At 47.8% G+C, this 65,238-nt stretch overlaps 1 pseudogene; it reads right to left on the minus strand.

The window, feature by feature from the left end:
• Positions 1 to 27,914: 27,914 nt before the first annotated feature.
• Positions 27,915 to 58,641, minus strand: LOC116868661 (annotated as a pseudogene).
• Positions 58,642 to 65,238: the final 6,597 nt, after the last annotated feature.

The following is a 65,238-nucleotide window of genomic DNA, read 5'->3' on the forward strand; positions in this document are numbered from 1 at the left end:
TGGACAGAGCCAGGGAGGGGACTCCAGGAGGCTGAGGACTAGGAGCCTTCAGCCTCGCCGGCGCCTGATTCCAGGAGGGATTTCTAGCGTGTTTCGGAGGCGACACCTCGCGATGCCGAGCCAGGCCCAGGGGGAGGCCCTGCAGACGTGGGGTGCCTAAAGCGAGTTCGCCTGCCATTTCCTGGCCAATTCTCATGAGCGTTCTGCCCAAATCGGGTAAGTTTGGCCAGAACGCTCGTGAAAATTGGCTGGCGTTGGGCAGCGCTGCGGACCGCCCAGTTCCCCGAGGCGGAAGGCCCTTTCTCACTCAGGGCCTGTCTCGGCCACCTGGAAAACACGCCAAGATAAAGGGGCCCACCCGTGGGCCCTGAGGAAAGGGAGCTTTTCTGCAGCAGAGTTGAGGCAGGGATAGTGGCCAGGCGTCTGCCTCCGACTTTTCAGGCGGCTCTGGCGCCCAAGGTTGGGCCTGACCTCAGTGGGGGCACAAAGGTTACTCTCGCTCCGTGGCTTGTCCGAAACACCGAAAGGCACCGTTTTTGCTGGGCGGAGGGGGGCATCGTGGCACCGGACTCAGGGTTCCCCAGGTGGAAACCCCGAGGGACAGGACCCTGGAAAAGGAAGGCTGAGGAAGCACGCGAGGCTTCAAGCCTGGACCCGGGGGCAGTCCAGGGCCCATCGGACAGCGCCAGAGAGGGGACCGCCAGAGGCTGAGGACCAGGAGGCTTTGGCCTCACCAGTGCCTGACTACCAGAGGGCTTTCTGGCGTGGTTCGGACGTGACCCCTCACGATGCCAGGCCAGGCCCAGGGTCTGCCATGCAGACGTGCAGCTCCCTAAGCGAGTTCGCCAGGCATTTTCTGGCCAATTCTCACGAGCGTTCTTCCCAAACCACGATCATTTTGGGCAGAACACTGGTGAGATATGGCTGGTGCTGGGTAGCCCAGTGGACCGCCCAGTTCCCCGCGACCAAGGGCGCTTTCTCGCTTGGGGCATGTCATGGCCAACCTTAAAACGTGCCGAGACTATGCGGCCCACCTAGGGGCCAGGGCGCAGGGGAGCTTTCCCGGAGCAGAGTTGAGGGAGGGTTTGTGGCCAGGTGTCTACCTCATACTTTTAGGGCCGCTGAGAGCCCAAGGATGGGGCTGACCTCAGTGGGGGCACGAAGGTTTTTCTGGCTCCAAGACTTGTCCAAAGTGCCGAATGGCACCGTTTGCCCCGGGGTGGGAGGGTGCCTTGTGGCGAGGGACTCAGAGTTCCTCAGTTGGAGGCCCTGAGGGACAGGAAACTGGAAACAGAAGGCTGAGGAAGCAGGTGAGGGTTCGTGCCAGATCTTCCAGGCAGGCCTGGCCACATCGGACCGCAACAGACAGGGGACCCCCAGAGGCTGAGGAGCAGGAGGTGTCGGTCTCGCTGGAGCCTGACTCCCGGATGGTTTTCTGGCCGGGTTCATGCAGGACCACTCTGGATGCCAGGCCAAGCCCAGGGGGCAGCCCTGCAGACGTGCGGCACCTGAAGTGAGTACGCTGGGCATTTTGTGGCTAATTCTCACAAGCGTTCTGCCCAAACCGGGATCGGTTTGGGCAGAACACTCGTGAGAATTGGCCGGCCTTGGGCAGCCTGCGGACTGTCCTGTTTCTCGTGCCCGAGGACCCTTTCTCACTTGGAGCATTACACGACCACCCGGATAACTCGCTAAAACAACTCGGCCCACCTTGGAGCCCCGACGCAGGGGAGCATTCACAGAGCAGAGCTGAGGGAGGCGTTGTGGTCAGGCGTTGACCTCTGACTTTTCCAGCGATTGGGGCGCACAAGGATGGGGCTGACCTCAGTGTGGGCACGAAGGTTTCTCTCCCTCTGAGGCTTGTCCAAAGTGCTGAAAGGCACTGTTTGCACCGGGGTGGGAGGGGGAGTCGTGGGGCGGGAATCAGGGTTCCCCAGTTGGAGGCCCCGAGGGACAGGACCCTGGAAATGGAAGACTAAGGAAGTAGGCAAGGGTTCGTGCCCGGGCCTCAGGGCAGGCCCGGCCCCATCGGAGAGCTCCAGGGAGCAGATCCCGGAAGGCTGAGGACCAGGAGGCCTCAGCTTTGCCAGCGCCTGACTCCTGGAGGGCTTTCTGGCGGGGTTCGGACACGACCGCTCCGAATGCTGGTCCAGGCCCAGGGGGCGGCCCTGCAGATGTGCGGCACCCAAAGCGAGTTCGTGGGGTGTTTTCCTTCCAGTTCTCATGAGCGTTCTGCCCAAACCTGGTTCATTTGGGGCCGAATGCTCGTGAGAATTGGATGGCGTTGTGCAGCCCTCTGGACGGCCCTGCTCCCCGTGGCCAAGGGCCATTTCTCGCTCGGGGCATGTCACAGCCACCCAGAAAATGTGCAGAGATGACACAGCCCAACATTGTCCTAGGCACAGGGGAGCTTTCCTGGAACAGAGTTGAGGGAAGTGTTGTGGCCCGGCGACAGCCTCCGGCTTTTTGGGCTGTTGGGGTGCCTAAGTTTGGGGATGGCCTCAGTGGGGGCCCAGAGTTTTCTCTCGCTCCAAGGCTTTTCTGCAGCTCAAAAGTCACTGTTTCCACCTGGGTGGCAGGTGGACTCATGGGGCGGGACTCAGGCTTCCCGAAATTGCAGGGCTCAAGGGAAAGGACTCTGGAACAGGAAGACTGAGAAACCAGGCGAAGGTTATTGCCCAGGCCTAGGGGCATGGCAGTCCCCATCTGCCAGTGCCATGGAGGTTACCCACCCCCCCGCCGAAGGCTGAGTAGCAGGTGGTGTTGGCCTCACATGGGCCTGACTCTCGGAGGGCTTTCTTGCAGGATTCTAGCCGCCATTGCTTGGGATCCTGGGCCACGGCCAGTGGGCGGCCTTGCACCTGTGTCGAAGACGTGAGTTCTCCGGGGATTTTCCAGCCAATTCTCACGAGCTTTCTGCCCAAATCGTTTCCTCCTGGGCAGCAAGTGGACTCATGTACTGTGACTCAGTTTTCCCCAGTTGGAGGGCTCGAGGGACAGGCCCCTGGGGAAGGAGCACTGGAAGCACAACTGAGGGTTAGGTCCAAGGCCTTGGGGCATAGCACGGCTGAACCACCAGCAGTGTGGTGGGAACCCTGGAGGGTAAGAAGCAAGAGGCCTTATCCTCACACAGCCATGCGTGCCTCGTCGAGGGTGCTCTCGCAGGATTCGGGCCACGACTACTCGGGTCCCCGGGCCAGGGCCAGGCAGGGGCCCTGCAGACATGTGGTGCAGGAAGCCAGTTCACTGGGTTTTTTCTGGCTAATTCTCACGAACTTTCTGCCCAATCAAAATCAATTTGGGTAGAAAGCTCGTGAGAATTGGCCGGCATTGGGCAGCGATTCGGGCCACACTGCCACCCGTGGTCTAGAGCCCTTTCTCGTTTGGTGCGTGTCGAGGCCCCTGGGAATGGGGCTGTGACCATGTGGCTCCCCTGAGGGCCCCAGCACAGGGAAGCTTTCTGGGGGGAGTTGAGTGATGGGTTGTGGCTAGGCGTCAGCCTCCACGTTCTTGGCCCATTGTGGCATCCGTTGTGGGGATGGCCTCATGGGTGTGGGGGACATGCAGGTTTCTCCCGCTAGAGGGATCTGAAGCTCTGATTTGCATGGCTTCCTCTTAGGTGGCAGGATGACTCATGGGGTGTGATTTAGGGTTTCCCCAGTTGAGGGCTCAAGGGACAGCGCTGTGGGTAAGGAAGACTGAAAAACCAATCGATCGTTAGGGCCAGGGTCTTGGGGCATAGTAGGCCCTATCGGATAGAGTCGGGGAAGGTACTGTAGGATTTTGAATAGCAGGAGGCAATTTTGATTTGGGCAGAAAGCTCGTGAGAATTGGCCAGGAACCCCCCAGCTAACTCACTTCCTAAGGTGCATGTCTGCTGGCCTACACCTGGGCCTGGCCTGGGGTCCCCAGTGGTTGAAGCCTGAATCCTGTGAGAATGACCTCTAGGTGCCAGGCCCATGCAAGGCCAAAGCCTCCTGACTCTCACCCTCTAGTTTTCCCATGCCAGCGGTGGCGGCTCGGGCCAACTAATCTTTGGTTGGGTTTTCAGTGTTTTTTCTCCAGGAGACTGTCTTTCAAGCCTTCAAATTGGAAACACTGACATACTCCATGAGTCCACCTGTCACCCAGGAGGAAATCAAAACTTTCAGTGCTGCACAAAACCCTCAGAGCAAGAGAAACCTTCAAGCCCCCATTGAGGCCATCCCAAACCTTCAGTGCCACACCAGGAAAAAACCTCAGAGACTGACGCCCAGCCACAAACCCTAACTCAACACTATTCCCAGTAAACTCTGCTTCACCAGGGCAAAATTGATTTGGGCAGAAAGCTCGTGAGAATTGGCCCACATTGGGCGGTGATTTGGGCAGCACTGTCACCCGTGGTCTAGATGGCTTTCTCATTCAGTGTGTGTCAGGGCCCCCTGGGAAATATTCTGGGACCAAGTGGGTCCCCCGAGGGTCCTGGTGCAGGGGAGCTTTCTTGGGGGAGAGCTGAGGGAGAGGTCCCAGCTGGGTGTCAGCCTCTGAGTTTTCAGCCTAGTGTGGTGCCAATGGTGGGGGATGACATCAGGTGAGGGCATGCAGGTGTCCCGCTCTGAGGGATTTCCACAGCTCCAAATGGCACGGTTTCCACTTAGATGGCAGGATGACTCATGGGGTGTGATTCAGGGTTCCTCCAGGTGAGGGCTCAAGGGACAGGACCCTGGGTAAGGAAGATTGAAAAACCAACCGAGCATTAGGGCCAGGGCCTTGGGTCCCGGCAGGCCCAATCTGCCAGTGCCAGGGAGGGTACCCCAGGATGCTGAGTATCAGGAGGGGTTGGCCTCGCATGCACCTTAGTCATTTAGGTCTTTTCTCACAGGGTTTGGGCCACGGCCACTCAGGACCCTGGGTGGAGGCCCAGGGGAGTCCCTGCAGACATGTCGATGGAAGCATGTTCACCAGGGTTTTTGCAGTCAATTCTCACGAGCTTTCTGCCCAAGTCAATATCTATTTGGGCAGAAAGCTCACGTGCATTTGTGAGCATTTGGGCAGTGATTTGGGCTGTGCTGGCGCCCGTTTTCTAGAGCACTTTCTCGCTCGGTGTATGTTGTGGCCATCCTGGAATACAGGCCAGGTCCACTCTCCGCCCATAACAGCCCCCACCCACACTGGATTTTTCAGGGAGCAGAGTTGATGGAGGTGTTCTGGCTGGGCATCAGCTTCCGAGTTTTCAGCCCAGTGTGGCCCCGAAAATGGGGGATGGCCTCGGGTGGGCATGCAGGTTTCTCCCACTCTGAGGGTTTTCCGCAGCTCTGAATGGCATGGATTCCTCCTGCGTGGCAGGTGGGCTCATAGGGTGTGTTTCGGGGTTCCCCAATTTGAGGGCTCAAAGGACAGGCCCCTGGGAAAGAATACTGAATACCCAACTGAGGGTTAGGGCCAGGGCCTAGAAGTACGGCAGGCCCAATCAGCCAGCACCAGGCGGGAACTCCAGAGGGGTTGAGCAGAAGGAGGCGTTGGCCTTGCATGCACTTGACTCATAGAGGGCTTTCTCCCAGGATTCAGGCAGACGACTCAGGACCCCGGGCAGGCCCAGGTGGAGGCCCAGCAGACATGCTCCACAAGAACCTAGTTTGCCGGGGGTTTTCCAGCCAATTCTCAAGAGCTTTCTGCTCAAATCATTATTGAATTAAGAATTGGCCAACTTTGGGGTGGTGATTCATGCTGGGCCAGCGCCCATGGTCTAGAGAACTTTTTCATTTGGTTCGTATCACAGCCATCCAGGAACATGGGCTGGGCCCACGTGGCTCCCTGGAGGGACCCCACATAGGGGAGCTTTCTGGGGTCAGAGATGAGGGAGGGGTTCTGACTGGGTGTTAGACTCTGAGTTTTTGGCCCATTGTGGCGCTGAAGTTGGGGGATGCCCTCAGGGGAGTCATGCAGGTTTCTTCTGCTCTGAAAGTTTTCCACAGCTCTGAATGGCATGGTTTCCTCCTGGGTGGTGCATGGACTCATAGTGTGCGTTTCAGGTTTCCTCCATTTGAAGGCTCGAGGAACATGCCCCTGGGGTAGAAAGACTGAAAACCCAACTGAGGATAAGGACCAGGGCCTAGGGTAATGGTAGGCCTGATCTGCCAGTGCTAAGGTGGACTCCCCTCAGGGCTTAGTTGAGGTCATGTGTCCAGAGGCGGTAGAATCCATTTTTATGGCTGGGGGTGATGCCAATGTTGGGAGTGACTTTAGGGGTGGGGCATGCAGGTTTCTCCCTTGCTAAGGTTTTGGTGCAGCTTCCAATAGCACAGGTTCCTACAGCGTGGCAGGCAGAGCCCTGAGTGTAGCTCAGTGGTCCTTAATCCATGGGGCTTGGTGGACAGGCCTTTAGGAATGGAAGCCTGTAACCCAAACTAGGGTTAGTTTTAGGGCCTGGGGCATGCCACAACTTATCTGCTGGCACTGAGGTGGGCTCCCCTCAGGGCTGAGTTGAGGACATGCATCCTGTGACATGGTGGAATCCAGCATTATGTCCAGGGGGGCCGCCAATGCTGGGGCTGGCTTTAGGGGGACATGCAGTTTACTCCCCATCTCAGAGTTTGGCGCAGCTCCAAACCGCAAGGTTTCCTCCCATGGTGGGCAGACTCATGCATTGTCACTTAGGGGTCCTTTATCTGGGGGCTTGGGTGCCAGGTCTCTTAACCAACTAAGCCATCCAGGCGTCCCGGGTGCCAGGTATCTCAGGATGGAAGCATGAAAACCCAAACTAGGGTTAGGGGCATGGCAGTCCTGATCTCCCAGTGCTGAGGTGGGCTTTGTAGTGGGCTGAGTGGAGGGCAGGAGTCAGGTGGCAGGATGGAGTCTGGATTTGGTTCCAGGAAGGTAAGCAGGGTGCAGATGCTGGGGGCCTCAGGGTGCATGCAGGTTTCTTCCGCTCTGAGGTTTCTGCACAGCTCCAAATGGTACCATTTCTCCCTAGGAGGCAGGCAGAGTACCAGTGTGAGTCTCAGGGTCCCCAATCTGAGAGGTTAGGAGCCAGCCCTCTGGGCTCTGAAGCCTGTATACCACACCTAGGATTACGGATAGGGCCTATGGGTGGGGCAGACTGGATCTGCCTGCACTGAGGCAGGCTCCCCTCAGGGCAGAGTTAAGGGCATCCATCTGGTGGCGCGGCAGAATCTGGCTTTATGGCCAGAGGGATACTGATGCTTGGGGTGGCTTTGGGGGGCATGCATGCTTCTCCCCCTCTGAGGGTTCAGTGAGGCAGGAATCCCTCGGGGGCTGAGTCACGGATGATTTTGGGTGGCATGTCAGTCTCTGGGTTTTGTGGACTGGGGCACTGCTAGAGGTTTGGGTAGCCTCAGGGAAGCATGAGGGTTTCTTCCAGTCTGAGGTTTCTGTGCAGTTTCCTCCTGGGTGGCAAGCAGAATCCTGGAGTGTGACTCCGGGGTCCCCATTCTGGAGGACTCGGGGTACTGGCCCTTGGGACTGAAGCCTAAAAACCCTACCGAGGAATAAGGCCAGGGCCTTCAGGCATGCTAGTCCCCTTCCACCAGTGCTGGGGAGGGCACCCCAAGGGTCTGAGTAGCAGAAGGGGTTGGCTTCCAGGCTCCTGGCTCAAAAAGGGCTTTCTCCCAGGATTTGGGCCACGACCACTCAGGATCCCAGGCAAGGCCCAGGCGGTGGCCCTGTGGGCCTGCGCCACCAGATGAAAGTTTGCTGGTGTATTTCCAGCCAATTCTCATGAGATTTCTGCCCAAATTGATATCAATTTGGCATTGGGTGGCAATTTGGGCCACATTGGTGCCCGCGGTCTACAGCGCTTTCTCACTAGGTGTGTATTGCGGCCATCCGGGAACATGGGCCAGGCCCATGTGGCTCTAAGAACCCCCACACAGGGGAGCTTTCCAGGAGCAGAGTTTAGGGAGGGTGTCTGACTGAGTGTCAGCCTCTGTGTTTGTGGCCAAGTGGGGCACCGAAGGTAGGGGTGGCCTCAGGGGGTCCATGCAGCTTTCTTCCACTCTGAGGGTTTTGCGCAGCTCTGAACAGCTCGGTATTCACTTGGGTTGCAGGCACAGTTCTGGGGTGTGGCTCAGGGGGTCCCCAATCTGGAGGGATTGGGGCCAGTTCTCTGGGGACAGAAGCTTGAAAAGCCAATCTAGGGTTAGGATTAGGGCCTAGGTGTATGACAGGCATGATCTTCCAGTGCTGAGGTGGGATTCCTGGGGGGCTGAGTCGAGGAAGCGGGTCAGGCAGTGTGTCTGGCTCTGGGTTTTGTGGCCAGAGGTTTCCGTCTGAGGTTGGCGTGGCCTCTGGGAAGCCTGTGGATCTTTCCTGGTCTGAGGGTTCTGTGCACAGCACAGCGTTTTCTGAATGGCACAGTTTCCATCTGGGTAGCAGGTGGACTCCTCTGGTGTGGCTACGGGGTCCCTAATGTGGAGGGCTCAGTGTCAGGCCATTCAGGCTGAGCATCAGGCTCCATGTTGGTGGCCTGGTGGGGTGCAGAATATAAGTGTGGCCTCGGGGTGGAATGCAGGTTTCTCCTGCTTTGAGGGTTTTGCACAGCTCCACAAGGCACGGTTTCCTTCTGGGTGGCAGGGGGATTCCTGGCGTGTGGCTCAGTGGCCCCTAATCTGGAGGGGTTGGGGGCCAGGCCTCTTGGGACAGAAGACTAGAAACCTAAACTTGAGTTAGGGTTAGAGCCTAGGGGCGTGGTTTCCCAATCTGCCGGAGCTGAGGCGGGATCTGAATTGAGGACAGGTGTCATGCAGTGCATCAGGCTCCAGTTTGGAGGTCGGGGGGCCACCGAATTTGGGGGTGGCCTCAGGGAGGCTTGTGGGTTCCTCCCAGTCAAAGGGTTCTGTGCAGCTCCAAAGGACATGGTTTCCATCTGGGTGGCAGGCAGACTCCTGGGCTGTGGCTCCAGGGTCCCCAATCTGGAGGTCTTGGGGTACAGGCCCTGGGGACGGAAGCCTGAAAACCCAACCTAGGTTTCGGGTTAGGGCTGAGGTTTAGGGTGTAGGGTTCAGACTTTCCATCCCTCTAGGCCCTAACAATAACGCTAGGATGGTTTTTCAGGCCTCTGCCCCCAGATGCCTGGCCTCCAAGCCCTCCAGATTGGGGATCACTGATCCACACCCCTGGACTCCGTCTGCCACCCAAGAAGAAACAGTGTTGTTTGGAGTGCACAGAATACTCAGAGGAAGAAAAAAACCTGCAAGCACCCCTGAGGCTACTCCCAGCTTCTTCGGCCCCCGACCACATACCAAGAGTCTGAAGGGTTGCAAGACCCCCAATCTCAACTATGGCCCAATTTCCCTGTGGTTGAAGAATATAATCTAGTTAATTTCAGGCTTTAAAATGTGTAGACCTGCTTCAGGGCCTAACATTTTGTCTACTGGGGTAAATGTTCTAGGACCACTTCAAAATAATGTATTCTGTACTTAATGTGTAATGTTTAATATATGTCAATTAGGTCACATTTGTTAATAATGTCTCATCTGTTTTTTCTATCAGATATTGAGAAAGGTATATTAAAATCTTCAAACAATGCTACTCTAGTCAACATTGCACTGGAGAATTTACCAAGTGTTATAAGGCAAGAGAAACAAAAAGAATAAGAATTGAGTGGATAATTGTGACTATTCACAGATAATATGAGGGTGTACATAGAAAATATAAAATAGTCTATAAATACACTATTAGAATTAAAAATGGAAAACTTGCAAATCTTAGAACCAAGAAAACAATCCAGAAAGTAGCCCAGGGGAAGAGATTTCTTATGTATGGAGGGAGGAACATCAAAATAATGTCAGACCTGTCCATAGAGGGTTTGCAAGACATATTCAGCATACTAAATGAGAAGAACATGCAGCCAAGGATACCTTATATAGCAAGGCTGTCATTCAAAGAAGGAATAATACTTATTCTTCTGAAGCTGTTTCAAAAAATAGAAACAGAAGGAAAACGTCCAAATTCATTCTATGAAGCCAACATTACCTTGATCCAAAAACCAGCCAATCCCCATCAAAAAGGAGAATTACAGATCAATATCCCTAATGAACATGGAGGCCAAAATACTCAACAAGATCCTAGCCAATAGGGGCACCTGGGTGACTCAGTGAGTTAAAGCCTCTGCCTTTGGCTCAGGTCATAATCCCAGGGTCCTGGGATTGAGCCCCATCGGGCTCTCTGCTCAGCGGAGAGCCTGCTTCCCCCTCTCCCTCTGCCTGCCTCTCTGCCTACTTGTGATTGCTGTCTGTGAAATAAATAAATAACAAAAAAATATTTTAAAAAAGATTCTAGCTAATAGGATCCAACAATACATTAAAAGGATTATCCATCATGACCAGCTGGAATTTATTCCAAGAATGCAAGTGTACTTCAACATTCACAAATCAATCAATATGATAGAGCACATTAATAAAAGAAAAGACAAGAACCATAGGATCCTCTCAATTCGTGCAGAAAAAACATTTGACAAAATACAGCACCCTTTCCTGATTAAAACTCCTCAGAGTGTAAGAGTAGAGGGGACATTCCTCAGTTTCATAATATCCATCTATGAAAAACCCACAGCGAATACCATTCTCAATGGGAAAAAGCTGAGGGCTTTTTCTTAAGATCAGGACCACAACAGGGATGGCCACTCTCACTATTCTCCAACATAGTACTAGAAGTCCTAGCCTCAGCAATCACGCTACAAAAAGAAATAAAAGGCATTCAAGTTAGCAAAGAAGTCTAACTCTCTCTTCACAGGTGACATGATACTTTATGTGGAAAACCCAAAAGACTCCACTCCCAAATTACTAGAACTCATACAGCCATTCAGTAATGTGGCAGGATACAAAACCAATGCACAGAAATCTGTTGCTTTTCTCTACACTAACAATATAACTGTAGAAAGAGAAATTAAGGAATCTATCCCATTTACGATAGCACCAAAAACTGTAAGATACCTTGGAATAAACCTAACAAAAGAGGCAAAGGATCTATACTCTAGAAACTATAGAACGCTTATAAAAGAAATGGAGGAAAACACAAAAAGGTGGAAAACAATTCCATGCTCATGGATTGGAAGAATAAACATGGCTAAAATGTCTATGCTGCCCAGAACAATTTCACTTTCAACACCATCCCTATTAAAATACCATTGTCATTTTTCATAAAGCTGGAACAAACAATCCTAAAACTTGTATGGAACCAGAAAAGACCCCACACATCCAGAGAAATGTTGACAAAGAAAACAAAGCTGAGGGGATCACAATGCCTGACTTCAAGCTATATTACAAAGCTATGACAGCATGGTATTCACACAGAAATGGACACATATATCAATGGAACAGAATAGAGACTGCAGAAATTGACCCTCGACTCTATGGTCAACTCATCATTGACAAAGCAGGAATGAATATCCAATGGAAAAAAGACAGTCTTTCTAATTAATGGTGCTGGGAAAATTGGACAGCCACATGCAGAAGATTGAAACTCAACCATTCTCTTACATCACACACAAAGATAAACTCAAAATGGATAGAAGACCTCAATATGAGACAAGAATCTATCAAAATCCTAGGGGAGAACATAGGCAGTCACCTCTTTGACATTAGCCACAGCAACTTCTTCCTAGACAGATCACCAAAAGCAAGGGAAACAAAAGCAAAAATGAACTATTGGGACTTGGTCAAGATAAAATGCTTTTGCACATCAAAGGAAGCAGTCAACAAAACAAAGAGGTAACACATGGAATGGGAGATGTTTGGAAATGATATGTCATGTAAAAGGCTGGTATCCAAGATCTATAAAGAATTTCTCAAACTCAACACCCAAAAAAGAAATAGCCCAATCCAGAAATGGGCAGAAGACATGAACAGACATTTCTCCAAAGACATGCAAACAGCCAATAGACACATGGCAACGTGTTCAACATCACTTGCCATCAGGGAAATACAAATCAAAACCACAATGAGATATCACCTTACACCAGTTAAAATGGCCAAAATTAACAAGTCAAGAAATGACAGATGTTGGCAAGGATGTGAAGAAAGGGGACCCTCCTACACTACTGGTTGGAAAGCAAGCAGGTGCAGTGCAGTCAATCTGGATAACAGTTGGAGGTTCCTCAAGATGTTAAAAATAGAACTACCCTACCACCCAGCAATTTCACTACAGGATGTTTACCCCAAAGATACAGACATAGTGAAAAGAAGGGGCACCTGCACCCCAATGTTCATAGCAACAATGTCCACAACAGCCAAACTACAGAAGGAGATGAGATGACCTTCAACACATGAATGGATAAAGAAGATGTGGTTCATATACACAATGGAATATTCCTCAGCGATCAGAAAGGATGAATACCTACCATTTACATCGACATGGATAGAACTAGAGGGGGATTATGCTGAATGAGATGTCAGAAGAGAAGGGCAATTACCATATGGTTTCACTCATATGTGGAATGTAAGGAATAGTGTGGAAGACTGTAGGGGAAGGGAGGGAAAAATGAATGGGAAGAAATCAGAGAGGGAGAAAAACCATGAGAGATTCTGGCCTCTAGGAACCAAACTGAGGTTTACAGAGGTGGAGAGGTTGCATAACAGGGTGATGGGTATTAAGGAGCGCATGTGTTGTGATAAGCACTGGGTGTTACATGAAATGAATGGATTGTTGAACACTTCATCAAAAACTAATGTTGTACTATATGTTGGCTAACTGAACATAAATAAATGAATAAATAAATAAATATGCTTTCTACATGAAGAACATATAATAATGAGAACAGAATTTCAGATTCCCATGGTGAAATAGGTTTTCATGATGAAAGATTTTCACAGCAGTGTAAATATGCTTAACACTACTGAACTTTATACTGAAAATGTTTAAAATGGAAAAGTCAATGTTAGGAGTTTTTACAATTTTTTAAAAGTACATCCTGTATGATTCCATTTTTATAAAGATTTTATTAGTTTATTTTAGAGAAAGAGAGAGCATGGCACGAGAGTGGTGGGAGAGGCAGGAAGTGGAAGAGAGAATTGTGAGCCCACACTGCACTGAACATAGATCCTACATGGGGCTCGATTCCACACAATGAGATCACATTCTGAGCCAAAATCAAGAGTCAGTGGCTCAACTGACTGAGCCACCATCCATCTCCTTGGGCATTAGTATTGGTGCACTCCCTGCTCTCTCTACCACCACTGTTCTGAACTCCTGAAAATATATCTATGAAAAATCATGCCAGTTTCCTGGGGTGAGTCTGAGTACAAGCACTGCTTTAAGTGATGGGCTCACTTGCGGCCTGGGATGGGTGCTGCTCACTGTTTTCTCAGACAGGGGTGCCCATCACCCTTCTCTCCAGGGAACCCACATATCCTCAGGCACCTGAGGGCCACCCAGCCCAGGAATTCACCTTCTCTAGCAGAGGACAGATGGGACTTCTTTCTCTGGCCAGGATTGTGAACACTGATCCTGGGAAAGGAAAGCTCTCCTGGGACTCCTGGCCCAGCCAGGCAGCTGTGGCCACTGTGTATGTGACAGAGCCAGAGCAACTGGGCCTTGGAGGGAATGAGTGCCTTAAACCAACCTTGTGCATGGCATGTGGGAGCAGCAGCCATTGCTTCTTGGGGAGCAGTGATGTGTACAGAAGGAGGGAGGCTGCTGTGGAGCCTTCTAAGCCACACCACAGTCTCTCCATTGGTCCTGAAACCAGCAGGAAGGAAGCTCTGAGAACAGGGACTCCAGGAGAATTCCCATCCAGAGAAGGGGGGGCCTGCTGGAGGGCACTGAGGCCACCAGCCCTGCCAGTAGCAGGCCATTTGCACAGGATCACCTCCAGTGCTTCTTTAGCTTGTTGCCCGTGTTCATGTGTGGACAGTGATTGGCCTACTCAGTGCTGATGCACTTCCAGAGGTGGACTAGAAAACTTTCAGGGCCTGCTCATGGGTCAGAGTACCCCTGCCCAGAGAAGCAGAGGTTGTCCCTCTTCCTCTGGAGCTGGGGAAGGCAGCCACCATCTTGGAGCAGAACCTGGGCCAGGTGTGTGTTCTTTCTGAAGTCCCCACATTCTGTGGGCATTGCTGTGCCTGAGAAAGGCCCTCTCAGCCCCAGAGTCGGGATCTGCGAGGGATTGTCTCCCATCCTGGCCCAGGATCATAACCTGAAATGATCCTGTCTTTGGGAAGATGGGTCTCCTTCAGGAGCCAAGGAGGGGACAGGCCCCTAACCCCTCCTCAGGTCCAGATTGCCCAGGACCCTGCAAGAGCTCATCATTTGAGGAGGAGTCATGAAGAGCGTGTGTGCCTCATCGACCCACCAAGTGAAAGAACCAACCCCAATGCTCAGGTTCTAACAGAAGCAGAATTTCAATGTCCTGTTTGGAGGCACCCACCTCACCTCTTGTGGCCTTGAGGGACCCCAGAAAAAGTCTTCCTTGTTCTCGTGCCCTCAGAGGGAAGAGCTGATTCCATATCCTGGGGTTCCCAGCCTGTCCCACTGCTGAGAAAAAGCCACACACGGGGCCTTGTGTTAGGAATGTGGTCTCCTAGAGGCCTGCATGGAAGGGCTGGATTGCTTTTGGGGGAAGGGATGCTCACTGGTGACACAGTTCACCATCCCCCACTGCACTCTGCAGTCCAGGCTCTGTGCCCAGCTTAGATCAATCAACAACAACTCACATGCCTCTACCATGGGAGCAATCATTCAGTATCACTACATTGCACAGAGGCACAGAGCAAGGCCCAGAGAGGGGAGGCAAATGGCTCCAATCACAGGGCTGGTCAGCAGAGGGGCTAGAAGGCCAGCCCTCCCGTGCCCCCGTTAGCCCAGCCAGAGACTCCCTGAGCCCAGAGAGAGCCCTCCCCTGCCTGCCTAGCTGCACACTGGCCCCAGAGCTGGATAATGGACTCTTCTTGGCCCTGAGGGTGTTGCTGGCCAACTAGGAGGGGGAGTAGAGCTGGTGGGACAGGCTGTAGCTACAGGACAGAGTGACACGTCTGAGCTAGCAGGAACCACTCTGGTCTCCCTCCCAGAACCTGCCTGGGAGCTGGAATCTGGGTGCCCTAGGGGCCAGCACACAACAGGGTCTGTGCTGACCAGGGAGCCATGGCCTCCAGGGAGAGTCCAATCTGCCCTCTTCCAGCTACTGTGCCACATCACCTCCCCTCCCTGTGGGGCTCCAGGACCCAGAACCAGGTCCCTTAGGGCTGACTCAGGTCCAGCTTGTAATCAGTTTGTAGCCCCCTGGAGCAGCTGAATTTCTAGTGGCTGGAGGGTGGACTGGCTGAAGACAAGGCCTGTGCTGGGAGAGATGTGGGGACCTGTGGAGGGAGAAGGATGGGGCAGGGGCCGAGTCCTGGGGCCACTGCTCATGTCTAAAAAGGGCTGAAATCCCTGAATGCCCATGGGGTCCCTCATTACAATAACAACACCCTCATATTCAGGCATCCTGGTGGTGGTTCCCTCCTCCCCAGCCTCCTTCTCACACCTCTGACTCCAGCCAGGGCTGTAGCCAGGGTCAGGCTGGACCTCTGTCCCAGGGTCCTATCAGGAAGATGAGAAAGAAGGAAGAGAGAAGGGAAATGGGGTGGTCTGCTCTTCTCCCTGCCCTGAGTCAGCCTCCACTGCTGCCTCCAGGTCCTCTGGCCCAGCCCTGCACTTAGCTGGACCCTGGGAGGCAGTCTGCATTCCCAGCCAGTTGGGGGGGACGGTAATTCAGTTACCTTTGTTTCCCCAGATGTGCAACTCACCTGGCCTTGAACCCTGAGGCTTGCTGCCCAGGATGGGTATTGTTCCGCAGTTAAGTGGACTTTGGGGCCACAGAACCCTTGGTGGTGGTGGGGAAACATGGGGGACTGGTCAGATGCAGAGCCATGGGTCTCATGCACATCCGCTGTGGGACTGGGTCATGGTACAGGTGCTGTGTGCAGGTCCCCTGTGCACACCTGGCACTCTCAAGAGGAAAGCCTGTGTGCCTGGTGCACCTGTCCTCCACCTACCCCTGGAGAAGTGGCCAAGTTCAAGCATTTCCATGTCCAACACTCAGGGACAGTTGGGAACCCAGGGTCAAGAGAGGCAGGGACTGGCCCAGGACAAATGAGGCATACAGAGTCCAAGGAGCAGGGTTGTTCTTCAGTCCTAAGCCAGCCTCAACCCTCCCATGAGGTTTGCTTTGGGGGTGAGAGCTCCTCAGATCCTCGGGGATAGCTGCCCACCCCATCCCATGTGGGGACATTACCTTGGGCATCCCCAGACAAGTAGAGGCACGTGTGCCTGCACACACACACACACAGAGTTCTCTGAACTGCACCGCTCAGGGTCAGAAGGGGCTAACACCCTGGAAGCAACATGGGTGACAAGGGGGAAAGAAGAAAGAGGTTGGAGACAGCTGAGCCATGAGGCAGGGGCTTCAGGACCCCTGACAAGAACCCAGGTCCATAGCATGGGGATGGGAGACAGTCCAGACTGATGGTCAGGCTGTACCTGAGGGGCCCAGGGGGTTTGCCAGGTCCCTGGGAGGGGACAATGTCTGGGGTCTGGGGTCTATCACCATCCTAGGCTACTGGAAGTAGGAAGACATACCCCCCTAAGTCCAGACAGGGCTACAGCACAAAAGGCCTCAGCTTACTCTTCTGTCCATTGGGCCATAGAGATGGGGTGTCCCTAAGGTCCTAGGGGCTTGTAGAAAAGTCTGTTGGCCTTGGATCTTCATCCCTGATCCACTGTGCTCCTAGTCCTGGGAAAATGCTTTGTACTCCCTCGAGTCCTTCTGAGCAGAGGACATTCTGGGAACTTGGGGACCTAATGACCTGGGTTTGCAGAATGTGGAAGAGCACTGGACCACTGGTCTGGGGGCCAAGGTCAGGACCCTTCTTGTTGCTGCCTCAGTGTCTCCATCCAGAGTCCGTGCTCTGGTCAGGGTGAGGAGGCCTTAGGAAGGAATCAAGCACCAGGACAGGAGAGGTAAACAGGGAGAGGGTAGCTTTCTGAGGTTTCTCATGTCACCCCCAGAACTCCAGATCCTGCTCCTGGGAGAGACACAGAGACACAGAGTAGACAGAGACAGAGAATGAACACAAGAGAGGAAACCAGAAGTCACAGATTTTCTTCAATCAGGTTGGGAACAACATTCCATCATTTTGCTCCATTCTATTCCTGAGAGTGCAGTCACACAGGCCATCCACCCTGGAGGAGAGAGAATCTCACAGGGATGTGTGACCAGGATTCGGGAATGCCAGGAACCACTGTGGGGACTGCCCAGTATATAAGCACAGATGAGGCCCTGGGACCTGGGCCTAAACCTAATGTGAGCCCCTGGAAGTCTGTGTCATGAGAGGACAAGGTCAGAATCAGTTCACTGCAATCTTGCCATGGGGGCTGGGAGACAGGCAGGAGGAGGGTGGCTTTGCGTGAACCCCAAACCAGACCCAGAGCCCTCTGACCTGTGTTCTATGCCCTGCCCAGCCCCCCACTCATCCTTGCATTGCCACGTGCATGTCTCAGCCTCCTGTGATAGCAAGAACATATGTAGAGATCCTACCCCTGATGGCATCCCTAGAAGTAGAAGCCAGAAGACCCCACTGGGCAGATGAGGAGCCTGGAAAGGCCCTGAGAGGCACAGGGTCTGTCTAGGGTCACAGTCCTAGGCATGATCAGGAGTCTGGTCTGAACCCAGCTCAGTGTCCTCACAGCAGGACACTATCTGCACCCACACCTTGCAGGGGCTATAGGTAGGTGTCACTGTATGGGCAGGGCATGGGGTAGAGGGTGAGCATTGAGCAGCTGGGGAAGGAGCTCCTTGGGGGGTTCTGGAGTGAGGAGGAAGCCGGGTAAGGTGACCTCACTTCCCTGACAACAGGGCCCAACAGAATTTGAAACCCAGGTAACCAGGCATCCACATTCCAGAGACAGCCCCCTACCCAGCTCATTTCATTGGAGATCCTCAAAAGAAGAACATGTTTGCATGTTGCATCCCAAAGTCTGAAGGCACAGGCAGAGGAAAGCACACCCTGCAAACACTTTCCCTCACTGGGGATGTCATATCAGGGCTCCCAGACATCTCTGGCCATTTGGGCAGAAGTACAGAAAGGAGACATCATGAGGCCCAGAGCCAACCCCCAGCCCCATATGCTCCTGTGAAGCCCCAGGTCCCCTCCCCATGCATGTGTGTGTGTCTGTTTGTAAAGAAGATGTGCTCACTACATTCAAGAGCATGTTGACGAGGGGTCAGATGCCTGGTGGGCAGGTCATGTTCACACCTCAGGTCAAGGCTGGCTGGGTGGGACGAGGTGTAGAGGACTGCGAGCTTCTCTCCGGGTTTATCCTGTATCCTGCAGGTATGGGTTTCTGTCCCAGGGCTGTGTCTGATCTGGGAGCAGCAGGGGAACTGGGCAGGAGGATAGTGAGGATGGCTGGGCAAGGCTGTGACGCATCCAGGCTGGATACCAATCCCTGTCTTTGCAGAACACCAGGGATGATGAGACAGGGAGGAGGCTGGTGGACACCAGCTCCATCTCCCTGACAAGGGAGTGACCATAGGGGTTCTCCAGGAGCAGGAACTGGGGACTACCTGGGAAGGCCTCTGACACTGCCCAGGCCACTCCCCTGGTGGTACCACACTGGACTGTGGTCCAGGACCTGGAGCCCATGGAGGCCAAGCCTGAGGGTGAGAAGGCCAGGGCTGGGTGTATGTGGGTGTCTGGGTATGGGTCAGTGCTAGACCCCACAAGCAGGAGACCCCAGAGGCTGGTGTGGGGCCAGGAGCAAGGACTGGGCTCAGAGCACCCAGCAAGTGGACTGCAGCTTGGGGAGATGTCCCGGTGAGGGTTCCTTCCTGGCTGTAGCTTCTTTGGGAGGCCCTGGGCTAAGCTCTATTTCTGCAAAGGCACACAAACATGTTCTTCGTTCCAGAATCTCCAATGAAATGAGCTGGGCAGGGGCCTATCTCTGGAATGTGGGTGCCTGGATACCTGAATGTGGGTGCCTGGATACCTGTGTCTACCTCTGAAGAGCTAAAGCCAGCCCCAACTTCATCTGTAGCCCCAGAGGGGGAGACGGTGCCTAAAGAGACTTCAGCAGGAGACCAGGAGTCAACAGGTGACCAGGCATCTGTCCGTGGAGAGCCTGATGCTGTCCCTGAAGAGCTGGCACCTGCCCCTGCTCCTTCTACAGTTCCTTCTCCTGTCCCTGCCCCTGCCCCTGCCAGAGCTGCTTCCCCTTCCCCTGCCCCAGTCTGTGCTCCTGATCTTGCATCTGTCCTAGCTCCTGTCCCTGCCCCTATCCCAACCCCTGCCCCTATTCCTGCTCCTGAAGGGCTCCCAGAGCCACATCTCCTTGTACACAGCCCTGCTCCTTGTACAATTATCCCTCATTCTATTCCCTGACCCTGACAGCCCACAGGAGTGTTTCATCCCCTACCTGTATATTCTTTCTCTCTGGTACATATTAACTGTTATTTTATCTTTCCATGTCCTGCATACTGTTTATTATTTGTTTTAAATAAAATTACTTGTTTTTACTTGAACACATCACAAGCGTTAAGTACATTCCCAATGCTGTGCCACACCATAGAACACCGCTACAGAACATCTCCTTCCCCAAAGGAGACCAAAAGTCCTGAACCAAAAGCCCTTCCTGCCCATTTCTCCTCCAACCCGATCTCTCACACCCCCTAAGCTGCTTTCTCTCTCTGTTCCTTTACCTGTTCTGGATGTTTCTGTATGTGGAATCACACAATATGTGCTTTTATGTTTGCCCATATATTTTCAAAGGGGACTTGGTTTGTTTGGTGTTTTTTTTTCTATGTTTATGTGACATAGAATATCCCTTATTCTATATTGAAACCCTCAATGGATTACAGATGAGATGTAATCATAGAGACTCCTTTAGGAATTATGAGAACAATCTCAGGATCAAGACCCCTGTTCCTGCTGAGACACCACAGCCTGACCCAAGACAATCCACGGCTGGTTCTTCCTGTGGCCCACACAGACACCAGGGAAATGCAGAAAGCTGGCAGGCACACCACAGAGGGCAAACACACGGCTCACAACCCTAGGCCAGAGAAAAGTTTCACCTGACTCTGCTCAAAACCAGTCTCCAGGTCACGGGGCTCCACAGGGACAGAGACCAAATGCATGCAAGTCCAGGTGGAAAGATGGGCATGTAGGGAGTATGTGTCAGAGATGCGGGAGCTCCCATGGGAGGACTCTGGTGAAGGAAACCCTATGAAGGCAGTGCTGGTCACCCTCAGAGTGGCAGGTATGGTCTGGGGACCAGCAGTCCTGGGGAGAATGTGAAGAACCAGAGGTCCAATGCAGGTCCCCTGGAGAGAATGGTGACAGGCAGCCTTATCTGGGAGAACAGTGAGCAGCACCCATCCCAGGCCATAGGTGCACCCATCACCTAGCAGTGCTTGGCCTCAGACTCAGCCCCAGAAACTCTGGCATGATTTTTCACAGAAGTATTTTCAGGAGTGTTCAGCACAGCAGTGGTAGAGAGAGCAGGGAATGGAACAACGTTAATGCTCAAGAAGATGAATGGGATCCACAGTCCCAGTCCTCATGATAGAATGTCCTATAGCTACTGTCCCAGGGTCATCTAGGCACAGGATCTGGGAAGCCCCTCCTGAGAAACCCCCTCCTGCCACCCTGCTCCTTGGAATATTCAGAATTGTTTGAGGAGGTGAAGAGGATCCGGGATCACAGAAGGGCCAAGGAGAAGGAAGGTCAGCACTGGGAGGACAGATAGGTGTGCCCTGAGCCACCATCCAGGGCCCAGGCTGTGATGCCCTCAGACCTCACACCCAATAATGGCTCCTGATGTATGGACCAGACTTCTGCTCTTTCACTTCCTCCTTCCCTACCTCATTTATTCACTGTCTCATTCATTACCCTCCTCTCCTTCCCCTCCACCCCTTCCTTCCCTCCCCCACTCCGTAACCCTCCCTGCCTCCCTCCCATCCCCCTCCCTCCTTCCCTTACTCCCTCCCTCTCATCCTTCCTCCCTCCTTCTCCTCTCTCCCTTCTTTCCATCTTCTTGCCTTCCCTCCCATCCCCCCTCCCTCACTCTTATCCTCCCTCACTCCCACCATGCCATCCTCCTTTTCTCCCCTCCCTTTCTCCCTCATTCCCTCACTGCCTCCCCCATCCCTCCCTCCCTCCATCCCCTCAGTTCCTCTTTTCCTTCTTTCCTTCTTTTCCCTCCCTCCTTCCTTACCATCCCTCCACTTCCTCCCTCCCTCATGCCCTCCTTCATCCAGCAGAAGATCTGGGATCCCTGCTCTGTACTGAGCACTGGAACACTCCCCCCAACCCACATGGTCATGTCCACTGTGGGAGGTGACAGGGGGCAGTCCTCAGGGCTCGCAGGGGTTATGAGCACCAGGAATCCACTCCTGAAAACAGGCCCATTGCACAAAGAAAAGAATGGGAAGACCCATGCTTAGCACTTCCTCTAGAAAAATCTAGTCCTGAAAAGTGATGAAAAGGGATGCCTGGGTGGCTCAGTTGGTTGAGCAGCTGCCTTCAGCTCAGGTCATGATCCCAGCGTCCTGGGATCGAGTCCCGCATTGGGCTCCTTGCTCGAGGGGTCTGCTTCTCCCTCTGCCTCTGCCCACCGCTCTGTCTGCCTGTGCTCGCTCTCTCTTTGACAAGTAAAAGTGCTCTGACACTTTTTTTTTAAAGTGATGAAAAGTAAATATACCCTAGACTTCATGCAATGTGAGTGCTAATGACCCATACACCCTGATTCCTAGAAGCAACAGAGCAAATCATCCAGTGTCAACTGGGGGTTTGTGACACAACTTTCCTGACCAAATGGCAGCATTTCCGCCAACATCTCCAGAAACTCCAAGTTTTCCCAAGGGTCTCTGTGATCCTCTGACTCTTCCATCAACCTCCTTGGGAAGCTCTGTCCTGCCATCTTCCTTGTTTCCTGACTTTTCTGCAACCTTTCTGTGGTCTCCCCACCCCCCACTAGGGCCACCCTCACCAGGATTCCCCATACCCCTTGGCTGAGTGCCCACATCCCACACTGGGCTCCATGAGCCCTGTGTTCTGTGCAAGGCCTGTATGCTCCCTCTGGGGTCACCTGACATCTCCCTTGAAGTGGCCTGCACCTTCCTGCACTGGGTCTCTTCTGATGAGTCTGTGAGGTCAGCCTGTGCTCATGTCACGGGCATGGAAACGTGAGTCCAGAAGGTCCAGACAACCTACTCCCAGTCCCAGCATGTGGAGCCTGGGCCAAGAGTAGAGCCTGAGCAGAGGGGAAGTTGGGCCCAGGGAGCGTGAGGGAGGACATGGCACAGTGAGCCCCCAGGAGGAGAGTGAGCACCATGGGGGCCTGGCGCTCAGGCCTACTGGGAGACCATGTCCCACCCATACTGGATCTGTCCCCAGGGTTGGAGGTCGTTGAGGTATCCACCCTCCCAGACTGCAGGCTGGCAGTGACTGGCATAGGAGGGGCACAACTGGTTCAGGAGAGAGCCCTCAGAGAGGAGGAGGCAGGTACTCCCCCAGCAGCAGGTGCACTGGGGCGGTCTGAGGGGGCATCAGCAGACAGCAGTGTCTGCAGCTGGGGTTTCCATACAGACCCCCTCCTGAGGCTCAGGACAAGCTTGTCTGGGTGGCCTATGTCCCCAAACACAAAGTCTGGCCCAGGACCTCTCCTCAAGCTCCTACTCCCAATCCTTTGTACTCAGCTCAAGTACAAGAAATGACCAATAGTTTAGGTGGTGCTGGGCGCACAGAGACATGTGATTTTCTGGCCCATGCTGTAACATTTTTGGCATTTTAAAGATCTTAGGTCTTTGATTCAAAAATGGTAGAATGCCAGGGAACCCAGACAACTTTCTGTGAACCTGCCTCTGTGTCTTGCAGCCCTCCCATCCCACCAGCTCTGCTCAGAACCCCTCCAGACCACAGACCCACGGTCATGGGTCGTCAGATGGCCCAGACAATGTACCTTCAAAAAGCAATCCAGACGGGGCACCAGGACACACTGCAGATTTCGGTAAACCCCCTCCCAGAAAGTGAGGGTACTGCTGGATAAGCTGTCTGAAAACAGCCAGGTCAGACACCAGAGGCACAGGAGTAACTGAGGAGCATCTGAAGGTTATGTAGGGACAGTGGGAATCTCAGGTGGTTTTGCTCAGGGACAGCTCCCATCCCCCTAAACCCTCAGTGTGATGACTCCTCTGGGGGATGGGGGAGGGACCATGCCTGGAGGACCCGTGGTTCCACTGTCAGAGGTCGCCAACTTGATCTGTGCACAGGAGGGGAGACCTGGCCACACCCCAAAGAATATCTGGAAACAGTAGCCATCTCAGTGGCAGCCAACCTGGGAGGTCAACCTTTCAGCTGCCTGAGGCAGGATCGAGCCACAGATCATCACAGTAGCCAGAAATGGAAGAAGGAGAACCAGTTCTTCATTTCAGTAGTTTCTGAGTTACTGGTTTGTTCCTATAGTTAGTATACTTTACAAGGACTTGAAAATGTTCTCCTCATGTTCTCCGCTGGAGAGGTTTTTGAAAAATACATGGTTCATAGGTAAAATCATCCAGAATTGACCTTGGTTGGCACAGCCATGCTGGGAAAAGTATGGAGCTTCCCCCAAATACTAAAAATAGAACTCCTGTTTATCCCATTACTGGGTAGACATTTGCAAAGAAATGAAGTCAGTTTCTCAAAGAAAGATCTACACAGTCTCACTCAATCTTCCTGAGGAGGGGTGGCCACCCTTTGCAACAAGGGCAGCTGTGTGGGAAGCCATAAACAACCCTCCCCTGGATGCAGGTGCCTCCCTGGAAAAGGGGCTGTCCCAGGTCTGGGATGTCTCCACAGCAGCACATTCAATGTCCTGGATACTAGGAAGAGATGGAGTATAGCACCAGGCCAGTGAGGATCAGGTCATACTACCCCAAATATGACACCTTGGCAAATTAAATATAGAAACTTAAAGAATTTTGCATAGAGCAGAAGCAGGAAAGTCCCTCTGATCCCCAGCATTTAACCCTTCTTCCCTGAAGCAGGTCAGAATACTCCCATGTGGCACTTTCTCTCCCCAGACTGCAGGGAGGACATGCTGATCACCAGAGTCAAGGAATTTAGGGCCACAAAGGCTATAGGAACAAACCTGGTTAAACTAACCTTTATCTTCCTAGTTACTTTTTTTTTTACCGTTTACCAGTCCTAGCTCAAACCTCTGTGTCTCTCAAGTCTTCACACATTTATTGCTTCTTTGCCTAAAACGTAGAAGAACTATCTTCTCCAATTGCCTGTTCTGGTCTCCATGTTCTTGTGAGGCTTCCACAAAAAAAATCAATACACTTGGCCACCTTTTCTCCTCATCTGTCTTTGTCAATTTCCAGACCCAGCCAGGAACCTTAAGAGGAGTGGAAGAAAACTTTCCTGTCTTGCAGCCCTGGGTGAAGGGTAGTGGCAGGTGGAGTCAGGAAAATCCATCCCATCTTCCTGACCTTGGTTTAAACCGCCCTCTGCTGGGAAGCAGCACAGGACTGTGCAAGACTGGGAGAGCTAGGGAGAGGCAGGTGGAACCTGTAGGAAGCTACCTGACCCCTAGCTGGGGGACTTGGCCCCACTGACAAGTCCAGGGTGTGATGATGACTATTATAATGGAAGCATCCTGAATATCAGAACTTCCTTATCCCAGGCTTCATTATTGCTGCTCATTGTGGTTGCTACTATTGGCTTAGTGGCTTTTCTGAACTAACTTTGTCAAATCTTTGTTCTTTGTTATGTGTGGCCACTGAATCCCTGTGCTGTTAACTTAGTGGTCAGCCAGTGGCTGGGCAGAAAGATCACCCATGTTTCTGAGCTATGGCTACAGATTGGAGGGTCCCACAACCTCTTCCTCAGGTTTGAATAGTCTGCTCGAGTGGCTCATGGAACCCAGAGAAACACGTTACTTACTAGATAACCATTTAATTAAAAGAACAGAACTCAGGAATAGACAGCTGGAAGTGATGAGCAGGGCAAAGTGTGTAGCAGAGGCTCAGAGCTCCCCCACTCTTGGAGTGAAAGAGGCTTTTACCCACATCCACTCTGACCTTCATTTGTACTTCCTAACTGATAATGTCCCTCCTTCAGGCTCATCTGTTAAATCAAGTCAAAGCCCTGGCGGACACCAAAACGAGCCCTCAAGCAATAACCACAGCCTGACATCAGCAAGGCCCTGTGTGATGGACCCCAAGACAATGATTGACTGGAACTTTACTGACCTCCTGCACCTGCCCACCAACCTTTGTCCTATATTTTCCTAATACAAAAATCCAAAAGTGTTTTCAACACCTTGAGACCATGCCAGTCCTTGGAATTCCAGTGTCAGCTGCACTGAAATACATTCCTTTCCTGTGTCACCACCACTTATCTCTCTGCCTTTGGATCTGGGACACTGTGAATAGTGTAATATAGCAAGTCAAATATCAGTTCTTCCTTACCCCAGGGTTCACTGCTGCTGCTCCTCTCACTGCAGTTCTGCTGTTGGCTTAGTGACATTTCTGAACTGATTTTGTCAAATCTGTACCCGTTGTCATGTGTGGCCACAGAAGTGTCTGGTCTGTGAATGTAGTGGTCAGCTGTTGACTGGGTGAGACTTCCTTAAAAATCTGGAAGCTGCTCTCCTTCTGAAAACAACACACACACACAAACACACACCCCTTCCAGACTTTGCAGATGGGGAGGAGGGCTCTGAGTGTGTGGGTATTGGGATACACCTTCAGCACCAGCCAGGCAGGCCTCTTAGCACTCTGCCTTGACCTTTACTTCCTACTTGCCAAGTCTGACAATTGCCAGAGGGCAAAGCCTAGGGCCTTCTCAGGTTGGCCCTGAGCAGGCACCCAGCCCAAGCAGGCAGTGTCCCAGAGGCTCTGGAATAGGTCAGAGCTTCCAGGCTGTTTTTTCCTAAAGCTCCTCATTACTCAACCTTTATTCTAGTGATTCTACTTGGTTTCTATTCTCCCCAACTCTTATCCATTGCCCTAGGCAGAAGAGACTCACATATGCCTTTAAATGGTTTGGACATCTAATGTCCTCCAGTATCCACCTCACTACTCAGATAGTTGGTTGAAAGCAACAAGTCACAGAGGAATCCAAGGGTTTGGACTTGGTGTTTCCCTCTCCTGAGATGGGGACATCTGTAAGAGGAGCAGGTGGCCAGATGGTTGGTGGGGTGTGCAGGCACCTGTTTTGGACAGGATAGATGGGGTAGGTGAGGTCTGAGACCCCTGGGATATGTTCCTGGCATCTGGACTGAAAAGCTGTCTTCAAAGCAGCAGGTTGTTTGGGACGATCTCTAGGCTGAGGAGGAAAATGAGGGGAGCAGAGGAGACTGAGAAGGCTTAGAACAGACACATAAAAAATTCCTCAACCTCCCTCAATATGAGGGAAATACAAATCAAAACCATAATGAGATACCACTTTACACCAGTTAGAATGTCTAAAATTAACAAGACAGGAAACAACAAGTGTTTGCGAGTCTGTAGAGAAAAGGGAACATTTTTACACTGTTGGTGAGAATGCAAACTGGTGTAGTCACTCTGGGAAACAGTATGGAAGTTCCTCAAGCAAGTTGAAAATAGAACTACCCTATGACCCAGCGATTGAACTCCTGAGTATTTACCCCAATGATACAGATGTAGTGAAAAGAAGGGCTACCGGCACCCCAGTATTCATAGCAGCAATGTCCACAATAGTCAAATTGTGGAAAGAGCTTAGATGTCCTTCAACAGATGAATGGATAAAGAAGAATGTGGTCCATATATACAAGGGAATATTCCTCAGCTATCAGAAAGGATGAATACCCACCATTTGCATCAACATGGATGGAACTGGAGGGGATTATGTTGAGTGAAATAAGTTATGCAGAGAAAGACAATAATCATATGGTTTCACTCATATGTGGAACATAAGGAATAGAGCAGAGGACCACCCGGAAAGGGAGGGAAAACTGAATGGGAAGAAATCAGAGAGGGAGACAAACCATGAGAGACTCTGGACTCTGGGAACCAAAACGGTTACAGAAGGGAGGGGGTGGGGGATGGAGTAGCTGGCTGACAGGTATTAAGGAGGGAACATGTTGTGATGAGCATTGGGTGTTATAGTCAACTAATGAGTCACTGAACACTACATTAAAATCTATTGAGGTACTATATGTTGGCTAATGAATTTAAATTTTAAAAATTAAATTTAAAAAATAAAACTGAGGCAGAAACCATACATAACTCAGAGGACTCCATGCTCCTGGAGGCTGAACTAGTGGCTACAGCCAAGGCCTCTGGTTTTTGGGGGACTGAAGGTCTGAGAGGTGGCTCAGTGCACCCCTGCCCCTGAAGCCCCATGGCCATGGCAAGGTGCGTGGACTAGGAGGAAGACCCAACCAGAGGCCAACCTTGGCTCCATGGCCATTGCAGGATCACTCCCAGCTCCACAAGGCTGTGTCTGTTTAGAATCAGGAGGAAAACCTTTTCCCTTATTTGTTCTTTTTAAAGATGGTTGCTCAGCATTGACACAGAAAAACATATAACATAAAACTGGAGCCATTCATAGCTGCAAATGACCCAGAAGTTATCAAAATGTAGTGATCACAAAGAAAGGACCTTGCTACCCCAGGCAGGCCTCCTATATGCAGGTGCAACTGGGGGCCCTGAGTATGCCTGTGTGGGTGGGGCTGGGCTCCATGGTCTCCCTTGAAGGGACAGAAGTAGGAACCTCCTCTGACAGCTCTGCTCAGGGAAGCACCCCCTGATGGAGACAGTGACAGCCCCTCATGAGTCCCAGATGTCCTATTGATTCTTGGGCACAGCCTGAATCTCAGCTTCTTCATGAAGCAGGGGACGGGGAGGGCAGCCCAGGCACCATGGATCCCACAGGTCCTCCAGGGGACAGCCCAGCAGCCACGGGTCCCACAGGTCCTCCTGGGACAGCCCCTCATGAGTCCCGGATGCCCTGGTGATTCTTGGGCATGGCCCAAATCTCAGCTTCTTCATGAAGGGTGGGAAGGGCAGCCCTGTTGCCACAGGTCCCACAGGTCCTCTGGGGATAGCACCTTGGTGGGTTTGTGGTCCAGGAGGTACCTTTTCAAGTGGCTCTCATCACGCCACACAAACTTGATTCTATTGGCCAGGTCGACACCCATCACCTGGTGACAGGCCAACATCAGTCAGTGAACTTCCACTACCAACCCTCCAAAAAAGGCCCCCATGTAGTAAATATCACCCTAGTCCTTGGGGATGAGGGCCTGGGACTGTAGACAGCACTGGTAGCTGAAGTCTTCATGGGACACCTGGTAGGAACTGGGGTGCAGGGTGCCAAAGAGGGGGGACAGGATCTCCATGCCCACATGGTTGCAGAACTTCATGTCCACATCTGCATACACCAGGACATCCACCTCACAGAGGAAGCACTGCTCACAGAAGCGGCTGACCATCACCATGTGCTGCATGGACACATCCTGCCAATGTGGTGTGCCAGGGACCTCGGGGTCCTGGAGGACCTCCAGCTCTCCCGGGGGGGGGGCACACGGGCCCAGCAGCTGGTTGGTGATGACCTAGTAGGTGACCCTGTGTCCCACCATGATGGGCTTCTTTGTCCTCTGCAGGAACAGGTCCAGGAAGACCACCTATCTATAGGGATGACAGACAAGGTGGGAGGAGGGTCACTGTCAGAGGCTGGCGGGAGTACGCCAGAGCTGGGGGTTATGGATGTGTACACTTTCTTCAAGGGGGCAGGACATGGGCTGCTTTAAGCAAAAGCCACTCTCCCAGCCTGTCCTGAGCAAGTCTTCTCATGGGGCCTCCCTATCTTCTGCTCCCAGAGATGGAGGCCATCAGGACCCCGTCATACAAAGGGGAACCTGAGGATTCAGAGTCAGGAAATCAACCCCACAGTCAGTATTCTGGAGCCAAAAACACTCCCCCTGTGCCAAGCTCCTAGGCAAATCCTGCAGGTGCCCTCCCCAGCCAACCTCCTGCAGGTCCTGTCCTCACCTGCCAGGAGTATAGCGCCTTTGGGCAAACCCCTCTTTTCTATGGCCTACAGACTGGCTAGAACCAGCAAGGCTGGCCTCCTGTCCCCACTTTGCTTTCATGGGCTGTCTCTGGCCCTCACAGAGCTGTCTCCACCCCCATAGGCTCCTCCCTTGAAGGCTACTGGGCCTCTTGCTGACAAAGTCTGTCAGTCAACCACTGCTATTCCTAGAAGCAGTCACCCTCAAACTCCCCCAGGTCAGGAATTAGGTCCAGCCCATGGCCAGGGAAGGGGAAAGATGACTGCTGGAAGAAGAGGGGGCTTGCTTAAACCCCAGCCATGAATCCAAGAGTGTAAACTTCCAGGTCCAGGTCTACATCTCCTGGGCTCTGAGAAGTTGGAAGTCTTGTCTCTCTGAGGGGACTACCTGAGGGGACAGCAGCTCCCCCATTGTCAGCAAGGGTGATGAGCCCCTCTGAGACTGATTTTTTTAAGGTTTTATTTATTTATTTATTTATTTATTTATTTATTTATTTGTATGACAGAGAGAGAGAGACAGCTAGGGAGGGAACACAAGCAGAGGGAGTGGGAGAGGAAGAAGCATGCTCCCTGCTGAGCAGGGAACCCAACATGGTGGAGTTCAATCCCAGGACCCCAGGATCACGACCTGAGCCAAAGCAGATGCTTAATGACTAAGCCACCCAGGTGTCCTGAGACTGGGTTTTTTCACACAAGCACTCAGGCTACTTGCTTATGCCTGCCCCATACCTGGCAGCTTAGTAAATCGCTCACACAGGGAAAGTGGGCATTACATTTAAATAAGGACCAAGGCCACACACAGCTGGCAGACATGAGTCAGGTCACCAGGGTACAAGTCCAGGTCTAGCCAACAGGGGAACAAGCCAAACATGAAGCAGGGGGAGAGAAGAGTGCTCCTGGCAGAGGGCAGAGAGGATGTAAAGGTCTGGAGTCAGACCCAAGACACATGTGGGACAACCACACACACCCGGGAGGCCCACGAGGGTGGGGGGGATAGGGTGAAGAGGAAAGGCTAGAGAGGACAGGCAGCTGGGGAGCAGATCACAGAGAGGCTCAAAGGTTATGCTCTGAAAAGATCACTCTGCTGGTTACCAGAGAAGAATGGGCTCTGTACAGCAGATTACAGGGAGACCCTAACCCTAAGCCCTAACTCTAGTCAAACATGCTCAATTTTGAGGACTGACAGATGTACTCTGAAATCACGAGCAAGTCCATCATGCTGGCTTTCACTTCTTGCCCAGTATTGTACTGAAAGTTCTATCCAGAACAATAAGGCAATAAATAAGGAATCCACATGTGAACAGAAACAGTAGAACTAGGTCTATTCAGAAACTGAGATGGCATCATCTTATATAGGGATCTTCCTAAAGAATAATTTTTAAAAAATGATTACAGCTAGTTCCCTAATTCCTCAAAGTTACAGGACAAAATATCAATATACAAAAATCTCTCTTATTTGTATACACTAGCAATGAATCATCCAAAAAGGAATTTAAGAAAACAATTCCATTTTAGGGAACATCAACATTGACGAAATACTTAGGAATAGATATAATCAAGGTGTACATCTTGTACACAAAAAATTATAAAACATTGTTGAAAGAAAGTAAGGGAAAACTAAATAAATCTGAGGACACCCCATAGTGATGAAAAGACATACTATTGATAAGATGGCACCAGTACACAAAGCAATGTGGAAATTCAATGTGTTCCCAACAAATTTCACAAAGGCCTTTGGGAAGAAGTGCACAAGCTAATCATAACAGTCATATGGAATTTTAAGGGATCACAAAATAGCCAAGAAAAAGAAAATCAAAGGTGAGAGGTCACACTTCTAAAGTTCAAATCTTAATACAAAGCAACAGTAAATAAAACATTGTGATACTGTCATAAAGGCATGCATACATATACCCTGAAACAAATACTACATTATATGTTAATTAGTTGAATTTAAATTTACAAAAAGAATTTTTAAATAAATAAAAGAAAAATTTTTTAGAAGTATGTAACTTTATGGTCAACTAATCTTCAACAAAGCCAGAAAAAATATACAGTGGAAAAAAAGACAGTCTCTTCAACAAATGGTGCTGGGGAAATTGGACAGCTATGTGTAGAAGAATGAAACTCGACCATTCTCTTACACCATACACAAAGATAAACACAAAATGGATAAAAGACCTCAACGTGAGGCAGGAATCCATCAGAATCCTAGAGAACATAGGCAGTAACCTGTTTGACATCAGCCACAGCAACTTCTTTCAAGATATGTCTCCAAAGGCAAAGGAAACAAAAGTGAAAATGAACTTTTGGGACTTCATCAAGATAAAAAGCTTCTGCACAGCAAAGGAAACAGTCAACAAAACAAAGAGGCATCACACGGAATGGGAGAAGATACTTACAAATGACAATACAGACAAAGAGCTGATATCCAATATCTATAAAGAACTCCTCAAACTCAACACACACAAAACAGATAATCATGTCAAAAAATGGGTGGAAGACATGAAGAGATACTTCTCCAAAGAAGACATACAAATGGCTAACAGAGACATGAAAAATATTCATCATCACTAGCCATCAGGGAGATTCAAATCAAAACCACATTGAAATACCACCTTACACCAGTTAGAATGGCCAAAATTAACAAGACCATAAACAACAAGTGTTGGAGAGGATGTGGAGAAAGGGGAACCCTGTTACACTGTTGGTGGGAATGCGAGTTGGTGCAGCCACTTTGGAAAACAGTGTGGAGATTCCTTAAGAAATTAAAAATAGAAAAAAAAGAAAGAAATTAAAAATAGAGCTACCCTATGACCCTGCAATTGCACTACTGGGTATTAACCCCAAAGATACAGATGTAGTGAAAAGAAGGGCCATCTGTACCCCCAATGTTCATACAGCAATGGCCACAGTCGCCAAACTGTGGAAAGAACCAAGATGCCCTTCAATGGATGAATGGACAAAGAAGATGTTGTCCATATATACAATGGGATATTATGCCTCCATCAGAAAGGATGAATACCCAACTTTTGTATCAACATGGACGGGACTGGAGGAGATTATGCTGAGTGAAATAAGTCAAGCACAAGAGTCATTTTTCATATGGTTTCTCTTATTTGTGGAGCATAAGGAATAACATGGAGGACATGGGGAGATGGAGAGGAGAAGGGAGATGGGGGAAATCGATGGGGAAGACAAACCATGAGAGACTGTGGATTCTGAGGAAATAACAGAGGGTTTTGGAGGTGATGGGGGTGGGAGGTTGGGTGAGCCTAGTGGTGGGTATTGTAGAGTGCACATATTGCATGGAGCACTGGGTGTGGTGCTTAAACAATGAATTCTGGAACACTGAAAAGAAATTTAAAATAAATAAATAAAAATTTAAAAAGTAAAGAATGCATACAGATCAGTGGAATTTAACTGAGAGCTCAGAAATAAACCCCTTCATCTATGGTCCACTGAATTTTGACAAGGGTGGACAACATTACACTGGGGGGACAGAATGGTCTTTTCAACGAAGGGAGCTAGACAGTCAGCTATACATGTACAGAGGAATGGAACTGGACCCTTACCTTACACCACATATAAACCTTAACTCAAAATAAGTTAAAGGCTTAAATGTAAGAGGTAAAATTATAAACTAAGGAAGAAACAAATGGAGATAAATCTTCATAACCTTGGATTTAGCAATGCTTTTTGATCTGACAACAAAGCATAAGAAAGGAAAGAAAAAAATTGATAAAATAATATCCTCAAAATTAAAAATCTGTCCCAGGTGCCTGGGTGGCTCAGTTGGTTTACCATTTGACTCTTAATCTTGGCTCAGATCATGATCTCAGGGTCATGAGATTGAGCCCCATGCCAGGCTCCACACTGAGTATGGGGCCTGCTTAAGACTCTCTTTCCTCCTCCCTCTGCCCTTGTCCACTTGCACACTCTCTCTCACTCTTAAAAAAGAAATGTAAAAAAAAAAAGTAAAAATATGTGTACATCAGAAGATACTATCCAAAAGAAGATGGGTGTATATATACACAATGGAATACTATGCAGCCATCAAAAGAAATGAAATCTTGCCATTTGCGACGATGTGGATGGAACTAGAGGGTATTATGCTTAGCGAAATAAGTCAATCAGAGAAAAACAACTATCATATGATCTCCCTGATATGAGGAAGTGGAGATGCAATGTTGGGGGGTTGGGGGGTAGGAAAAGAAAAAAATGAAAGAAGATGGGATTGAGAAGGAGACAAACCATAAAAGACTCAATCTCAAAAAACAGACTGAGGGTTGCTGGGGGGAGGGGAGATGGGTACCCCTGGAGATAAAAATACGTTATATGTTTATTTTAAAATTAATTAATTAATTAATTTATAAAAAAAGATACTATCCAGAAAGTAAAAAGACAGCCCCCAGAATGGAAGGAAATATTTGTACATTATTTTTCTAATAAGAGTCTGTTGCTCAGAATATGTAAAGAGCTTCTACAAATCATCAAAAAGATAACCCCATTTTTAAAATGGACGAAGGACTTGGATAGACCCTTCTCCAGAGAAATCATACAAATGGTGAATAGCACATGAATAGATGTTAAACATCATTAGTCTTTATGGAAATGAAGATTTAAACCAATTACATGTCCTTTTACACAAGTAGAATCACTGATCAAGAAAATAAAAATAACAAAAGGATGTTGAGAAACTGAAACCCTTAAACCTTGCTTATGAAAAATGGTACAGTCTCCAAAAAAATAGTTTGGCATTTACTCAAATAGATCAGAGAATTACCATATGGTTCAACAATTGTAGTCCTAGATATATACCCCCCAAAATTAAAAACACTGGTTCAAACAAACAAATAAAAATGTACAGGAATATTCATAGCAGTAGTGTTCACGACAGGCAAAAACCAGAAACTATGCAAATGTCCAACCGTGGGGAAAAGATAAACAAAATGAGGCAGATCCATAAATGGCTATCTTGTTCTGCCCTATGAAGGAATGAAATAAAATGGTTCATTTGTGTGGAAAAAATATGGTGGTTCCTTAAAATATTAAACACAGAATTCCACTGAAGCCTATATGCCCCCCAAAAATTGAGAGTAGAAGTACCCATATTCAGAGCAGCATTTCTCACAACAGCCAAAAGGTGGAAGCTACAAGTGTCCACCAATAGATGAATGGATAAACAAAATGTGGTTTATACACTATGGAATATGATTCAGCCTTAAAAATGAAGGGAGTTCTGACACAGGCTACAACACAGGTTGAACCTGGAAGTCATTATGCTCAGTGAAATCAGCCAGTCACAGAAGGACAGATACTGTATGATTCCACTTGGATGGGGTATCTGGGACACAAAGCTGGATGTGGCTGCGGGGGGCTGAGAGGAAAAGACAATGGAGAGTTGAGGGTTCATGAATTCGGGCTCCCTCAGGGAGAATAAGAAAATTCTGGAGAATGAAGTACAACCATGGGAACTCAGCTAAGGCCAGAGAATTGTGTACCTGAAATGTTTTAAAGGGTCAATGTTCTTATGTTTTGTCACTGTGAAAAGTGAATGAAGGACTGATGCATGTCACAACATGGAGGGACACTGAAAACAGCCCCAGTGACATAAGCCATATAGAAATACCACTCAGTGCTGTGAAGTGTGTAAACCTGGCGATTCACGGACCTGTACCCCTGGGGAAAAAAATATATTATATGTTTATAAAAAATAAAATTAAAAAAAAAAGAAATACCACTCAGATTGGAGCCATCTGTGCTCCTTAAGTCCATCAAGTTTACCCAAATAAGGGAAAGTCCTGGAAGAAGTTCCAGAAGAAGAAAACTGGATCCCAATGGAGAAGACACTTCAGACCATTGGGCAGGTGGTGACAGCTGAAGTGGGCCTGTGGTCTGGGTTCAAATGTGGAAACCATCATGATTTCCTCACTTGAGGTTACGTGGTGGTTCCACAGGACAGTGTCCCTGTTTGGGATAAAATGCACCAAAGTATCCCTTGTGAAGTGGCAAATGTGGTAAAGAAATGACACCTGGGGAGTCTAAGTGTGGAGATAAAGTGTATTTGTGCTCCTGTGACAAGTTACTACAGATTTGAAATCACTGCAGAGGAAATGACTCTTCCAAACATCCACGTTAGCACCACATCACAGAAGCAGAGAGGACATCAGACTTCGGGATGGAGGCCAAGCCCTCCCAGATCCAGTTCACCCACCATGGAAAGGCCACTTACCCTTGGAGGAAGCCACATGTTAGCAAGAGACACATGGGAGGATTAAATTGGGTGCCTCTGTGTCTTGGGTGCAGTAGAAGCAGTGGGATTTGGAATTCCAATTCTCCACAACATTCCACCACAACCTGAGTAGAACTGTGAAAAAGCATGAAGGGAAGCCTCAGTAAAGTGCACTGGGGATGCCAGAAGGGGAGGCTGGGAGAGGTGCCTGACACTCAGTGACCATTACAGACCCCACATTACAATCCCCCACAGGAAAGACTCATCCATTCCAGGCCCTACAAGGGATGCTGGAGGGTTCATATACAAGAAATCCACCATCCCCACAGCTCAGCCGGTGAGAATCCTCCATCACCCTGAACCCGTGCCTTTCTCCAGTGGACTTTCCCTCTAAGTAACTCTCTCAACTTCTTCCTCCTTCTCCATGAAATAATGTTCCTCTCCTTCATTTCTTACACTTGCCTGTGATTTGACCAAAGCTTGCTCATCCCAGATTGCCATTCTCTGCTATGCCCAAATAAACCCATTTTGCTGGCCAAATACCTGGGAGCTTGAGTTTAGGGTGAACAGAACTAATAAATTCAAGAAACTTGCAAGGAACAAAATCAATGTACACAAATTAATTACATTTCTACGTGTTCTGAAGGAACCATCAGAAAGAGACTATGGAGAACAATCTCATTTACTACTGCATCCAAAAGAACAAGATACCTAAGAGTCCCCTGAACAAAGGAGGTGACAGACCTATCTTCTGACAGCTGTGAGACACTGATGACAGACATGGAGGGAGACACACATGATGTCTGGGAAGACACTGTGCTCAGGGAAGAACTGACACTGGGAAAATACGTACTGTCCCCAAAGCTGCGCTGTCGCTCCCAAACTTCCAAACTTCGGACCAACCCTGAAGTGTGTGTGGACACAGGAAGGACCCTGCGGGGCTGAGGGGCGGGGAGCACAAGAACCTAGGTGGGTGGCAGCTCCCTGACTGCAGACTGTCTGAGGAGCCCCAGGAACCAAATCTGCGTGCTCACAAACACAGCCACGGGACCCGGGGAACACATCCGAGCCCAGAAAGGGGAGACCCCACAGCCCCGCGCACAGCACCACAGGAGGCCATGTCACCACACACAAAACTACAGAAGTCCCAGTGTCTACACAGCACACCCTTCCTCCATGGGGTCCTGAGACCACACACACCCTTGCTAGTCTCTGCTCAGGCGGCTTCTCCTCTAGCAGCCTATCCTGAGGAGGCTGAACTGCTGTCATTGTGGACACAGCCCCACGTCCTCCACAGTGGGTCCTGTCAATGTGGATGTGGACCCACATCCTCCACAGCTTGTCCTATCAGCGTGGGAGTGGTCCCACATCCTCCGGAAGTCTCCACAGTGGGTCCTGAGGAGGCCAGGCTCCTGTCTCAGCTGCAGCTGCACAGGCCAGGTTCAGGGCAGGAGCTGGGGTCCTGCACTCTCTGCAGGCAATGGAGGCAGTGCAGGACTAGGGGTGCTTACCCTTCAGTGGAAGCACCTACTCCCTCCAGGGGTCCAGCTGAAGCCATTTCATTCTGGAAATTCAATCTTCATGGAGAGCAATATTCCCCAACTTCTCCAAAAATAGCTAAGGAACAATGAATTAGAAACAATATGGAATGACAACAGTCCCTGATCCAAACAGTGGCACCGAACATGACCATGGCTCTGATGCAGACCCACACTCTGACCTCAACTTGGCCTCAAGCCTGGCCCTGACCCCATTCCAAGAACCTAACCCTAGTTCCAACCCAAACAATGTTCATAAGAATCAAAAGGTAGAAACTGCAAACATCCATCAGTGGTGAATGCATAAACAAAGTGTGGTGAAGTGTTCAAATTTGGGTTCAGATTCAGGTTTCAGTCAGAGTTCTAGATCAGGTTTTGGGTTTAGGGTCAGGGTGAGGATTTAGAGTGAGGGGCAAGGGAATAATTAGAGTTCAGGGCTTTAGGTTTATGATTTAGGATTTAAGACTCAGGGCTTCAGGATTAAAGTTCAAGGTCAAATTTGGGGTTAGGGTTCATGCTGGGATTTGGGTTCAGGGTTCATGGCTCAGAGTTCTGGTTTAGGGTTTGGGTTCATGGTTCAGGGCTTGGATCCAGGGCTCAGGTTCAAAGTCTAGGCTTCAGGTTCAACTTCAGGTTTGGGATTCAGGGTTCCAGTTTGGGCTTTAAGGTCAGGTTAGGTTTTCAGTGTTAAAGTTAGGGTTTAAGGTTAGGTTTAGGGATGACACATTTTCTTCAGTTGTCATTATGGACACAAAATTTCTATCTGAACTTTCTAAATCTTAAATATATTTCATTTAGGTGTCAGGAGCTGGTTTAGAATTTAAGATCTTGGTAGCTCCCTACTGACAACATTCTGATCCTAGGGTCTCCCAGTCACCCAGAATTCATTTTTGTCTTGGCTTAAACATACCCTTGGCAGAGAAGGGCAAGCTGCTGCCAAAGTTGGGATGACTTCACAATTGTAGAGGTTTGAATCCAAATATTGTGGAACTGTTCATGGAAAATAGAACAGGAGATAACTATTTGGTCAAATCCTGATTCTTCCACAATAACAAAGACCAAGTTCCAATAGAATCTGATAATGTTCTTTAGGAAGGTCTATGGCACTCATTGCCAGAACTGAAAGAGGGCCCCCTCCCCTGATTTAAACTGAGAATCACAGCAGGATACTTCCTACTTTGTGTCAAAAATAAAATTTTATTATTTGGCTGTTCCAGTGGATAATTTGTGGAATCACTGACAACATTTTCTTTTCTCAAATCCTCATCAACACACAGGTAAAATGGAGGCAATGTTGTAATGCACTGCTCATTGGAATACTAAGTACAAGGAGGGCTATTAGAAGCAATAAAAAAGATATCAAATATGAAACTCAGAAAAAGCACGCTTGATGGGCACTTAATGAGGATCCCTAACCATAAGATCTAACATCTCATCCTATGGAATTCACCCATAAAAATAATCAATAACAATATCCTGATGACCACTATAACCACCTCACCATTAACCTCTAGGCTTATAATACACACTCCAACCATTAGAGTTATGCTAGTGCCACAGAGGGCCCAGGAAGCCAGTTTCTCTATAACATTGCTGAGGGCTGTCAGACTCATCCTGAAGGCCATGCTAGATGAAGCCCATGAAGCATATGCTAGATCCTCCACTAATTCAGGAGAACCCTAAATGTGCTCATGGTCTTGGCCTGAAGAAGATGACCGTCTGTGTGATATATAACCTGCAAGATATACCCACCAGGCAATGAGGACATACTCAGCCAAACAATACTTACATGGAATTCAACCACAGACAAACATTTTGTGGGAAGCTCGAGGCCTCCAGAGAAGGGTGGGAGAATTCCTGAGGCCTTAATTATAGGCCAATCTCACCATCATCTTTTTTTCCTTTCAAGTGGTGGGGCTGGGGTCAGGCAGGATAGATCCCAGTGTACTCCCAATCTGCCACTGGAAAAGTGTACTCCCACTCTACATTTGGAAAAGAAGAGTCCTCTCCCCCATCATCCATCATGTTGCAGATCTGGGATGTAGGAAACTACCACCCATGGGCCAAGTGGGACCTCCCCCTGTGTTCTGTCAATCAAGTATGGCTGGAATTTTAGTTATGGACGGTCTGTGCCCACTTTCAAGCCACAATGGAAGAGTAGAGTCATTGTCAGAGACATCACATGGACTGCAACACCTAACAGAAAATATTTACAGAAGACTTTACAGAAAAGTCTGTGCAGATCCATGTTCTCAAAGATCCTAAGATCATGTCACTTCTTTGAGTAGAATGTAGCACCTTCTGGGTAAAATCTGATTTCACCCCCAGAGGTGAGGACTTCCATCCTTTTAGCCTGAACTCCATATCCATCTTCCTCTATTTATGCCTTGAATGGCACATCTATATGCCTGCGGCTCAATGGGAATTCAGTTTAGTTTACATGGTAGTGATGCTCAGAAATGGAGGTGTAAATGTGAACTTGTGAGTGTGAGCGTGTGTTTTCTCTTTGTTAGCCACAGTGTGCAAGTAGAACACAACACAGTAGTATGATTTCTGTCCCACAGAAACAGCCATGCAATGTGTTTCCATAATGGTCTCAGAATGAATCCACCTTCATAGAATAAACTTCATCTGGGAGCACTCCCAAATCCCTTGTCCTGGACACTATGTCCCACCAATGCTGGGGGCACACAGAGGAACAGAGACTCCCCCTGCCCATCAGGATTTTGAAGGACACCTGCTGTTCCAGGACATAAGATCCCATAACCATTCATCCACCTGTCATCCAGCCAGGCATCTGTGAAAGAGATCTACTCCAAGCAGAAAAGACAGACCGAGAGACAACAAATGACAGCCTTGTGTGACAAGTGCAACTTGTTACAGGAGGATGGGGGGTGTGCAGGTTTGGCCAGACCTGAGGGTAGGGAGACCAGGAATGTTCCAGGAGGGTGATCATAGCTATGTCACTAGAAGGGATGCTCAGAAAGATGGGGTGTGCAGGATTGGCCAGACCAGGGAGCAGGGGGACCAGAAGTGCTCCAGGAGGATGTTACAGTTGTGCCCTTGTGTGACTACACATGTCAGTGACTTGTGACTGGGCATTGGCCAGACTGGAAACGACAGGGCAGGTGAGGGATGGTGTCCCTAAACTGTCTTCTGCAAAGCAAAAGTTCATTAATGAAATTTCTTTCAGTACAATTTCACTTCACATGCATTTGTGAGTCCCTAAAGCTGAGTGTGTAGAACACAAAGTACGTAGCTTGCCATTTCTTTCAAGCCTGAGGTGCTGGGGGCAGAGCACACTTGATATTTCTTTTTGCTGCTTTCAGAGTATGATGACTTTTCCCACCTTCATCTCTGACCCAAGGACAGGGAACAAAGGCAACACAGATCTACACCCCAAAATGTCAACAGAAATCTGCAAACCCAAGTTCTCACAGGAGCTAAAGGTTCAGGACCACAGTGACAGAAAGGGAAGGTAGATAGCAAGGAACCAAAAGAATACATCATATGTATGTGAGTAGGCCCACTTCTCTACCTGCTGGAAGTAAGTCATGCCTAACAGGATGGAGTCATACCTGCACCTGGTCTGTCCGTTTGCTGCCCTTGAGCAGAGCAGAGGATGTGCTGAGATGGGTGTGGGTGTCAGGAGGAGATGGCCAGCTGGCCATAAATGCTACCTGCCAAGTACCTGCAGGATCAGCTCCTAGTCCTCAGCTAAGATGAAACGATAATTATGTTTAGTTACCTATTTCCTGGTACAAGTAATGTCCTCAGTGCCTTGGTGACTATATCCTCTCCCATTTTATTTTTTAAAAACACCTTAAGCAGTTAAGATTGATGTACATAGGGGCGCCTGGGTGGCTCAGTGGGTTAAAGCCTCTGCCTTAGGCTCAGGTCATGATCTCAGGGTCCTGGGATTGAGCCCTGCATCGGGCTCTCTGCTCAGCGGGGAGCCTGCTTCCTCCTCTCTCTGTCTCTGCCTGCCTCTCTGCCTACTTGTCTGTCAAATAAATAAATAAAATCTTAAAAAAAAAGATTGACGTACATAATCTGTCCATAGTTAATGTATGTAACTTGACCCTGACCCTAACCCTAATCTCTAGTTAAGATATACTCGATTTAGAATATTGCTTATAAATTAGAGGATGGTTTTTAGGAGCTAAGGAATTCAGGGACCAACCTTCTTCTGTCTTATTCTCCCTTGAATCTGGTAAATCAGAACGCATTCAGCAACGTGCTATCTGGAGAGTGACCACACGGGGGCAACAGTGAGTAAACATTGCCCCAAACCGCCCAGCAAAGCCAATTCCTCCTTCATCCTGTCAAATCTTGCTCAATGTTTACAAATTATTGTATAGATTATGAAAAGTGTGACTTTGGTGAGATTTTTAAAAACCAAACTACTTATTTCAGGCTGTTAAGAATAGAAGATGTTTTCTAAAATCTTGGAGTTGGCTAGCAGATGAAGGCCAAAAGGCTATTACTATCGAATCTATTCAGGTCTATTTAGGAAACAAGGTTGAATTCTATTCCACGTCTTTTCAGGAAAAATTTATGTCAACTAGCAGCACTGAATCCACACAAAGTAGTGCAGCTCAGAGGAAAACAAAGGAGAATCAATAGCCTCCAGAAGCAGAGAAAGAGCCACACCCAGGAACAAAGACATACCATGAACATTTGGCTCAGGTCAATTTTCAGTCTGGAGCTAGAATGTCCCCAGTGCCCCTGGGGTTCATGGGTTAGGCAGAGCACACACCTTGATGCTGCACTGTTGTAACCCGTGACAAGCCTCCTGGTCCCTTCCTCCATGAAACACCCCCTGCTCCCTGACGATTCCAGCCTGCTTCTTAGAACTTCTATTCCCCTTCCTGACCCCATTGTTCACTTTTCTCATTATTGCCATAGTACAGAATACATTTAACTAGTAACTATTCTGTCATTTAAATTTTTTTTTGTCATGTATGCTGTGAAACTATACCTTGCAACATCAACCCTGATGTAGAATCACCTGTTGCATTGCATGACTTAACTGTGGACTCTCAGTGCCCTCACAGTGTCATCATGGGGCTAGTGCCCTGGGCAAGGTCCTCACTAAGCCAGCTAAGCTGCTGCAGTGAAGGCCTGATCCAGGCACTGCTATTTTTGTGCAAGTAAGGCAGCACAGCCAAAACCTTGGTTTGGGTTCAGAATTGCTCATGGTCCCTCAACCACATCAGATGGCATGAGTGCACACCCTGAAGACACTTGCTACTCCAGTGTTGCCCTGGGGAACTTCCATGGAACAGCTATTGTGTCCAGTGGGGGAATTCAATAGGAGTGGCGATAATGGGAGTCAGAACTCCTGAGATAGAATCCATCTTGGAGACTGCCCAGAACTTCCTAGTTCATTCCATAGTCTTGAATGAATCAATTAATCTAAAAACATTTCCTCATTTTAGAAGTTATGAACTTCAAGCCCTGAGGAAGTGACTCTCCTAGGTCATTTTGGAAATCAGCAAAAGAGCCAGATTGAGATGTGTGATGGTCTACAGCATGATCCCCAGAGTGGCTTTAGCTAGAGCCGCAATCACCCATTTATCTTTCCTGACTCCCAGACACTCATGGGATTCTTCATGGGGCATATTCTGGGAACAAAGGTCATGTCAGAGTCATAGAAAGCTCTGACACTGGTTATAATGAGACTCCATGTTGTCAATGGAGTCCCAAGCCATAGGCCATCTCCGAGTTTGTCTGCAAACATATGGCTGGTGGGAAACCCACATGCTGACAGAGGGTAGAGGAAGATGGAAAAAGCTAGGGAAAAGGGGGGTGCTCATGTCATGTCTGGCCCCAGATGACATGGTGGTGTCCAGCAGGGCAAACCCCCAAATGCCCCCAGCAGCTTCACAGAACTAACTCCTAAAGTTTGAAGCTGAGGTTCATACATGGGTCATGAGCACTCCAGCTAGCTCAGGGAAACATGACACAGGACATAATAAAGTCACAGCCTTGAGAGATATATATTTATGAAGCAATAGCTTTCTCCAAATATATTCTGATATGGAAAAAAATTCACTGATAAAACATGGATATTTTTTATTAAAAAGAAAGCCATACTTGTTGAATTAATAAATATTTATGGATTATCTACTTCATGCAAATGTATAGCTCTAGTCCCACCTGGGAGCTTGCAAAGAGTGTGGGTTATAATCAATGGATCAGTGATAGGACGGAATGTAGGCTAAGGGCTAAGAGAGTCATTCTATTTAGAGAGGCTTATTAAGGAAGTCCACTGAGAAGATGCTTTTAGCCAACACCAGAAAGACAGACCCAGTGAATTCATCTGGAAGAAGAGTCACAGAGCAATTCGATTTCTCATTTTTTTTTCATTTTTTCCATTTTTATTATCTCTCATTTCTTTTTTTTCTTTTAATTTTTATTAACATATAATGTATTACTACCCCAGAGGTACAGGTCTGTGAATCGTCAGGCTTACACACTTCACAGCACTCAATATAGCACATACCTTCCCCAATGTCCATAACCCTGCCACCCTCTCCCTACCCTTCTCCCCCTGGCAACTCCCAGTTTGTTTTGTGAGATTAAGAGTCTCTTATGATTTGTCTCCCTCCCAATCCCATCTTGTTTCATTTTTTCCTTCGTTACCCCCCAAACCCCTCACTTTGCCTCTCAAATTCCTCATATCAGGAAGATTATATGATAATTGTCTTTCTCTGATTGACTTATTTCGCTCAGCATAATACCCTCAAATTCCATCCACATCATTGCAAATGGCAAGATTTCATTTCTTTTGATGGCTGCATAGTATTCCATTGTGTATATATACTACCTCTTCTTTATCCATTCATCTGTTGGTGGACATCTAGGTTCTTTCCATGGTTTGGCTATTGTGGACATTGCTGCTATAAACATTCAGGTACACATGCCCCTTCGGATCACTACATTTGTATCTTTAGGGTAAATACCCTGTAGTGCAATTGCTGGGTTATAGGGTAGCTCTATTTTCAACTTTTTGAGGAACCTCCATGCTGTTTTCTAGTGGCTGCACCAGCTTGCATTCCCACCAACAGTGTAGGAGGATTCCCCTTTCTCTGCATCCTTGCCAGCATCCGTCATTTTCTGACTTGTTAATTTTAGTCATTTTGACTGGTGTGAGGTGGTATCTCATTGTGGTTTTGATTTGTATTTTCCTGATGCTGAGTGATGTAGAGCACTTTTTTATGTGTCTGTTGGCCATCTGGATGTCTTCTTTGCAGAAACATCTGTTCATGTCCTCTGCCCATTTCTTGATTGGATCATTTGTTCTTTGGGTGTTGAGTTTGATAAGTTCTTTATAGATTTTGGATACTAGCCCTCTATCTGATATGTCGTTTGCAAATATCTCCTCCCATTCTGTCAGTTGTCTTTTGGTTTTGCTGGTTGTTTCCTTTGCTGTGCAAAAGTTTTGATCTTGATGAAGTCCCAATAGTTCACTTTTGCCCTTGCTTCCCTTGCCTTTGGCTATGTTTCTAGGAAGAAGTTGCTGCAGCTGAGGTCAAAGAAGTTGCTGCCTGTGTTCTCCTCAAGGATTTTGATATATTCCTTTCTCACATTGAGGTATTTCATCCATTTTGAGTCTATTTCTGTGTGTAGTGTAAGGAAATGGTACAGTTTCATTTTTCTGCATGTGGCTGTCCAATTTTCCCAATACCATTTGTTGAAGAGGCTGTCTTTTTTCCACTGGACATTCTTTCCTGCTTTGTCAAAAATTAGTTGACCATAGAGTTGAGGGTCTATTTCTGGGCTCTCTATTCTGTTCCATTGACCTATGTGTCTGTTTTTCTGCCAGTACCATATTGTCTTGATGATGACAGCTTTGTAATAGAGCTTGAAGTCTGGAATTGTGATGCCACCAACTTTGGCTTTCTTTTTCAACAGTCCTCTGGCTATTCAAGATCTTTTCTGGTTCCATATAAATTTTAGGATTATTTGCTCCATTTCTTTGAAAAAAATTGATGGTATTTTAATAGGGATTGCATTAAATGCATAGATTGCCTTAGGTAGTATAGAAATTTTCACAATATTTTTCTTCCAATCCATGAGCATGGAACATTTTTCCATTTCTTTGTGTCCTCCTCAATTTCTTTCATGAGTACATTATAGTTTTCTGAGTGCAGATTCTTTGCCTCTTTGGTTAGGTTTATTCCTAGGTATCTTACCATTTGGGGAGCAATTATAAATGGGATTGACTCCTTAATTTTTCTTTCTTCTGTCTTGTTGGTGTATAGAAATGCAACTGATTTCTGTGCACTGATTTTATATCCTAACACTTTACTGAATTCCTGTACAAGTTCTAGCAGATTTGGAGTGGAGTCTTTTGGGTTTTACACATAAATTATCATATCATCTGCAAAGAGTGATAGTTTGACCTCTTCTTTGACAATTTGGATGCCTTTAATTTCTTTTTGTTGTCTGATTGCTGAGGCTAGGACTTCTAGTACAATGTTGAATAGCAATGGTGATAATGGACATCCCTGTCATGTTCCTGACCTTAGAGGAAAAGCTCTCAGCTTTTCTCTATTGAGAATGATATTCACTGTGGGTTTTTCGTAGATGGCTTTGATGATATTGAGGTATGTACCCTTTATCCCTACACCTTGACGAGTTTTGATCAGGAAAGGATGCTATACTTTGTCAAAGAGGAGAGGTAGGTTGGGGCCAGAGTAGTTGGGTGATGGGTATTAAGGAGGGGACATGTGGTGATGAACCCTGGGTGTTACAAGCAACTAATTAATCATTGACCATTACCTCAAAAACTATACCTTGGCTAACTGAATTTAAATTATAAATGTGAAAAAATTAAACAAAAAAAAAGAAAGGTGAGCTATTACAATAAATATCACAAAAATACAAAAGATTGTTAAAGAGTACTATGAACAAATAGAGGCCAACACCTTGGACAACCTAGAAGAAATGGATAAGTTCCTAAAAACAATCTAGAATGAACAGTGAAGGGAAAAAAAAATCTGAACAGACTGATCACTAGGAAAAAGATTGATTTGATAGTCAAATCCTCCCAAGAAACAAATGCCCAAGCCCAGACAGTTTCACTGAGGAGTTCAACCAGACAGTAGAAGAATTAATACCAACCCTTCCCAAACTGATTTTTAAAAAGGAGAGAAGGACATGCATCCAAACTTATTTTATGAAGGCAGCATTACCCTGTTACCAAAACAAGACAATGATGCTACAAGAAAAGGAAAGCCAATATCCCTCATGAGCAGAGATGCAAAAATCCTCAACAAATTATTGGCAACATTAATTCAGCAATACATCTGGAGAATCACACAACATGATCCAGTGGGATTTATTCCAGGGATGCAAGGATGATTCCGCATCTGCACATCCACCAATAGCAAACATCACCTTAACAAAATAAAAGATAAAAATCCTAGGACTCTTACAATAGATGCAGAAAGAACACTTGACAAGATTCAATATGCATTTATGGTAAAGACTCTAAACCATCTGGTATTGAGGGAACATACCTCAACCAAGCAAAGACTCTGTATGAAAATCCCACAATTGACATTATACTTGAAGGTGAAATGCTGAAAACTCTCCCACTACCAGCAAGAACAAGATAGAGATGCCCACTCTTTCCACTTTCATTGATTATCATATTGAAAGCCCTAGCTGAACCATTTAAACAAACAAACAAACAGAGATATAAAATCTAAATAGGAAAATAAAATGGTCACTATTTGCAGATGACATGATACTATATGTAGAAATCCCTAGAGTCGACAAAAAATAAATTTTCTTATTAACAAATAAATTTGAATACATCAGGATAAACAAATTCAGTAAAGCTGCAGGATACAAAGTCAATATATGGAGACATGTCACATTTCTTTTTTTTAAAGAATGTATTTACTTCACACTGAGAGAGACAGAGATAGAGAGAGAGAGAGAGTACAATCAGAGGAAGCAGCAGAGAGTCAGAGAAAATCAGACTCTCTGCTGAGCAGAGAGCCCAATGCCAGACTCATTCCCAGAACCCCAGCATCAAGACCTGACCTGAAGACAGACTCTTAACCGATGGAACCACCCAAGTGTCCCAACTTGTATTTCTATATTTCTATATACTGATGACAAATTTTCACAAAGAGAAAAGAAATAAATGCCATTGACAATTGCATTAAGAAAAAAAAAAAACTAGGAATAAAAGTAACCAAGAATGAGAAAGACCTGCTATACTGAACACATGGTGGAAAAGGAAGGAAAAATATGTGCATGTTGGTGGGTGAATGTATGGGCCAAAGATTTGGAAGATGACTCAAATAAATGGAAGCATATGTCATTCTCATTAACTGGAAGAGTTAATAATGTTAACATATCCACCATACCCAAGGCAACCTGGAGAAAGAAGAAGAGAGAGAGAGTCCAAGATGGCAGAAGAGTATGACACCTTCATTTCATCTGGCACAAAGAATTTAGCTAGAGAGTTATCAAACCATTCTGAACACCTGCAAACTCAAGCAGAGATCCAAGAAAAGAGTAACTGCAACTCTAGAAACAGAAAAGTAACCACTTTCCACAAGGTAGGAGGTACAAAAAAGTGAGTCTAAGCTGATAGATGGGAAGATAAACCCTAGGGGGAGGGAGCCTCTGTCAGCCAGCTATTGCTAAGTGCTAGGGGCTGCAAAACACAAAATTGGAATTTTAGAAGTCTGCTTTGGTGAGGGGTGTCACTCTGGCGACTGGGTAGGGGGTGGAACCCTCGATGGGACAGTGTGGTCTCAGGATCCTTGGGGTCCCAGGAAGACCAAGGGCACTTGAGGGCAGCAAAGCTCCCAGGTATCGGAGCAGGGAAGCCAGATGCAAAGAGTAATCCCAGGAGTGGACTCTAAGCTGGAGTTTGCCATAAACTGTGATTCACAGCACAGTCTGGCCACTGCTCTTTGAGAAGGGGCCCAAGAAGCAGAACAACTGGGGAGAGCCCCCTTCCTCCCCCAGGAGGAATGGTGCCTGAGCATGCTGCAGGAGTCTGATGTGTTTGGAGATGCCAAACTGAATTTTGTGTCAGAGACAGAAATGCTTGGTCACAGGTCTGGTGAGCATGGAGTGTGGACAGAGACCAGGGAGACATGAAGGACTGACCACTTTTCTGTGAGAGAACACTGAGGAATGGGGGCCTGAGCTCTCAACTCTAGGCCAGAGATAGGGAGACCACCATGTTCATTCTCATCCCAAAAGATTGGGATCATTCCCTGCATATTTTCAGACCACTATGCTTTGAAAATGAAACTCAATCACAACAGGAAAGATGGAAAGAAACTCAAATACATGGAGGCTAGAAAGCATCCTACTAAAGAATGTATGGGTCAACCAGTCAATTCAAAATGAATTTTAAAAATTCATGGAAACATAGGAGAATGAAAACACAATCATTCAATATCTTTGGGATGCAGCAAAGGCAGTCCTAAGAGGGAATTATACAGCACTACAAGCCTTTCTCAAGAACCAAGAAAGGTCTCAAATGCACAACCTAACCCCACACCTAAAGGAGTTGGAGGAAGTGTAGGATAGAAAGCCTAAACCCAGAAAAAGAAGAGAAATAATAAAGATTAGAGGAGAAATCAATGAAGTAGAAACCAAAAGAATAGTAGAACAAATCAACGAAACTAGGAGCTGCTTCTTTGAGAGAATTAATAAGATTGATACACCCCTGGCCAGACTTCTCAAAAAGGAAACAGAAAGAACCCAAATCAATAAAATCATGAATCAAGAAGGAGTGATCACAGCCAACACCAAAGAAATACAAACAATTATAAGAACATAGGATGGCAACTCTATGTCAACAAATCAGACAGTCTTGAAAAAATGGATGCATTCCCAGAAACATAGAAATGACCAAAACTGAACCAGGAAGAAAAGGAAACCTGAAGAGACTCATAATCAGCAATGGAATTGAACCACTCATCAAAAATCCCCCAGGAAACAAGAGACCAGGGCCAGATGGCTTCCCAGGGGAATCCCACCAACATTTAAAGGAGCTTTAATACCTCTTCTTCTGAAACTTTTCCAAAAAATAGAACTGGAAGGAAAACTTCCAAACCCTTTTGATAAGGCCAGCATTACCTTGATCCCAAAACCAAAGACCCCACCCAAAAGGAGAATTACAGACCACTATCCCTGATGAATATGGACGCAAAAATTCTCACCAACATACTAGCCAATAGGATCCAACAGCCCATTAAAAGGATGATTTACCGCTACCAAATCGAATTATTTCCAGTTTGACAACAGCAAATCAATCAATGGAATCCACTATATTAATGGAAGAAAGAACAAGAACCATAGGATCCTCTCAATAGATGCAGAAAAAGCATTTGACAAATAAATGCATCTCTTCTTGATCAAAACTTTTCCCCATGGAGGGATAGAGGGTACATACCTCCACATCATGAAGGCCATTTATGGGAAAATCACAGAGAATATAATTCCCAGTGGGGAAAAACAGAGCTTTTCTCTTCAGGTAAGGAACATGACAGGGATGCCCATTCTCATCACTATTGTTCAATAAAATACAGAATTCCTAGCCTCAACCATCAGACAACAAAAAGAAATAAAAGGCTTCCGAATCAGCAAAGAAGTCAAACTCTCAACCTTTGCATGCGATAGGGTACTTTCTGTGGAAAACCCAAAATTCTCCACCTCAAAATTCCTAGAACTGAAAGAGAAATTAAGGATCTCTTAATGTATAATTGTATAATTGTACCCAAAACCATAAGATACTTAGGAATCCATCTAACCAAAGAGGCAAAGGATCTGTACTCAGAAACCCATACCATAGTCATGAAAGAAAAAGAGGAAGACAAAAAGAAATGGAAAAACATTCCATGCTCATGGATTGGAAGAAAAAATGTGAAAATGGCTATGCTGCCCAGAATAATCCACATATTCAACGCATACCCTATCAAAATACCATCCACATTTTTCACAGAACTAGAATAAATAATCCCCAAATTTGTATGCAAGTAGAAAAGACACAGAATAGCCAAAGGGATGCTGAAAAAGAAAACCAAATCTGGTGGCAACACAATTGCAGACTTCAAGCTCTATTTCAAAGCTGTGATCATCAAGACAGCACAGCACTGACGTGGCACCTGGGTGGCTCAGTGGGTTAAGCCTCTGCCTTCAGCTCAGGTCACGATCTCAGGGTCCTGGGATGGAGCCCCACATCAGGGCTCAGCAGGGAGCCTGCTTCCCTCTCTCTCTCTGCCTCTCTGCCTACTTGTGATCTCTGTCAAATAAATAAAATCTTAAAAAAAAAAAGACAGTACAGCACTGGCACAAAAGTAGAACCCATAAATCAATGGAACAGAATGGACACTCAACTCTAGAGTCAATTAATCTAACTCAAGGCAGGAAAGAATGGCAGGTGGCGGGGGGGGGGGACTCTCTTCAACAAATGGTGCTGGGAACATGGGACAACCATATGCAGAATAATGAAACTGGACCATTGCCTTATACCATATACAAAAAATAGACTCCAAATGGATGAAAGACCTCAATGTGAGAAAGGAATTCATCCAAATCCTTGAGGAGAACAGAGGCAGCAACCTCTTTGACATCAGCCACAGCAACTTTTTACTAGATACGTCCCCAAAGGCGAGGGAAACAAAAGCAAAAATGAACTGTAGGGATTTCATCAAGATAGCAAACTTTTACACAGCAAAGGAAAGAGTCAGCAAAATCAAAAGACAACAAACAGAACGAGAGAAGATATTCTCAAATGACATATCAGATAAAGGCTAGTATCCAAAATCTAGAAAGAACTTCCCAAACTCAACACCTGCAGGATAAAATAATCCAATCAAGAAATAGGCCAAAGACATAAACAGACATTTCTCCAATAAGACATCCAAATGGACAACAGACACATAAAAAACTGCTCAACATCCCTTGACATTAGGAAAATACAAATCAAATCCATAATGAGATAACAACCTTACACCAGTCAAAATGGCTAAAATGAATGTCATCAGAAACGACAGTTGTTCGTGAGGATGTGGAGAAAGGGGAACACTTTTATACTGTTGGTGGGAATGCAAGCTGGTGAAGCCACCCTGGAAAACAGTGTGAAGTTTGCTCAAGAAGTTGAAAATAGAGCTATCCTACAACCCTACAATTGCACTGCTGGGTATTTACCCCAAAGATGCAAATGAAGTGATCTGAAGGGGCACCTGCACCCCAGTATCTATAGCAGCGATGCCCACAAGAGCCAAAGTATGCAAAGAACAGACATCCATCGACAGATGAAAGGATATATATGGATATATACGCCATTGAATATTACGCAACCAGCAAAAAAATGAAATCTTGCCATTTGCAATGACATGGATAGAACTAGAGAGTATTATCCTAAGTGAATAAGTCAATCAGAGAAGGACAATTATCATATGATCTCACTGATATGTGGAATTTAAGAAACAAGACAGAGGATCATAGGAGAAGAGGGGAAAAAAAAGGGAAGGAGGATGAAACCAGAGAGGGAGTCAAAGCAAAAGAGACAATCTCAGGAAACACACTGAGGGTTTCAAAGATTTTATTTATTTATTTGACAGAGAGATCACAAGTAGGCAGAGAGGCAGGCAGAGAGAGAGTGGGGGAAGCAGGCTCCCTGCTGAGCAGAGAGCCTGGTGTGGGGTCGATCCCAGGAACCTGAGATCATGACCTGAACTGAAGGCAGATGCCCAACCCACTGAGCCACCCAGGCACCCCACAAACTGAGGGTTTCTAAAGGAGAGGAAGGTGAGGGAATGGGGTGGCTGGGTGATAGGCATGGGGAGGGTATGTGCTGTTGTGACCACTGTGTGCTGTGTAAAACAGAAGGATCTCAAACCTGTACCCCTGAAACAAATAACACATTATATGATCATAATAAAAAGAAGCGAAAGAAAAACATTTAGAATACAAATGTAAACTAAGTAAAAATGAATAATCTCATTGATAAGAAAGAAGAAAGAAGGAAAGAAGGAAAGAAAGAAAGAAAGAAAGAGCGAGCAAGCAAACAAGCAACTAAGCGATATGGAGTAACCACACTCCAATTTCAAGCTAGATGACAAAGCTGTTGTCATCAAAACAGTATGGTACTGGCAAAAAAACAGACACTCAGGTCAATGGAACACAACAGAAAGCTCAAAAACTGATAATCATACTACTTTTGGCAAAGATTATTCATTCTTATATTAAAGGCATGTTTAAACTTAGCTCTGATAGGATTATTAACTCTGAATGGGAATTAATAATATTTATGTCCTGTTCCAATGTTTGCTTCCAATAGATGCATTTTTAAAACCCGCTGTTTTATATACATATATATTATAAAATAAGAATGATTTAGAATCCACACTTTTAGGAAAAATTAAATGCAGTTTAATAAACTTACCACAGAAAAGGAATATAGATATCCATCATCACAACTGAGATCATCACAAAAGAAGTCAATCAGACACAATCTGGTATCTGATGGAAGAATATAATACTACTTAAGTAGTTCTGCCCAAATATTCAACATGTTGAAAGCTATAGATCCTGCTACTCATTTACAAAAACACAGTTTTCAGACTTAAGTCCTAACAAAGAGTATGAAGATGTTGCCAATGAAGTCCACAATGCATATGACTGACCGGAAAAATATTTTCCAACAAATAAATGGTAAGACCAGAAGGAAGGAAGGAAGGAAGGAAGGAAGGAAGGAAGGAAGGAAGGAAGGAAGGAGAGAAAGAAGAAAAAAATAGAAATAATGAAAGAAAGAAAGAAAGAAAAGAAAGAGAGAGAAAGAAAGGGAGGGAAGGAGGGAGAGAAGGAGGAAGGAAGGAAGAAAGAAAGGAAGGGAGAAAGAAAGAAACCTCAGAAACTAACCCACACATGTATGGTCTTAATTTATGACACAGCAACAGAAAATATACAATGGGGAAAGGACTGTGTCTTCTGTGAATGGTGCTGGAGAAACTGGACACTAAATGCAGAAGAATGTGACTTTCTTACATCATACATACAAATTATGAATGGATGAATGACTTGAACATAAGAACTGAATCCATAAACCTCCAAGAAGAAAACACAGGTAGTAAGTTTCTCAATATTGGTTTTGGGGAAGCGTCTTTTACATCAGACATAAAAAGCAAAGGCAACAAAAAGAAAAATAAACAAGTGGAAGGACATAAAACTGAAATTTTTCCATGACAAAGAAACCATCAAACCCTAAAAGGCAACCTCCCCAGTAAGAAAAAATATCTGCACATCCTATGTGTGATAAGAGGCTAATATCCAAAATATACAAAACACTCCTCCAAATCCAAACCAAAACTGAATTAAAACTGGGGAGAATATGTGAATAGATACTTTCCAAAGATGGAGTACAGGTGGCCACCAGACACAGAAAAAGTTGTTCAACATCATTAATTGTCATCAGGAAAACATAAGTCAGAAGTGCAATCAGCTATCATCTCACAACTGAGGGAATGGCAATCATACCAGAGACAGACACCAGGTGTGGTCAAGGGTGTGTACACAAAGGGACCCTGTGCACTGCTGGTGGGAATGGAAATTGGTGTGGCCACTGTGACAGATGCTGCAGAGGTTCTGGGGAAAAAACAAACACAACTACCATATGACCCAGTAATTGCTCTACTGAGTATTTCTTTGGAGAACACTAAAACACTCCCTCCAAAAGAGAGATGCACTCTCATGTTCACTGCAGCATTATTCATAATAACCAGACATGGAAACATTGACCTTGAGAGCATAATGCTAAGTCACTCAGACACAGAAAGACAAACACCAGAGGCTCTCATGGACATTCTACACGTAATCCAAAAAGTACTGAATGCACACATACAGTACAACAGATGTGGTTGATGACACAGATTGGTGGTTGCCAGATTCAGGGAAGGGGGGAAAGGGGTGAAGGTGGTCCAAGGTGCCATGTTTGAGTAATAAAATCTTCAAGTCATGGAATGTTCTGTGCAGCATAGATATAAAAGCTAACCCTGTAGGATGGGGTACAGGCTTCCTTGCTACTTGAATGTACAGTGTTCCTAGGAAACCTTGCACAGCAGAAATGATGTACACTGAAAAGGGAATGACTATTCATTTCTACAGAAAAATGAGTGAACATGTCAGACATGAAAAGTTCCTTCTTTTTGGCCCTTCTTAGGCCTCAGGACACAACATCCTAACGGATACCCAAAATAAATGGAGATAAAACACAGCAGATGCTCACAGACAAAATTCAAAGTTCTGGTGGCTGGTTGAGGAGACCAATGCCCAAGAAGGAGCTGGTTGGGTACACACCACCTCTGTTGTGGTTCCCCACAAAACAGATGCTGACTGCGATGCCCACTTTTTGACTTTTTTCATAAGAGGGAAATCCTCTTCAGGTTTCTTCCTGATACTAGAGCTGGGTAATAACATACATCTTTTCAAAAAGCCAAGTGTCTTACCATGATCTTTGAGAAAAGTGTGAAGACTTGTACATGAAAGTTGCTGAGGGGGTAGAAGTTCAACGTTCTCCCAGACACAAACATCAGCATGTTCACTGTGAAAGGCAAATTCCTCAGCAGATGGAACATGGAACACCTTCTACCCCCAGAAACCTCCTCCTTCACCTCACTGGGGACAACCCACAGGAGCTGGGAGTTACCACAGTTCCTCCTTTCTCCCATTCCCAATACCGAACCCATTGGCAAATCCTGTGAGTTCCATCTTTGACAGGTACCCAGAATAGGATTCACCCCTCCTTCCAAGGCCACCTGTCTGGTTCACACTGGAGCCCATCTCTTGCCCGAGTTCCCGGAAAAGTTTCATCATTGTCCTCTCTTGGCCATCCTCAACCCTTTGGCTTCTGTTCTCAACACTGTAGCCAGGATAGCCCAGTGAAACAGCGTCCGTGGGGTCATGGCCCTGCAATGGCTCTCTGTCACCCTACTGTCACCTCCCTGAGGTCATGTCCTAAGCTGTCTACTGTGGCCAGATGGCCTTTCTGCTGCTCCTGGATATATCTGGTATGCTCCTGCCCCAGGACCTTTGCATACAATTTCCCTTCCATTTAGAAGGTTCTTGATGTGACATCACTCACCTTCTTTCGAAGGTAACTTAAGCTTCACCTTCCTAGTGAAGTCCCACCTGGACCCTTCATGAATAACAAGTACCACTGCCACTTCCCCATCAGCACCACAGCCCTGTCTCTTGCTTTCTATTTCCAGAGCAATTATCACAGTCACCAATCTATCTCGGCAAGGGAGAAATGGAGGCTTACTTGGGTGGTTTAACCACGAACTCCCTCCAATTTCCCAGACCAGAGCCCTGAGGGAAAATGTGATCAGAGCTCTTCCACAGCCAGGATGCCCGGGACAAGGGGTCCACCTACAGAACCTTGAAGACCATCAGGGAAATGAGCCATAAGAGGAAACCACTTGCACATGAAACCTGAAAACACCTTCCTCAATTCCATGTGAGCACACACACTTCCTACCTTTGCCTGATGTGCTCATCTGATAAAGCTGAGCAGAGAATCATCCCAGGGTCCAAATCTCCCTCTGGCCAAGGAAGGGATGCCTGGGAAACAGACATTTCTCCTCCCTGCACCAGCTACCTGGGATAGGCAACTAGCATCCTCCTGGGGTGGGTCAGAATGGTGCACCTGTCCCTCTTTCCTGGGATGTCATCACAAACCAGGCTTTGCTGTGCATATTTCAGGAAGGAACCTGCAGCAACAGCAGCAGCGGGACTCCCAGGTTCGGTCTCAGTCTCACACGGCAGGCCCCATGTGGAACTAGAGCTTCAAGGAGACTGGTGTGCCATGTGTCTTGGAACCTAATGGCAAGAGCTGAGATTTCATTCCAAATGAAAAGTGTCCTCTTCCACACAGCACAGGAAAGTGGAGGATTTCTCAGGGGTGTGGCTCTGGAAGAATTGCTTCTGCTGACTGAATTCAAAAACACCAGACCAGACACCTGTGGTGCCTCATCTGAGGAAGCAAGGGGCACACTAGGCAAGAATCCATAATGCTGCCTGTGGGCTACTTCCCACCAAGCCCTCTGCTGAGAGGCGGGCTTAAGAATCCAACAGGAAACAAGTTTTGTATCACAGGGGCAGCAGAAGAGTTGGCCAGGGAGCAGAGCCCTGTCCCTGGAGCAAGCTGACCTGTGCATCAAGAGTGATGGCCCACTGCCATGGCCTCACAGTCTCCCAGCTATCTGATCTGACTACCCTGCCAGGCTCACACCTGATGACACAGTGACTCCTAAGATCCAGAGACTGCTTTCCACCCCAGCTCAAAGCTACTCACAGAGAAGCAAAGTCCAGTCTCAGAAACATGCTCATCATTAGCTCTGGAATTCTCTGGGTTTGTCTACACTGGCCCACCCAGGTGTCCCTTCCAAATCATTCCTCCAGTGTCTTAGGGTTTCAAGCCACCTTGGAGCCACTTGCCCTTCAAAAGTCAGGAATGGGTCTATTTAGGCAGAGCAGCCAAGTGACTCTGTGCAGGAAACTCAGACAACATCCTACCTGAACACCAACGCTCCCAAGTCCAAGCTTCAAACCCTCACTCCCTGGGCAAGAGCACCACATCAGCATGAACACTGCTCTTTTAAATTTCTTGTTTCCCATTCTTTAAAATAAGAAACCAAGCTCCAGTCACCACTTTATTTTTCCTTCAGAAAAGTAAGGGAAAAGACAGAATAAAACACTACATGTGCACAGCACACTTCTATTCAAATAGAATTCCTTGTTCTTTCTCATATGGGCAGCCCGACATTACCCATACTAATGAGAGATACCACAAGTTCAGTCCTCATATATATATTGGACCTTATATTTTTCCTTTTGATATTGGTATCCCAAAGTCAATGTCTACATTGCTTTCTAAAATAACAAAAATAATAATGGCATGGTCACATAAATGTCTGAATCTCCATAACCAGGTGACATGGATCTGGTTCGGATAAGGATGAAGACAAAACCTCCTCCCATGAAGCAAAGCCCACAGCTTTCGGGACCCTGACACACCTCACAGGTGAAGAGCTCCTTTGCTCCATGGAGTTGTCTGAGTGCAAAGAATACAAGCACCCTCCAGGGTTCATTCTGTTTTCTTCATAAATTTCCCAGTTCAACTTGTAAGTGTTTTACCAGGTCAGGTTTCAGAGCCCAGGATGGGCCACCAGGTGAGCAGCAATCACTCCCTACCCCACAGCCAAGGAAGGCTAACAGGGGTTTGTGTTCCACTGGGAACAAAATGAGCCACTCCCCAGGCTCCTAAACAATGTACACTCCTCCTTCATTTCTCTCCCTCACAAAGGGCACTGCACCCTGTTACAGCTCTGAGTCTGTGCTTTTTAAAAAAAAAAAAAATCCTTTTTTAAAAAAGATTTTATTTATTTATTTGACAGAGAGAGACACAGCAGGAGAGGGAGCACAAGCAGGGGGAGTGGGAATGGGAGAGGGAAAACCTGGCTTCCCGCCAAGCAGGGAGCCCAATGCATGGCTCAATCCCAGACCCTGGGATCATGACCTGAGCCAAAGGCAGATGCTGAAAACACAGTCACCCAGGTGCCCCTTAAAAATAATTTTGAATATCAGAAAGTGGTTCACGGAAGAGAAAAATATGAACCCCCACAAAGGATTCTTTGACTATTTCAGAAGGCTGTTTTCCCATTGTTTAATTAAAACAGGAAAAAGAAACACACAGATGCCCCTTCCACTAGCAGGTCTGATCCACTTCAGTGACTGGAAGAAAAGCAGGAAGTAAAAGAGGAACAGATGTTCTGATGACCTGTCATTTCCACCATCTAACTTTTGAAACTTCACCCACATACAAAGAACGAAGCACAAACCAACATCTTCACTGGTAACATGGGCAAGTCTGAATTGGAGTGACAGGGAGAGATGATGAGGTCATGTGTGTTGGCTGAGGCTGGTGGCACAGAAGAAGGTGCTCTGCCAACTCCCCACCTGTGCTTTACCTGTCCTCAGCCAGGAACATGCTTACAGCCCTGACCTGTCACAACTGTCACACAGAGGACACACAGCCACCCCTGGAGCCAGCCCTGCTCACTCATTACTGCAGAATGCATTCTACTCTCCTCCAGAACCCATCAGCTCTACCCAGACTTGGAACTCCCCTATCTGCTACAAAGCTCCAAGATCCTCCCCCCACTTCTTCCAAATTACCCTGGCCCAAGTCTTTCATGAGAAAGTGAGAAGGCTACCTCCTAAATGGTTAACACCTCTATTCCTCTTCTGTCATATTTCTCTCCATTTAACTTTCTGCCTGGGCAAACTGTAAGTAACATATCAATGGAACATGAACACGCTCTGAGAGCTGAATCTTCATTGCAGCTTTCTGAGGACTCATTATGCAGTAAGACACTAGTGTATCCTACATCACTGTGTTTGAAAACTATCATCTACATAATAGGAGAGTGAAAAATCACTCTATTTTTGCCTCACTCTTCATGAAACAGAACATCTTTTTCTTTTCTTCATTGACAAATTCCAGTTAGTTTCCATGCAGTGTTAATTCCTTTGCTTCAGGGGTAAGATTTCATTATTCCTCACCTGCATAGAATAGCCAGAGTTCATCACAACAAGTGCCCTCCCTAACAGCCAGCACCCATTCAACCCTTCCCCCCCAACACCTGCCTGCTAGCAACCCTCGGTTTGTGCTCTGAGGTTGTGTCTGTTTTCTCATTTGCCTATCTTCCTCCCCCCGCCACTATATTCATCCATGTTCTTTCTGAAATGCCAGAGTAGTGAAGTCAGTGGGTATTTGTCTTTCCTTACAGAATTTGATTACCTTAATCCACTCTGGATGCATCCGCATCCTTGCAGATGGTAAGAATTCATTCTTTGTGAAGCTGGGTCCTACTCCATTGTATATCTATCTCCCACATCTTTTTCCTCCATTCATCAGTGAACAGATGCTAGGGCTTCCTTCATAGTTTTGCTATGGTTGATAAAGCTGCTATAAACATCACGGTGCTTGGACCCCCCTGAATGTGCATTTTTGTGCCCTTTGGGTAAATACCTAACAGTGCAATTGCTGGATCCTAGGGTTGTTCAATTCTTAGCTTTTGAAGGAACCACCATACTCTGTTCCAGAGTGATTGTAGCAGCCTGCATGCCCACCAGCAGTGCAGGAGGGTTCTGCTTTAAGCAGAACATTACCTGCCAGCAATTTCCTAAGGAGGAAATGGAAAACCTGGGGGATAACCTGATTCACCAGCATCAGGCAAGTAGTTCCAGAAATTCACCCAGGGTTCCTGACGCCAAGCCCCTTGAAGCCACCAGCATGCCTCTATCGAGGAGAATTCTCAAAGATCTCCTTCTGACTTCACCACCAATGAAACTACAGAGAAAATGTGGCATATCCAACTATCTAGATGATCCATTTAGTGAAACTAGAAAGTCAAGCTTCACTTTTAAATCATCAAAGGCTCCCTGGAATCATTTTGACTTTTGTCTCTGGCATCATTGTAACTCTTTGGATGAAAAGACTAATCAGTTAGGAAACTTCACCTTTGACAAATGACAAGACATCATCCAAGTCTCTATCTCACCTCAAAAAGCCACCTAACTCTAGATGCTGGCAACTCCACCACAACCTATGCCCAGTGTAATAAACACTGTTAGATGAAGGAACACATTCTATGTTAAAAATACACAATAGTCAATCTCATCTTCCCTTTCCAATCAAAGTGATTTCCTAGGAAAGAGATGTTCCACATACCTTCATAAACCAGAAATGAGCAGAGAAAATGGGATCCCCTGTAATGTTCTCTCTGCAGGGAAAATCAGGAACTCTTGCACCCACTCTAGATTGCTGACAGCTACTTCAGTTTGACTTTGTGGCTCCACTAGAGACAAGAGAAAAGCCCAGGAGGTTTGGGGTGAAAGAGAAGTTTTACCTCCCATCTTGACATGGATATGACATTGCGTCCAGTGTACCTGCTGATTTCTCTGAATGTTGACGTCCTGTGACAAGCTGCATGACTGACTCAGACGCTGATATTTAAAACTTTGGGTCTCATGAAGCCAGAGTGGAGAAGTGTTGTCAGGTGGGGATAAGAAGGTACCTCTGACCTAAGGCCTGCACACCTGCTCCAGTTCCTGGAGAAGGGGAGACACATGCTTGTTTCTTAAGTAGTAATTAGCTTCATTCTAAAGTCGACCAATGCCATTATCCTTTTTTCGGAGTAGTGAAGCTACTCTTCCAAAAAAAAAAAAACAAAAACACTCAACTCATCTGTTCCAAATGCAACATGAGTCAGGACGGTTTCCTCCAGTCTCCAGACCCTCATCTGGAGGCCCCTCCTACCCCATCCTGACAACTCATTACCACCAAACTCAGGGACATTTCGCACAATGCTGAGTTGGTGGATGGCTCTAGCTCACTCCTGAACTTGGGGAAACAGGATATAAAGCTCACCACTGCCTCCTGGAGAAACAAGCTCCAGCGCATTGCCTCTCAGGGTCTCTCACCTATCACCTCACCACTGCCCTCAGTGTGAACAGGCTGTACAGAATCATCTTTGAACATCTTTTGCATTGCAGCTCGCCACTGCCTCCAGTGGTGGCAAGCAGCATTGCCATGCCTTCCAGTGACTATCTGTAGCTCACCACTCCCTCCAGTAACATGAACCTGCACTGTCAGACCTTCCAGCGTCCTGCAGTGCAGCTTGCAACATCCTCCACTGGTCTCAAGCCACACTGGCATGTCTTCCACCATCACTCAGACTGCAACTCAGCACTGCCACCAGTGGCGTAAATCCACACTGCCTTTCCTTCCCACGCCTTACACTGTATCTCTCCACTGCATCCATTGTTCGGAAGCACCAGTGGTACATATTCCAGTGTCTCACCCACTGCAGCTCAGCACTGCCTCCCTTGATGGAAAGCTGAACTGCCCCCATCTTTCAGCATCTGTGGCACTGGAGCTCATCACTGCCTCCAGTGGTGGAAAGGTGAATTATTAGAGCTGCTTGATGGCATGGCAGTGCAGAATTATGTCACTGGAGGCAGTGTTGAGCTGCATTGGGAGAGCTGCTGAGAGACGTGCCAGTGCAGCTTGCAGGCACTGGAGGCAGTGTTGAGCCACACTGTGAGACCCTGGAAAAAATGGAAATGTCGGTTCCCGCCGGTGGAGGCAGTGGTCAGCTGCAGTGTGAAGGATGCCAGAAGGATTTGTAGCTCTTCTGACAGCCAGGAGAGGAAGTGTTGAGATGCAGTGCGAGAACATGGATGGCGTGCTTGTGTAGCTTGTTGCCATTGGAGGCAGTGTTGAGTTGCCACTGGATGGAGTGACAATGAAGTTCCTCGCCACTGGAGCCACTGGTGAGCTGCAAGGAGTGGCAGTGCAGTTTTCTACCACTGGAGGCAGTGGTCAGCTGTAATGCAAGGCATGACAGAAGGTTTTGCAATGCTCATTAACGCCACTAGGAGCGGTGATGATCTGCAGTGAGAGACAATGAATGGCATGCCTGTGCAGAATATGGGCACTGGAGGCAGTGAGAGGGCTCCCACCTTGGGAAGAGTTAACAGGAAGTTTCTGGCCAATTCTCACAAGCTTTCTAACCAAACTGATATTGATTTGGCTAGAAAGCTCGTGAAAATTGGCCCGCATTGTCCAGTGATTTGGGTGGCCCACTCGGTGTTTGGAATGAGTTCTTGAGAATTGGCTGAGACCTCACGGGATTATGGGCCAAGTCTGCGCCATTCCCCTAAGGGCCCCCACTTTCCGAAGAGAGTTCGCCTGAGGCTTCCGGTCAATTCTCACGAGCTTTCCACCTAAATCGATACCAATTTGGGTAGAAAGCTCGTGAGAAATGGCCCGCATTGTCCGATTTGAACTGCGTGCTTGCTTAGTGTTAGGGTCCGTGATCAAAGGAATGAGACTGATACAAAGCTAAGGTCAAGCAAAGCTTTATTTTGCACCAAGCATCAAGAATCAAACTGACCAGTCAGGGCTGTCTCTTACGAAAAGGTGATGACGATGACCCCGGCAAGTCCGCTCCCAATGTGGCTGCTCTGGACAGGCCTCTCCACAGATGAGGCCACTCGGACACTCCCAGGCCACTTCCAGGACGAGGCCGCTGCTAATGAGGTCGCTCCCCGGACAGGGCCGCTCCCCGGACAAGGCTGCTCCCAAAGAGGCCACTCTGGAGGAAGCCTCTTCTGTGATGATGCTGCTCCCGCAGGGTCGCTCACCAAGGAGGCCTCTTCCCAGACGAAGCCGCTACCCGGAATGACACAGCTCCGACGAGGCTGCGGCTCAGGGTGACAAGGCCGCTTGTGGCTCAGGGTGGCGAGGCAGTTTGCGGCAAGGTTGCTGGCGTCTAGGCCGTTCCCCGCGGCGCCGCTGCCGAGGGCCATGGTGTGTGGGCAGGGCCGCTGGCGTCGGGACCGCTGGCGTCTTGGTGGCCAGGGTCCCGCGGGGGATTGCCCATAGTGTCCTTGCCTGTGGCTGCCGGGCCCTGCGCCTTGCCGCCCACCAGCCTCTCGCAGCGCGCCAGCGTCTCCTTCTGCTGCAGGACGGTCTCTGCAGCACCGCAGCCTGCAGCCCCTTCTCAGGGCTCAGCGCGCCACCCTGCATGGGCATCATGGGCAACGGGCAGCCAGCACGCGCCGCCTCTGGGGGCAGCGCCATACACACAAAGCGGCTGCCAGGCGGCGGGCCATCTTGGGCGCCAGCGGCCACAACGAGCGCCAAGCCCACGGCCAGCAGCACTAGCATCCCGTTGGGCAGCGCTCACTCCAGCATCAGGCCGCGGGCGGGCGCCGTGGGGCGCACGGTGGAGGCGCCTCCAATGTGGGCTGAGGCCCAGTGCGCCAATCGAGGGCAGCTTGAGCGCCGGAGCTAACGGAACCGCCTGCCTCCCACAGCTCGCGGTCTCAGCTCCACCTACAGCTCTGACAAGAGCTGTTACAGCTCTTACAGCTCTCCTTCTGCTCCCCCCACTCTCCTTCTTTCTTCTTCTTCCTCCAACAGCTCTCCTTCTCCGACAGCCTCTCAGACCAACCTTTAAGGGGGTGGTTGAGCCCCGCCCCTACACAGGCGGCCAATTGAATCCCAATTCACGTCAGTGGCTATACGTGCCCCACGGATTGGACGTCTCCACCCGGCCTGCCCCGCCCCTACATGGGGTGCACAAGCAAGTTTCTCTAGGGGAGGGGCAGGCCCTTACGCTTAGTGTTGGGAATGAATTCTCAGGAGGTTCTGGCCAAGACCTCTCTGGCCAAGCCTGCATGATAGCTCTGAGGACCCCCGCCATTGGAAGCGAGTTTGTCAGAGGTTTCTGGCCAATTCTCACGACCTTTCGACCCAAATCAATACCGACCCACGTTATCTGGTGATTTGGGTCAGGAGCGTTGGGTGTTTGCAACGACTTCTCTTGAGGGTGCAGCCGAGACCTCGCGGGATTAGGTGCCTAGCTGTGCGATTCCCTTGAGGCCCTCCGCCATCGGAGGAGAGTTCGCCAAAGGTTTCCAGGAATTTCTCACGAGTTTTCTACCCAAATTGATAGCGATTTGGATAAAAAGATTCATGAAATTTGGCCTGCATTGTCCCGCCATTCCGCCTGCGCACATTCGACATCGGAAATGAGTTCTCGCAAGGTTCCAGAGGAAACTTCAGGGGATTACCGGTGAACCCGCGTGATTGCCAAGGGGTCACCCGCTGTTTGAAGAGTTTGTGGGAGGTTTCCTGCCAATTCTCCCGAGCATTCTGCCCAAATCGAAATCAATATCTATTTGGGCAGAATGCTCGGGAGAATTGGCAGGAAGCCACTGGCAAACTCACTTCCCATGGCGGGGGCCCTTGGGGGAGCTGCCCGGGGCTAGACTGTGATGGAAGGCATTGCAACAAGAACCTCAGGACAAAGTGCTCCATACGCGCCCCACACACCGCCTGCCAGCCCCAAATCGCCACAGAATGTCAGCCAATTCTGACGAGCTTTCTGTCCACATCAATTTGTGCAGAAAGCTCCTGAGAATTGGTCAGAAACACCCAGCGAACTCGCTTCTGGCAGCGAGGGCCCTCACGGGCACCGCCTTCCCCTGCCGGTGGTCCCCCCAAGTCATGCCAGAACCTCGTGAGAACGCTGGGCACACGCTCCTACGGCCCAATTGCTGCAGAATGCCGGCCAATTCTCACGAGGTTTCCGCTGATATTGAATTTCCGATATAGATATTCCAAATCGATATCAATTTGGGCGGAAAGCTGGTGAGAATTGGCTGGAAACCCCTAGTGAACTCACTTCCATAGGCGTGGGCCTTCAGGGGAGCCGCCTGGGCCCCACCATGGTGGTCCAGTGCAGTCACGGCAGGAACCTCGTGAGAGCACGCTGTAAATACCACGTGGTCCGAATTTCTGCAGAATGCAGGCAAATTCTTACGACTTTTCTGCCCAAATCAATTTGGGCAGAAAGCACGCGTGCGCTGCGCACTTTTCTTCTTCTAATAAATTTTAATGAAACTTTGGCCCCTAGAAACAGTAGTTACATGTGTGGCCTCTGCCGCCCGAAGCGAGTTCGCCAGGGTTGTCAGCCAGTTCTCGTTAGCTTTCTGCCCAAATCGATAGGCAAAAAGCTCTTGAGAATAAGTGCGCATGAGAACTAGAAAGGGACCGCACTGTAACTGCAATCTTTAGGGTCCAGAGTTTAATTAAAATTCATTGTAATAAACATCAAGCTGACGGCCAAGCATTTCCAACAGTATTCACAGCATCTAAAGAATATGTTGGACAGTCCTCTGGAGGTTCTGTTGTAAAAGAACTTGATGCGGGCTGTACAAATCATGGGTTATCACTACATCCTAGCTTTTCAAAGAGATTAATTTCTTTCTTAAGTCGAATAAAATTTAAATTGGTCTCCATTTATAATGTCAGATTTGTCATTTTAATGCCCCTTAGGCGCATGCCAGTAAGTTCCCTATGAGACTTGAGGATAGACAAGCTCTCAATCTTGAATGGTGTATGGATTTGGTATTTGGTCTTTGTTCTATGAAGGACCTTTGTCCTTCTTCATTGTGTAAACAAGTCATAGCCTTGCATTTATGTATACAGCTTTTTTTCCTGATGTATTTATAGGCTTTTTGATTTTTCATTAAGTCTGTGATTTATATTTTGCTGTGATGGAATGAATGCTAAAATTTAACTTTTGAGTGTCCTTTCTGAAAACAATGGAGGGACACTAAAAATTTCTTGGGTTTTTTTTTTTTTTTTGAGGATTAAAAATCTATAATAGGTTATAAGTCTAGAAGAGGACCCTCAATCAGTCTTGGAAGGAGAGCTGAAACAGAAATGAGAAATAAGCCAAATGGGACGCTACCAACTGGTAACTGTGAATATTAGTATTTTTGAATCCTGCTTCTATTCTTCTATTTCTTTTCTTTCTTTCTTTTTTTTTTTTTTTTTTTTTTTTTT

Source organism: Lontra canadensis, unplaced genomic scaffold (assembly GCF_010015895.1).
Source record: "Lontra canadensis isolate GAN:19392208 unplaced genomic scaffold, GSC_riverotter_1.0 scaffold1, whole genome shotgun sequence".
NCBI classification, from domain to species: domain Eukaryota; kingdom Metazoa; phylum Chordata; class Mammalia; order Carnivora; family Mustelidae; genus Lontra; species Lontra canadensis.